This window comes from Ambystoma mexicanum, chromosome 3p, assembly GCF_040938575.1.
Source record: "Ambystoma mexicanum isolate Mex_15411 chromosome 3p, UKY_AmexF1_1, whole genome shotgun sequence".
Classification (NCBI taxonomy): domain Eukaryota; kingdom Metazoa; phylum Chordata; class Amphibia; order Caudata; family Ambystomatidae; genus Ambystoma; species Ambystoma mexicanum.
Window position 1 is genome coordinate 229,114,940 of NC_090925.1, and position 72,089 is coordinate 229,187,028.

Genomic DNA, 72,089 nt, shown 5'->3' on the forward strand with positions numbered 1-72,089 from the left:
GTAGAGGACTAAGAGCTGGACAGCTGCCCAATGTCCCTACTTGATCCGTCTCTTGAGAGGTATGTCAATAAGAGAACTTTCACCACTAGCTTCCCACCTTCCCAGCACTTTGGCCGCGGGGTAACTACTTGTTGAATGTAGATCACTTTCACTCAATATATGTGTGTCCACAACAGTTCAAGTATCAAAAAACATATTTTATTTGGTATACAACAATATTAAAAAAACATGTATATTGTGAAAACAACCCAATAAAAAGCCTCTTATGGGCCAATCTGAGCCTATCAGTGTTTTTTTTGAAGACACAGAGCAAAGAAACAGAAAAAATCACATGAAAGTAAACATGTCGGCCACCATAAATAAAATCATTTGGCCAACGACTTTCAAATGTGTGTGGTGTTAGTAACACAGGTGATTTGAACAATCATGAATCAATTTCTATATGTCATGATGCGTCTACACTTAGTCATGTTTCTGGGGGTAGACAACACCCGAAGGGGTTAATTCCTGATGTCGATGTGTTGTTGGCAGTGGTCGAAGTGGGCGGGAGTGGTCGGGAACGGTGCTCCTCTACTTCTTTTAATTAAGTTTTACCGTTCCTATACTTTTATTTTAAAAAGAAACCCGTTCCGTAACCGGAATGGTTTCGTTTTAAAATAAACGTTTAGGAAGAAGTTGAAACTTGCACTTTCAGTGCACTGCACTGAACGTTCCCTTAAACAGCAGATGCATGTGTTTTGGGGTTTGTATTGTGCATGGTAGGGGTGTTGCGAGGGGGTTTGTGGGGAGCGGTGCAGGCCAGCAGGGAACATAGTTCCACTACTTCTTTTGGTACACTTCGACCTCTGGTTCTTGGCCCCCGTCTTCAGGGCGCTAACAAAAGTTAGTACTAGCATCGATTTCGCTATCTGCACTAGGCCATGCGCATAGATATTTATGCCTGGCACTTTCAATTTCTCGTTGATGCTGGAGGAATTCAGATTCAACTATTATTACGCACACCACTTGTGCATCCGAGTGAATCACTTACTTTTCAGCTAAATGCAATGTCCAGCACAGTTGATGCTATCATTCTTTAGCAGAATTCTATTCATCATTTGTTATTTCTGAGAATGGGGCACTTCACGTGTGGGACTGCATTGCCCAGAATCCCTTAGTGTTCCATTTTGTGGGTTTGCTGTCTTTCTTTTTTTTTTAATTCCATACACCACCGTTGTTATGCCATGAAAAGCAGCGTTGCTTGGCCGCTGGGTGTGGGGTCCCTTAGTGTGTTCCCAATTCGTCCGTGTGTAGAGTCTAGCTTGTGTGCATGCCACACTGCTTCACGATTACGTGAAGCAGCGTGGCATGTACACAAGCTTACTACAATGCCCTATTCATTGGCAGAGTGACGCTCCTGTCTGGAGCCTGCACATCTAACTTGCTCAAACCACTTAGGCATAGATAGGTGTTTCTAGAAGGTGTCACCGGAGAGCTTAGACATCCAGTACAAGATGATTTGCGTGGGACCCTCAAACTCATCTGATTCAACATCGGGTCATGAAATCTGCATCGTGAAATAATGAGAGCTGAAACTTTCTGAATTCTGCAGAGTGACTGATGCATTCACCTGTTTTTAATAATGTAGAGCTACACAAGCTGAGGATATTGGAACCCGTAGCCTACTGGCCATCAGACTCACCACTCCCTTTGGGTAAATAACCTAATGAACCCTCAACAACATTAACAGTTTGACACAGCGGAAGACACTTCTTTTCAAACTTTACAATACTAATTGTGACATAGCTGTTCTTAAAGATATTCATGTATATGGCGATGGAGTAAGTAACATAGTCGCAACGTGGGATGGCACAGAATGACATAACTGTCTCACCACATACGCCAGGTTACGTGTTCTCGTCAGCAAACTCATGAAAATAGAAATTGCCCAAACATTGGAGCATGAGGAGGAGAGATACATTTGGACCCAAGTTGTTGTTTGCTTCTGAAAACTCACAGTGGTTGATGATAATATGTCGAACGACAAAGCAATAATTTGTTCAATGCACCCAGCAACAGAATCACCTCTTCTGTAACTGCAAATGTAATTGCTGCAGGCGACTTCAACATATCTGTGGACCCACTGCCAGACCAGACTGTGTTTATGTAGGCTTCATACGCAAGACACAAGGAGACGCTAAAGACACTGATGGGTGAACTCAGGACAGTAGATGCCTGTTGGCCCCTCGGCACAAACACACGTACTACATATCCTACCCAAAAGTCCACAATTCTCACTGCAGAATTTACTTTAATTTAGTATCAAATGAAAAGCTGGGTGTGCTGGGTGTTGCAAAAATTGGCATCATCACCCTATCTGAGCAGGCTCCAGTTACATCCGCCATTCAAAGCCTCAGCCGTTTTCATATGACCTGGTGCTTCAACACATCACTGCTAAACAACTGGCGTGGTCAAAGAAACCATTGAAATGGATATTGCTGAATTTCTGTCCTGCAATATTAATTTGGTGACCCACCACATCTCGGTCTGGTTGTTTCTAAAAGCCTTCCTATTCGACAGAGTTTAAGTAAAGGAAAGTGACATGCATACATTAATTGAATGTGAAACAGGTAACTGCGATACCAGTGTGTTAACGATCGACGGAAACCAAGTTTGAAAGACTGACATATGAAGTAAACAGAATTTCTTCTACCAAAGCAGAATGTGCACTCTGTCAGCTGAAGCAGTGCTACTCGGAAAATGGTAGCGTGGGGAAACTTACGGCTTTAAAGCTCGGAAAACGCAAACCTCAACAATGAGCATATTGTTAAATTAAACAAACATAATGATGAGAAGAAAAAAAACCATATTGCTCACTGGTCAGGAAAAGTGGAGATCTATGCAAAACATTTACATTGTTCGTAGGTAAACTCCACTTTGGAAAATGGATCACCAGCGCACTAACAGCAAGATATCTTGAGAGTCTTCAAGTGTCAAAATGAAATCGGAATCTGTTGATTCATACAGAGATTTTTCGGAGTAAGAATGTGCAGGTGTCAGCTGGCTTCTTCTAAGGCCCAAGATGCCAGGACGTCATGTGTTGCTAAATGCATTTGTAAGCCTTTTTGCATTTCACTGTCAGACTTTCTGTGTAGAGTTGTTAACAACACTGTAGATATGCAGCAATTTCCTGATGAGATAACGGAGAACATTATTGTTGTCATTCATAAAGCAGGAAAAGAGACAACACAAGGTTAAAACTACAGACCCAACTCCCTTCTCAATATTGACACAACAACCGTGACACAAACTTGGCTAAACAGCCTACCTAAAATCATTGGTCGCCTACTTTCCACAGACCTGACAGCGTTAACAAAAGGAATGTCTGGCTATGAAAACTGGAGAGGTTTGTATAGCATACTGGACCTATCGAGGAAAAAAAAAATAAAGGGCTACAGAATGTATTAGCAATGATGCCTAAAAGGCATTTGACATTTTCAAATGGACATCTGTCTTTGCGGCTATACAGTTGTGGCCTGGCAATTAGATTTAGACGTTGCCTGAAAGCTATCTATGTAAGTGTTTACGTTAGCTTTAGTTTGGAGGGTCTCATTGCGGAAGTTAATGGACAGGGGAAGGGGGAGGGGGTGGACAAGGGATGAAGAGAAGGGCTCCCCTTTTCTCTATTATTGTGCACCCCAGTTAAAGAATCTCTTGTGTTTGTTATTTCTTCAATTGAGTCAACAATACACAAGCTATGACTTCAGAAAGAATGTTATCACACAAAAGTTGCACATTTACTTAGGAAACTATTCTGCACACCTTTCACAATTCAATTAATACATTAATGATTTAATTAAATGCATTACTAAAAACATTTTAATTGACAATGTTCTATCCAATGCAACTTAATGTGGTGATATTTATATTTACAACATGCATATATGCAATATTTAAAATATTTCAAATAAACATAAATTAGCCCTGCTGTTAAAACCATTGTACTATGACACAGTTTCCAAGATATGTTTCATGTTTATCTCAATTCGTTTTTTAATGTCTTTTTTTAGTGGAAATGTCAATCCATCTTTTTTTGTAATGTGGATATGCACTCCACATTCCCAGGTATTGCAGGAGTAACCTTACTGAAAAAAAGGGCTCACCAGCCATCAATTAAACTTTGTCTGAAAAACTGCATTTACAAGGCATTAGTTCTTGTGTTGGGAGTTTTTCTTTTTTAATTTACTGGAGTGTGCGTTACCAAATCTGAGAAAAGTTTTGTTAAGTCAGCATTTATACAATCAAAACTGAAATATCGAGAATTATTGCACTTGATCACTACTACACCCAGTCCAAATGTCTTACATCATCTCCCCAGTCAGTCCACTGTGACATTGGGTCTGAACTGGTGAAGAATAGAAAGAATAGACATTATACTTTTGCCAAACGCACTTTTTACAGGTAACAATAACCTGTGCATATCCCTTAAGAACATGTTTTGAAATGCAATATATTTCTCTGAAAGTCCTGAGGGGTGGTAGGAGGGACCCTTGTTTGCTCGGACATCTCAAGGTAGGTTTGGAATCCTTGACTTAGGAAAATACCATTGGCATGTCCAATAAATAGAAGGCATCCTTGCAATTAATGATATCTGGCTTTGCCAAATGTATTCACATTGAAAGGTTAGTTTATGGTGCAGTCCTGACAGAGTAAGCAAACGGGTGCATGAATGGACACGTTAACTGCCAATGGACACTGGCAATGTTAACTGCCAATGGACACTGGCAATGTTAACTGCCAATGGACACTGGCAATGTTAACTGCCAATGGGCACTGGCAATGTTAACTGCCAATGAGCACTGGCAATGTTAACTGTCAATAGACACGTTAGACAGTGCAGAGAGGAAACAAGTCTATTGGGCTTTTTTGCAGCAGTAAAAACTGTAACTGTTGGACAATTCCATCATTTGCAATAATTCATGCTTATACATTGGGGACAAGTATTTTGGGTGACCAGGGTGAAGTGATGCATTGTTTATTTGTCCCAGTTCCTGTATGAGGGCGTGTTTGGGTCCTTTGGAAGCCTGCAATCTCAATTCGGCATGAAACGAGATGAAATCTTGAAGTACCTTTGCTCATGATGCTATGGACAGAGTGTCATTTTAACCCCTTAGGATTACAGAGTCATTGTCTTGTACAGTATTGTCAACATTCTTTGGAGTAATCCCTGGCTGTGAAAGGCAGTTAGACTGTGTTGCTCTGATGGCGGACTGTCGAAGTCAATGTAGGCTTAATCGTTGGGCAAAAATGTGCCTCAACATCCAGGAAACAAAATGGTTGCAACTCTAATACTCTTTAATTAACTCCCAATCAGTGTCAACAACTATCTAAATGGGACCAGCAAAAGGTGTGAAATCCTCTCATGATGGGAAAAAACAAATCACTCTGCGAACTGGAAATCTATGAAGAAGTGGAGGGCAGAATCCAAGACATGGCTTCTCTGGGGATTATGCATTGGGTACAATTCCACTGGAGTGGGAATTAAATTGCCCATGAAGAGATCTGTTGCAAGTTTTCAGTCTGACACTATGACTGACAGACATATCTTTTCTGAGTACTCCAGAGGGTGGAGAGGAGCAGGAGCTGGGTATTGCGAGTGTAGTTACATGCTCCCGGTTATTGTATAATGTCCTCTGGACTTTATTGTTATTCCTTTGCCATACATCTGATATTATGTATTGTTCATAAATAAAATAAAAAAGCCCGGTGGTCAATCCTGCAGTCCTGTAAGGTGCTATACTGTACCATGAGTTTACCTGCCTACCTGCCACCTGTGAAGTCCGACCCGAGGAGGAATGGGAAGGAGACAATGCTGCCCCTTCAATGAAGCCTGGTGGTCAAGCCTGCAGTCCTGTTAGGCGCAGTCTTAGGTGCATAAGTAGTCAATGGCGTTTCAAAGAGACTTATAGTGGGATTATTATGTTTTTAAATGTCTTAATTTTTTTTGTAAAGGTTCTACTTCTTTGTAACTGAACCAAAAACAAATAAAAAAAAAATGGTGGGGTTATGGTAATGCGGATTGACTTATTTATCACTGTTACTTCCGCCGTTACACTTATCGAAGGAGATAGAAGGATGGAAACTCTGGTAAGGCAAATATATCTGCCTGCTTAATGAATGTCTAGTCCATAATGTGTTGTGCTCCATTACGTTCTGCCTCTTGATCCTCCAATTTCTCCAAACTGTATTCCAGCCAGTAGAGGACGCTGCTTTTGTTTGAAGCTGTCAGCTTTTTACATGTGTTGTTTGTGCCCAGCTTTAATTTATATTGTGTCTGCACTGGGTCCATGCTAGGTCGAGAACTGATTTGGATTTGCCTAAGCAGAGCTTGGCGGCCACTCCCACTTACATTGTGAAGCAGGAAATTGCGAGCTTGTGAACCCTCCCCAGCGGATACTCCTACTTCTGTGAAGGACGTGCATTGGTGGGGGCTGTTTGGCTGACGATGGGCTGGTGGCAAGACGGGGATAGGCGCAGACAGCAGTGGTTAGGTATTACCGTATTCCCATCACCTGTGTCAGGGTAGCTGTCTGGCCGCAGTTGATGGGCAGTTGGGTGGTGTCTATTTAACCCAGCAATACCTTGTGACACTTGTCGTTTATAGCAGCACACCTGTTATCACCTTTGTCACCTCCAGCAGTCTTATTTGTATTCTTTGTAGCCTGGTATTTTGTGCAGACGCTTATCAGGTGTGGAAGTCAGGGGAGGGAGGCGGACTCTGGCAGCCTTCAGAGCTGTCGCGCGTGCCACGCTCCACACAGGTTTTGATTAGATTGCTTGTTGTGAGTAATTTGGACTGGATTGACTCCATGCACTCCAAGCATTACTTGAACTGATTTGTTGCATGGGGAATAATTCTATTTTGTATTCTTTACTCTCCTTTTAGCATGTCTAGCTAGGTAGCATGTTTAATTGTTGTATATCTGTTTAGATGGCTTGTATTAGTAGTCTTAATATTCGTTTTTAGAATGTGGTATGTGAAATTGGATTAATGTATTTGTTCTCGCAAAACATATTTAGATGACAAAGTACAATAAGGGTTAGGATATTAATTTAGAGTTTGTGGTGTATGTAGCACAGTGTGTATTGTGTATAGTGCATGCACGTTTAGGAGGAAGTGGAGTGTGTTTCTTAAGCCCATTTGGTAAATGGACAAGTAATCCCCAGTTTAGTCCCTTTATATTTTTTAACATCTTTAAATTGTGCACTTGGTTCCTTCCAGCAGCAGTGACAGGCATCATCATTGGGGGTTTCTATTCATTATGTTCTGCTATGTGTTTATAGTTTTATGGTTGTATGGTTGTTTGAGTGCATGGTTGCACAGTGGCAAGTGTAAGGTGTATTTGAATGTTAGGGTTTTTGTCATATTGAATGTTGTTATATTTGTGTTTACAATGAAGAGCAATAATTTCTGTTGTTGCTCTTTACTGTTGCTCTTTACTGGGAATGAGACATGGCAGGAAGTATTGCGTGCCAGTCCTTTGCATATTCTTCTTGTCTGGAGGTTACTTTTTCCGCATGCTAGTGTGTATTGCCCTACCATTGTTGGGGATGGTGAATAATGTCAAAAAGGAAGGCTTCACTAGATAACTCCCCTAGGGAAAAGCCAAACAAAAAGCTTTTTTTGACATTTTCCTCCCCTCCTTCGTGAGTCCCTGGTGAATGTTATGGTTGGAAATAGACCAGAGCAGATGTGGGGAAGCAATTGATGGCTCCCAGTTGGCACAGCAAACTCAGATAGTGCAATTTTAGTAATTCTAATAACCTAATTCCTTCTGCGGATTTGGAATTGGTTGAATTCAAAGAGTTCATACCTTCCCAGGCATACTAGCACAGATCAATTCCCTCCCACTGATCATATTTGATGAAGAAGTAGAAGTCAAAAAAACAGAGGGAAGCATGTGATAGTCATAAGAGGGGGGAGGTATGTAGAGGAGGCGAAGATGGGGAAAACCAAATTACAAACTGAGGGCCCCCTAGTGAGAAAAAAGAAATACACTGATTATGAAGGGTGCAATGAGAACCCAAACTAAATCCAAGGGCCACACTGCAAACCCAAGGTTGGAATCACTCGTCACAAGTAAAGTTCCCAGTATTACTGTACAGGAACAACTCAAAATGAATCTTATGGCAGAAATAATTAATTTGAAAAATAGTGTACATGGATTAGTGGATCGCGTGAAACAATTGGAGGAGAAACTGGATATGCTTACTAAAAACTCAGCATGTGAGGTAATTGTGGTTGAAAAACGTTCTAATCCTGGGGTGTGCCAATCCCAGAAAGTAGTAGAGACCCTGTGGGGCTGGCAGGCCAAGTGGAATCCTCTGTTACCCCCCTTCTCAGACAACTCACCAAGGAATACACAAAGTTTAGTTTAGTTTAGTATAGTTTATTCATTTGTATTGCGCACCAGACCCGAGGGTATGAGGGCGCAGGAGCAACAGGTTATTCACAGCTTGGTTACAGGTTACAATGCATTACATTAATTAAAATGGGGCAATGGAAGGCACATAGTTTACAAATTTACAAATAAGGCAAAAGTTAACAGATTTACAAATAAACATAATTTACATGGTATAAAGTGGTGCGGTGGGCTGGATAGTATTAGTGGTCATTGTCATTTATCCAATGGATATAGTTGCTTCTAAAGTGTGTGTACGTTTGGGGTGTCCTTAGGGAGGGTGGTAGGGAGTTCCAGTGTTGGGCTGCTTTCACCTGGAAGCTGTTGCCACCCATTTTGGTGTGTTTGAACCTGGGAACTGTGAGCAGGTTTGCGCTGGAAGTTCTGGTAGGTCTATTAGAGGTGTATTTGCTTTTTCTATCGACTAGGTAGCGGGGCAGCATAGTTGAGGCATTTGTGAGTTAGTGAGGCTACTTTGAGGAAGATTTTATCTGTGGTGCTGAGCCAATTATGTGTTCTCCCAATGTTAGAGATGCGTTCTCTCTTGGGGATGCTGAGCGCTGCTCTGAGAGCGTTGTTTTGTAGCGTCTGTATTTTGTTAGTGTCCTGCTTGCTAGCTCCTATGTAGTTGGCATTACAGTAGTCCAGTTTTGATAATACAAGGGCTCTGGCTAACGTAATGCAGCTCTGGGTGGATAAGAAGGGTTTGGCTGCTCTTATAAGCTTGCATGTGTAGGCCGTGGAGGATGCCATAGAGCTAACCTGTTTATGGAAGGAAAGGGCGGAGTCGATGTATATTCCTAAAGTTTTCACTTCTTTGGCTACCTTGATCGGGTTCCTGTCTATAATGAAGCCGGTGCAGTTGTGGTCCAATTTGGTTAGGTTTGAGGTGAAACCAAGGATGATGAGTTCAGTCTTGTCATCATTCAGGCATAGACTGTGCAAAGCCATCCATGCTTGGATGATGAGGTACACCTTGTTCACCAAGGCCAAATCCTGGTTGTAATCTCCCGTCAATGGGATGAGGATCTGTGTATCATCGGCATAATTAGTGTAGGTGATACCCAGACCATCTAGATCATCAAACAGGGGCTTTGTGAACACGTTGTACAGTGTAGGGGAGACGCATGAACCTTGGGGGACTCCACATGTGATGGGGATGGGGTCGGCGGCATCAGAGGTGGAGAAGACACGCTTGGATCTGTTGCTGAGGAATGACTCAATCCAGCCGATGGCTTCTTGGGAGAAGTGGGAAGCTGAATCCAAGTGATTGCATAAGATTTTGTGGTCAACTAGGTCGAATGCCGCAGAGAGGTCCAGGAGAAGTAATAAAGCAGTTTTCCCTTTGTCTCTAAGGGTGTCAATTTGAGCCTTCAGGTCGATAAGGGCTGTTTCTGTCCCGTGTTGGGGTCTGAAGCCTGATTGCCGAATCCCTAGGAGATGGTTTATTTCAAGGTATTGTTGGATTTGTTGGTAGGCTGTCTTGTCTAATATCTTGTGCAGGAATGGGACGGTGGTAATAGGTCTGTTGTTAGTGGGAATGGAGGGGTCAAGAGAGGGCTTTTTGAGAAGGGGGAGGACCAAGGACTCTTTAAGGTTGCTGGGGACGGTACCTGAGGAGAAGGTGTTAATGAGTCTGGTGATGTCATGATCTCTGCTTCCAAAAGGTCAGGGTTTTCCCAACTCCCTTGGAAGCAGATCCATAACCCAGGTTCCGAGTGCCAACCAGTCCCAATTGGGACCTTTTGGACCCAGTCCTGGCGCCAGTGGCACCAGGCTCATAAATATGCCCAGTCCCAGCGCTGGAAGCGCCGGGCTCATAACGCTTGGGTGGACTTACCTTCAGCAGACCATGCTGCTTACTTGCCTGCCAGTTGAGCCTCTGATCCTCTTCTGTTTGGAACTACTTTTCCTGTTGGGTGGGGCTGGAGCCACTCCCTAGATTCAGAACACTGGAACTCTTCTGGAAGGCAGGAACTCTTTTCTTACCAGGAACTCTTTTCTTACTTAGGCGTGGCTGTGGAAGGAGATACCTAAGCACTACAGGAGGCTATTTAAACCACACCCGGTGGATGAATCTTGCTTTGCGTTATTCTGCAACCTCTGCAGCAGAACGCTCATCGTGTCTTCTGCATCCGGTCCTGGGCCTAAGGAAAAAGGCTTACCATCCTGAATCCAGTCTTCAGCAACACCTATAAAGACAAAGAACAGGTTAGCATTCCGGCATCTGAAAGGCAAAGGCTTACCATCCTGAATCCAGTCTTCAGCAACACCTATAAAGACAAGAAAGAACAGGTTAGCATTCCGGCATCTGAAAGGCAAAGGCTTACCTACTCTTCGTGCGCTCCGGAGGTCTTCACACTGCATTCCGGCATCTGAAAGACAAAACAAGGTGCGTTTAAAGACATTGGGGGACTTTAATACTCACGTGCCATTACTCCTTTCCACATCTAATCCAGTGGGTATTCCGGCACCCTGCAGCCGCTCCGAACTCGTACCTGCAAAATAAAAAGACAGTTAGAGCGCATAGTGAAGCAGGTAACAAGCGCTTACTTACGTGCTTCCAGGAGCTTCTATTCATCACACGGGCTCCATCTTCAACTCACTTCAGCCCGTCATCAGCCATCGCCGGAACCCTGCAAAACAAGAGACATCATTACTAAAGACTTTAAAGACATTTGAATGACTCGAAACTTACCGTTCGTGCAGTAAACGACGGACAGCAGTCCTCTGAAGTCAAGAGGCCTGCGCTACCTATCCAGTGAAGAAACTGGTTACAGCACCCTGCCCCGAGGCAGATGGAGAGCTCGGCATTCACTTACCTAAGGTGAGAGCGTTAACCTTTGGGGGTCTACAGGAGAGGAGAAGAGGAAAGAGATAGGGACACCCCAATAACCCCAGTTCATTAACCCCATATTTTCTATCTGCAGACATCTTACTCTACACGTCAGGCATACAGTGCACAGAGGTCCAGCCCAAAGAGCCAACCGGGTGCTACACATCACCTTTGAAGATACGGTAGTCGCCCAGTCAAGACCGGCGCCTCTGCGAGAATCAGGTGAGCGTTACAGAACGCAAAGCCTACCGCAAAACTCTCGCCAGGCGCTATGGAAACCTCGGATACTGACCCCCTAGCCCGGTTACTTGGGGAACTAAGGGCAGAAGTGCATGCAGCTCGTCAGGAAACGAATGCTCTAAGAAGGGAACTAATTATTTCCAAGGAGAGAACAGACAATCTTGCTAGACAAGTGCTACAGTCACAAGCCGGACAGACCCCGTTACACGCATCAGGGGCAAATCTTCCTTCAACATCCTCTATGAATCCAGTGCAGATCAACCTACCTGGGAATGTACCTCTGGCTCCGCCCGAACGATTTTCTGGTGACCCAAAGAGGTTTGCAGTATTTATCAATCAGTGCCGGTTGCACTTCTTATGCCGGCCAGCAGCCTTTCCAACTGATCAAGCAAAAGTAGCTTTTGTACTTTCGTACCTTAGTGGCAATGCGGCAGACTGGTCGATCCCTCTAGTTAATCAAGATGATCCGGTTCTCCATGATTTTCAAGCCTTTCAGCTTAGTATGGAAAAACTGTTCGCAAGACATTCACAGGGGCAGGCCTTGGACAATGAGCTTCTTTCGTTGCGACAGGGTAATCAAGACCTTTTGGCTTATATTGCATCTTTCAATAGACTAATAGTGGAAACTCAATGGCCTGAGGACAAAAGGATTACGCTGTTTTATAGAGGTCTACGTGGAGAGCTCAAAGACGTTTTAGCCCAAGTAGTGAATCCCCCACAAGACTGTTCGGATTATAAAGACTTGGTCGTTCAAATAGATCACAGGCTGCAGAACAGGAAGGCCGATCGTTCCAAGTTTGATGCTCGAGTATTTTCCAAACCGCCAACTCCTTCCAAAGGAGTAGACTCCGGGGAACCCATGCAAATAGGGGGTCTGAAAGGTCCTCTAACACAAAGGGAGCGGGAAAGGAGGAAACAGTTGCAATTATGCCTATATTGCGGAAACTCAGGGCACTTTCTTCGAGACTGTCCGGTGAAACCTGCCAAGAAGGCAGTAGGAGCTGCAGTTACCAAAGTTACAAACTCTGAGCAGGGAAACAACCTCGCCCGACAAGAATAGAGGTCCTCTTGCCGAGCGTGAAAACCAGTTCCGTGACCTCGCATTTCGTGATACCTATGGTCCTCATTAGCCCTGATAATCCGGATCGATTACATGCAATTGAAGCTTACGTCGACAGCGGTGCCATCGGCAATTATGTGGATCATGAAATGGTTTTGAGGATGAATCTAACTCTTTGTCCCAAGGCTGTAAAGGACGTCATTACTACGGTGGATGGTACAGAGATAGCCTCCGGGCCAGTAACGCATACCACTCAAGAGGTGACGCTAGTAAGTCAAGATGGACACCATGAGAAGATCGTGTTCGATGTGATCAAGGCCCCTCAGTTTCAGATTATTCTAGGAATACCTTGGTTAGAGAAACACAATCCTCTGATCGATTGGCGAGCAAGAACGGTCCAGTTTCCAGAATGTGTCTCTACTTGTCACCCTCCACCTGGTGTTGCACTGGCCGCAATTTCTTCAGAGACTCCCCAGTTACCTCCCGAATACCTAGAATACCAAGATGTTTTCCGGAAGGATCAGGCTAACTCTGTACCTCCTCATAGGTCTTATGACTGCCAGATAGACCTGATACCTGGATCTACTCCTCCTTGTAGTAGAATTTATGCCCTCACCGAGCCTGAGAACCTTCACCTTCGACAATACCTGGATCAATACCTGGCAAATGGGTTTATTCGTCCTTCCAAGTCCCCTGCTTCTTCAGCTTTGTTCTTCGTTCCAAAAAAGGAAGGAGACCTTAGAACTTGTATCGATTATCGCTCCCTGAACCAGATCACCGTTAAGAATAGATATCCGTTACCTTTGATCCCTGAACTCCTGGACCTAGTCAGAAAAGCATGCATATATACAAAGCTGGATCTTAGAGGAGCTTACCACTTGGTACGAGTAAAAGAGGGCGATGAATGGAAGACGGCCTTCCGCACCAAGTATGGGCTATTTGAATATCAGGTCATGCCCTTCGGACTTTGCAATGCCCCGGCCGCCTTTCAATATTTTATGAACGATGTCCTCAGAGAGCTCATAGATGTATGTGTTGTTGTTTACATTGACGACATCCTCGTTTATTCTTCATCGGAATCTGAACATCGGAAACACGTGAAAATGGTCCTCGAAAGATTGCGTCAACACAAACTTTTCGCTAAGTTGGAAAAATGTGTTTTCAACGTGACTGAAGTTGAATTCTTGGGATTCATATTATCACCTGGCGGAGTGCGTATGGATTCAAAGAAGGTCGATGCAGTTCTCAAATGGCCATCACCATCCTCCGTAAAAGGTGTGCAAAGCATGTTAGGCTTCGCTAACTTTTACCGCAGGTTTATCCCCGAATTCTCTCGAATAGTCCAGCCCATCACTGCCTTGTTAAAGAAAAACAAATGTTTTGAATGGTCTACCGAGGCGGAACAAGCTTTCCAGAATTTGAAGACTAAATTTATCTCTGCACCAATCTTAAAACACCCTCGCCCCGAACTCCCCTACATCGTGGAAACTGATGCTTCAAGCCTTGCCATGGGGGCAGTTCTATCACAAAAGGACCCGGTAACCAATCAGTTGCATCCCATGGCATTTTGGTCCCGCAAATTCTCGCCTCCTGAAATCAATTACACGATTACTGACAAGGAACTTCTGGCTATCAAGTCTGCCTTTAAGGCTTGGCGGCATTATCTGCTGGGGGCCCGACACACCGTTACTATGATTACGGATCACCGAAACCTGCAATATTTGAAGACTGCAAAAGCCCAATCCTCTAGACAACTCCGTTGGGCATTATTCTTTGCCGAGTTTGACTTCATAATTACCTATCGACCTGGTACAAAGAACGGTAAAGCCGATGCCCTTTCTCGGATGGGAGTGGAAGAACACTTGGTCAACCCTAAACCTGTACCAATCATTCCCGAACAAAGAATTCTGGGTGTAATCGCCACAGAATCCATAGAGGAAGTTAAGGATAAAGCCAGGCAACTTGTAACTCCAGCAGACATACAGAATTGGCATCTGCAGGGAAAGGACTTTGCAGTAAAGGACAACTTATTGTATTTCCAAGAACGATTATACCTACCCAGCACAGATTTACAGAAAAAAGTAATCTCTTGTTATCACGACTCTTTAATGGAAGGTCATCCCGGTATAGCCAAGACCTCAGAAAAGATCAAGCGCTACTTCTGGTGGCCGTCTTGGAAAAAAGATATCAGAGACTTTATAATGTCCTGTGGAGTATGCGCCCAAAACAAGAGTCAAAAGGAAAGACCAGCAGGCCTCTTACGCCCTATTGACATCCCACCTCGCCCTTGGCATACGCTTTCTATGGACTTCATCACCGATCTACCTCCATGCTCCGGATACAATACGATTCTAGTAATCGTGGACTTATTCTCCAAGATGGCGCATTTCATTCCGCTCATTCCAACAGCAGCAACTCTGGCCCGAGAATTTCTCGAAAACATCGTCCGACTGCACGGTTTTCCTTCGGTTCTAATTTCGGATCGAGGTAGTCAATTTATTTCTCATTTTTGGCGAAGTTGCTGTCGGTCGGCTCAAATTGATGTGAGACTATCGACCAGTCACCACCCTCAGACCGACGGACAAACCGAGAGGACCAATCAAACTCTGGAACAGTATTTACGGTGCATGCTGCAACAAACTGAAAAAACTTGGAAAGATATCCTTTGGATAGCCGAGTATGCCTACAATAACTCTGTCCATTCGGGAACTGGGAAAACCCCGTTTTTTCTTTTGTACGGCAGTCACCCTCGAACCTCGGAGTTGGATCCCCTCCAAGATCTTGAAACACCAGCAGTAGACTACCTGCATTCTACAATCACCCAAGCCTTTAAGGAAGCTGTTTCTCACCTTCAAAGGGCTAAAGAACAATACAAGAAAGGAGCAGATCAACATCGGAAGGAAGCCCCTCACTATCAAGTAGGGGATCAAGTCTGGTTATCCACCAAATATCTATCTCTAAAAGGGCCACGCACATTCAACCCAAGATACCTTGGTCCCTATTCCATCACTACCATAGTAAACCCAGTAGCGGTCAAGTTGGACGTGCCCCCGCACATGAAGATACATCCGGTCTTCCACGTCTCTCTATTAAAACCCGTGCAACCTCAAACCCGACTAACCAAATCTCCAAAACCTATCCTAGTGGATGGAGAACTCGAGTTTGAAGTCAAAAGCATTCTGGACTCCAAGATCTCCAAATCTAAACTATTCTACCTAATTGACTGTAAAGGCTACGGCCCCCAAGAGAGATCCTGGGAACCTGCTGAATATGTCCACGCTCCTCGCCTAATCAAAAGATTTCACCGAACATTTCCTGACAAGCCAAAACCCCCGGAGAAGCCCGGTTTGGGAGGGGCCTTGAGGGGGGGTACTGTCATGATCTCTGCTTCCAAAAGGTCAGGGTTTTCCCAACTCCCTTGGAAGCAGATCCATAACCCAGGTTCCGAGTGCCAACCAGTCCCAATTGGGACCTTTTGGACCCAGTCCTGGCGCCAGTGGCACCAGGCTCATAAATATGCCCAGTCCCAGCGCTGGAAGCGCCGGGCTCATAATGCTTGGGTGGACTTACCTTCAGCAGACCATGCTGCTTACTTGCCTGCCAGTTGAGCCTCTGATCCTCTTCTGTTTGGAACTACTTTTCCTGTTGGGTGGGGCTGGAGCCACTCCCTAGATTCAGAACACTGGAACTCTTCTGGAAGGCAGGAACTCTTTTCTTACCAGGAACTCTTTTCTTACTTAGGCGTGGCTGTGGAAGGAGATACCTAAGCACTACAGGAGGCTATTTAAACCACACCCGGTGGATGAATCTTGCTTTGCGTTATTCTGCAACCTCTGCAGCAGAACGCTCATCGTGTCTTCTGCATCCGGTCCTGGGCCTAAGGAAAAAGGCTTACCATCCTGAATCCAGTCTTCAGCAACACCTATAAAGACAAAGAACAGGTTAGCATTCCGGCATCTGAAAGGCAAAGGCTTACCATCCTGAATCCAGTCTTCAGCAACACCTATAAAGACAAGAAAGAACAGGTTAGCATTCCGGCATCTGAAAGGCAAAGGCTTACCTACTCTTCGTGCGCTCCGGAGGTCTTCACACTGCATTCCGGCATCTGAAAGACAAAACAAGGTGCGTTTAAAGAAATTGGGGAACTTTAATACTCACGTGCCATTACTCCTTTCCACATCTAATCCAGTGGGTATTCCGGCAACCTGCAGCCGCTCTTTACTCGTACCTGCAAAATAAAAAGACAGTTAGAGCGCATAGTGAAGCAGGCAACAAGCGCTTACTTACGTGCTTCCAGGAGCTTCTATTCATCACACGGGCTCCATCTTCAACTCACTTCAGCCCGTCATCAGCCATCGCCGGAACCCTGCAAAACAAGAGACATCATTACTAAAGACTTTAAAGACATTTGAATGACTCGAAACTTACCGTTCGTGCAGTAAACGACGGACAGCAGTCCTCTGAAGTCAAGAGGCCTGCGCTACCTATCCAGTGAAGAAACTGGTTACAGCACCCTGCCCCGAGGCAGATGGAGAGCTCGGCATTCACTTACCTAAGGTGAGAGCGTTAACCTTTGGGGGTCTACAGGAGAGGAGAAGAGGAAAGAGATAGGGACACCCCAATAACCCCAGTTCATTAACCCCATATTTTCTATCTGCAGACATCTTACTCTACACGTCAGGCATACAGTGCACAGAGGTCCAGCCCAAAGAGCCAACCGGGTGCTACACATCACCTTTGAAGATACGGTAGTCGCCCAGTCAAGACCGGCGCCTCTGCGAGAATCAGGTGAGCGTTACAGGTGATGAATGGAGAGAGGTCTCTTGCCGCATCTTTAATGATTTTTGGGGAGCAAAGTTTGCCCTGACAGTTAGATGGTTTTAGGCTGAGAATGATTTTTTCCACTTTAAGAGTAGAGACTTTGGAGAAGCTGAAGCGAGTGGGGTTGGGTCGGGGGTGTTGGGCGTGGGGCAGTATTAGTGGGATTGGTTGGTTTAGCTGTGGATTCTTTCTTATTTTTAATTTTAGCTTGTAGGCCTGTGACTTTATTGTTTAGGGCATTATTAACACTAGTGCACCATTGTTTGTCCTTCACACAAGTGTCTGGAGTTAGCGCCGGTGTTTCCAGTTCTTTGATGATCGTGATGTACAAAGAAAACTAATTTTCCAACAGGCCCCCCACATCCTTTACTTGTTAGTACAAACTCGGACCAAGTGACTCCAGTGGTGGGTTCGCCCTTGCCCTTATGCGATGTCGACTTTGGTTAACATTCGCGTAGATGGGACCAGTGAGCAGGACACAGGGCATCCATTTTTGTACCCTGTTTCGACTCCATCTTGGTGACTAGGCCTCAATGCAATAATACAAAAACGCTTTTCTCTCCTTTCTTGCAACGGCCAGCTGCGCAGGGCACATGGCCCCCACCATCTTTCCCACTCTGACTGGAAAACTCTGCAGCTCCATTCTCACGCTGAAGCCGAAGGTAATTGCAACCAAGAACAAATGTAACACATCACTCTTCCTCTGAGATCACTGTCCTGCATGTGAACCAGCATGAGCTGCACAAGCTCATCCATCTCCACAAACGTGTCCTTGCCCCGTACCCTCGCCAGTGGAAACGTACTGCCATTGTAACCACGTGCCCCTGCAAGGTATCCCTTTTATGTGCCAGACTGCTGACCACGCCATGATGCCCACCCAACAGACCCCCAACTAACATTAGACCCCTGCTGCAATATATTGTTGTCTACTACTAACAAATGTCAACATACCAGAGATTCTTATGAACACAGACCCTCACTTCAACCAGTGTTATTATAGTGGTCAAGACCCTTAACCTAATGCCTTTATAATCCGATGTTATTGATAGTATAGACACGTGTGTGAAGTTTATAGAGACATGATGATTTGTTCAAAGACTTTGAATGATTATTATTTAGTGCATGCAGTTTAAGAATGCATTATGTTAGTTTAGGTAGCGGCCACCCTGCTTCACAGCGACCTGACCTTCACCCATTCGGAGCACAGACGCCTGACGTCTATCCTCCCGCCAACCAAGCAGCCAACCCGGAGGAAGAGATGCCGCCCACACCATAGGCACTATATGGACTGTCCAATCCAGGACCAACATAGTATCCTATGTTAGTTGCGTCATCAATGACACATTTGTCCTATAAAATGTATCGTAACCTTAATTCTTGTCAGAGCGCTCTCATAGGCAGCAGCGTTCTTTGGATGCCATTTACTTACATAAACCTTACCTTGAACTCTCGCAGCCTGTTCTGCTTGCCTCATTCCCCGATCGGGGGGTGTCTATTTCATTCAATTTTTATTCCTTTTGCACGTGAAAGACGGGGAGGGCACAAACATTTGGTGGCCCCCTGCAATGTGTTTGGGAAGGTGCCTTGAGGCCCGCACCGTGCGGTGAGGTCCGGGACGCCCCCCAGCAAAACCATTACCTCCGCAGTTGACCAGCCTGTATGCACAATGAGAAAGGGTCAAGGGATCCCGGTTGACGAATACCCAACAGTAAAAGCTGCTCGCCGAGGCGGGCTACAGCTTGGTTGGGGTGGGAACCAGATTTTGGATAGACCGCGAACGGTGACTCTCGGATTACCCGACTGAACACGTGAGTACCGGTTGCGAAAGTTCCCAAGGAAAGGTAAGGGGGAGAATAAGGGAACAGGGGAATAGGTGGCAGTGGGTCAGAACTAAGAATAGGGTCTGTATGAGTCCATTGAGGCTTTTCTGATCTATCCTTTATATGGCCATTAGGTTTTGTGAGAATAAAGAGGAGGAGAAGAGGTATCCTAGCCCAAACAGGGCAGAAAGCGGCGCCGCGTAGCATTGTCTCGTCCAGTGCAGATAAATAAGTGAAGATAAAGAGAAAATAGTAGGGGTCTCGTATATTTAGTAGACTCGGAGTATTAATTTAGAATATTATTTTTCTTTGTAAGTAAGATTCTTGGGAAAGAGTAAGAGGGTGCAAGAGCAGTGGAGTGAATGAGAACAGCAGAATAGGGGGTAAGGAGCCTACAGTAACGGGAACAAGAGGGGAATAAAAGCGTGCAGGTAATACATGTTATGTGATATATGTCTTTTATGTTCATTGTTGTCACGTATGTCAAGACGTTATATGTGCTCTGTCAGTAATTGGTTATATATGCAAAAAGTGAAATAATGGAATTGAAAATGCAATGATTACAAATGTGATTTGAGTATTTAGGAACAACAACTGTCAATGATTGAGAACATTTATAATATTGTTGATTTACAAAAAGGGGAGAGGTGCTTGAAGGGTGTGAATACCAAAGAAGGTAACAAATATTGCACACGAGATAGGGGGGAAGAACAGGTGCGGGTGAGTGCACAAGTACAGGGAGAAGCATCGCCATGGGGGAATAACACCATTAGCTCACATTTGTCAACATCTCCCATTGTATAGTGAAAAGATACACAAATATCTCAATCAGTGGGTGACAGAGATAAAAGGGGACAGTGTAACACCAATCTGGCCAGAGGGAGAGTCGTTTGACAAAAGGGTATTTGATTTAGGGCCTCATCACGACTTGGGTGGTAACGCCGGCACTATTTGCGCTGGCGCTATCTGCCCTACCGCTGAACGCCCCGGCGCTAATAGCGCCGGATCACGAGTTTGGTGGCAATGGTATTCCCCATTCCGGAATGCCCCATTCCCCATTGGGCTCAATGGGGAAATTTCGTGCTCATACCGCTGACAACTGCCCGTGGAAAATGAACAGGTATTGGATTCCCACATCCAGGTGGCCCCTATGGATTACCAATGGGGGAGAGACCACATGACCACTATTATAATGAACCCCAAATGCAGAAAAGACAACCACCCTCACAACCACACCACGGTGCCTCACAACCCATGGCAAGACAAAACACTGTAGGAAAAGTCAGCAGCAACATTTTCGTGACATCTGCAAATGGTGCACCTTCACCGCTCTGCGGCACAACTGCGGTGGGAGAAATTGTTTTCTGAGTGCCAGGACAGGAAAGGTACACAGATTAGGACAGCCCACAAGGAGCACTTGCGTGTCCAGTCCTATCCCCCAGCCTGTGTGCAGAAGAGGAACCACTACTGTGGGCAGATATAGGAAATAAGCAGTGTATCTTTATGGTAGACTCAGGAGCGGAAAAATCATGTCTTATGGAAGGGCGGTTTCCGCTCTCAGGCAGGAATTTGGAAATGCAGGGGTTCTCTGGGGCTATTTTTAAAGTTCCTCACACCAAAGATCTTGATATAACTGTAGGGGGAAAAACAGTGCGTGCACCCTTAATGTATCACAAAGACGTGCCAATCAATTTGCTGGGAAGAGACTTGTTGAGTAAGCTGAACATGACCATCTCATTTACCGAACGGGGAATAGTGTGTTCCACCCCAGGAGTGTGCCCAGTACAAGCAATGTTAATGATTAGAACGATGACAAATGAGGTTGTAGTACGAGGGATACCCATTGACATAGACATGTTCATCTATGGCATCAAGGTGTTGGCCCGAGTGGTAACTGAAATAATGAGAAAAGAATGGAGGATACCATCAGATTTTATATTCTGCCCCATCGCAAATACATATGTTGTACCATGAACTATACTGCCCATAGACATCGAGGCAGTTCAAGTATCGAATAAACGTATTGTGGTAATAGGGCTGGACACGCATGGATGCGAGTGGAGAACTGTGCTATGCATAGACCCAAATATAACACTAAGAGACCTAACTGACGAAGAACTATTCACTAATAATGAAGGTGATGGAGAGATAATAATGGAAATAAGTATACCTTGTGACATCATGACCCAGTACAGAGAGGTACACAACCCACTTATGGCCAGTGTTAATGCCCCACCAACAATATTTGAGGATACATGGCGAAAGTAATGCCAGAGATTTGGACCACTTGCCCCCATGATGTAGGGTTATTACATGACGTAACGCCAATAAAGATAAAACTCAAACCAGGTGCCATACCGCCAGGAGTGAAACAATACTCAATATCAAAAGAGGCAGAGGAAGGGATTAGAGAAACAATCAATGCACTCCTCAGACAAGGTATAATAGTGCCATTGAATTCCCCATGCAACACAGCAATCTTCCCGATCAAAAAAGCAAAAGGAGGGGCGTGGAGGATGATCCAAGATCTCTGCCCCCTCAATGACGTCTGTAATGCTTACCTTTGCTCCGCAGGGGCACCTGGAAACCTCTGCTACTGCTCTGGTATGCACTGGGGTTCTGGATAGTGAAGCGTGTATCTGAAAAGGAATGTGCACGAATGTCAGCTGATGCTGTGTTCAGGAACAAACCACCAACCATACCACCAATACCAACCTCTGGGGTCCTCTCTCACCTGTTTTAATGTTTCAGGAAGCTCTCCGTCCTGTTATATCTTAACAGGGGCACTTGTAGATTTGACCAGTTACTTCACTGTCTGCTGGGGTGAAAGTTCTTTAATGAGGATTTTCCCAGGTGGTTTGGTGCAAATGCTCACATAACAGTTCTCTTGCGACTGGTCCTTGGATCTGTGAGACTAGTGCCTTCGTACAGTTTTGCACTGCTATGAAGATGCCGTATTTTTAGGAGTCTATTGAGTTCCAGTTCCAATGTTGGAGTCTTGACCCCTTAAAGAATATCAATGCGTGCCCAAATATGCCCTTGGATTGTATAGTGCCTCTTGTTAATATCAATCTCACAAGTAGGCGCTTAATTGTTCTTCTTTTGTGCTTATGATGAGAGCACAAGTGATCCGAGTCTTTCACTAACCTTCTTGTTTGTTTTTTCCTTAATGACAGGAACGGCACTGATTGCTGTCACCCGTCGTGAAGAGCCGTTCTTAAGAAGCGGAACAGGGAATTGCTGTCATCCGTCATGCAGAAGCCGTTCATGAAGCGGAACAGGGCCCGCGGCAGAAAACAGCTGATGAGCGAGCGATGTGTGAAGTGCCGGAAGGATTCCTGAAGATTACAGCTGATTCCTAGAAGACAGAGATTCCTGGAAAGACGTTGTGGCGAAGACCGGGTGCTGGTAACAGCTGACAAGAACCAGAGGGTCACGCACGTGCAGGCTGTAATTATCCTTTTCTTTCTTTTGCAGGGAACAATGCCAGGAGCGTCACACTGCTGAAGACTGGCCTGCAACAGCCAAATAGTGCTCCATCTTGGAGGGGCTAACAGGCACAGCATACACAGGATGTACCTACCGAGATTGTATTAAACCCCTGAAAGTGTCCCAGACTTCAGTATTAACCCATGCATGCCCATAAATGCCAGTCAGTGAAATAACCCATGAATGCAATGTACTCAAGTGTTTCTGGTGTGCCCCCAAACCTGCCATGCTTTAACCCACCTTGCCCCTGCCTGAAACCTGACCCAAGACCACACACAGTGCTCCAGATGGTGTTTTGGGGAACTAAGACTGGGGCAAGAGACCAGGCCCCCGGAATCCAGGCCTGTGACCGTGATAACATCATCCAAAAGGAGTTCCCACTAGTGCCTGACCCGGGTCAATACTGTGCAGTATACCAAAAGAATCTACATGTTTCACTGTAGCGACTTGACAAATGCCTTCTTTTCCATACCACTCAACCCAGGATCACAGTACCTCACAGTGTTCACACTGAGAAATAACAGATATGAGCATCACAGACTCCCCCAGGGATATTGTGAAAGCCCAAGTATTTCTAACAGAGTATTACATGAAGTCATTGGAAATATTGACGTAGAGAGCACCATGATACAATACGTAGATGATTTACTTGTCTGCAGCAAAACAGAAGAAAAATGTAGAGAAGATTCCATTACATTGTTAAATGTGTTAGCCACCAAAGGGTACAACGTTGATAAAGGGAAATTACAATACTGCCTTGCCGAGGTCTTGTACCTTGGACAGCTGATATCCAAAGATGGCAAAAGAATACTCCCTGACATACGCAACATAATAATACCAAAGACAGTGAAGATATGCAAAAATGTCTTGGTATATGCAACTATTGCCGAGCATGGATACTTGATTATGCAGCATACACACGCTCATTATTGCAAGCATTAAAGGAAGGGCAAAAGAGCAGGGCCCCAATAGAATGGACACATGATGTGATGGCCCAGTACTTCAGACTGAAAGACCTCATAGCAGAAGCCCCAGTTCTCGCGAACCAAGACTATGACAGGGAATTTTTCTTATTCTCACACTGCAATGGAACACTGATGACTGCAGTGTTAATGCAAAAAAACATCACTAGGCCACAAGCCATTGGCCTACTACAGCGGCACACTGGACGCAGTAATCCATGGTCACTTCACGTGCGAACAAGCCCTCGCAGTTGAGGCCTTCTCAATTGAAAAGAGCACCACAATTGTAATGGGATGTTCAGTAACACTGATGCAGAGCATTCACTATTTGCGATTCTTGAGCAGTCAAAGTCAACACTGACAACACAGAGAGCGACAGCATATGAGATCATTATTTCAAGCCCCAATGTGCATGTAGTCAGGTGCAAAACAGTAAACCCAGCAAACTTTCATGACAGAACCGTCTACTGTGGAAGACATGCAGGAGCACGATTGTGCAACATATGAGGGGGAGGGTGACGATATTCCCAAAGTGAGAGAAAACGCTCTGCAGGAAGGGGAAATATACTTCATAGATGGTTCAGCATCAATAAATCCAGAAACAGGAGAGAAACATGTAGGAATGGCAGTAGTACAGTTGGAGGAAGATAGCTATGAAACGATCGTCCAAAAGCGCCTCCCTTCCCATTACTCCGTACAAGCGGCTGAACTAACAGCATTGATTAAAGCACTACATACAGCCAAAGGATGCACAGTGACCATATATTCAGATTCAGCGTATGCAACTACCACTGTACATTCAGGACTATCGCGTTGGCGTAGAAGAGGGTTTAGAAGAGCAGATGGCTCACCAGTACAGCACGCCACATTATTGAATGAACTTATAGAGGCCTTAGCAGAACCATCAGTATTAGCAGTGGTGAAATGCCAAGTCCATACCAACAACACAGATGCAATCTCATTGGGAAATGCGGCAGCCGATGCAGCGGTGAAGGAGGCCTCGTATTTCAATGTATCCCCCGCGACTGAGTGCATTGTTAAAACAACCATCACAGAACTACTAGAAGAGTCCTATAGCAACACACCCATAACACAATTAATAGAGCTACAGAGAAGAGCACCAATAGAGGAGCAAGAATTATGGAGTAAATGGGGATGCAAACAATCCCCTACATACCTCATTTGGAGACAAGAGGCAACAGGGAAGGTAGTAATGCTAGTAGAATTACTAGAGGTAGCATTCCAACAGCTGCATTTCCCAGCCCATGTGGCAAAACAACACATCGCCGCAGACATTCACGAACATTGGTTCGTCCCCAACCTACAGGAACATTTGTCCAAATTTATCATAGATTGTACTACATGCCAAACATACAATTCGGGGATGACTTTGAGGACATTACGAGGGACTTTGTCACGGCCTGTAGGGCCCTTTAGAGAGCTCCACATAGATTAGGCTGACATGGGAGAAAGATGCAATGGGGCAAGATATCTAATTGTGGTAGTTTGCCCCTTCTCAAGGTGGGTGGAAGCGGGACAATGCCCCCACCCAGACGCGAAGTGTGCAGCTAAGTTTTTTGTGAGAGAAGTGTTTTCCCGGTGGGGAATATGTGATGTGATACGACCAGACAATTGCACGCACTTTGTGAATGACCTCTTTAAAAAAGTCACGTTGCTCCTAGACTGAAGCACAAACTGTGTTCCATTTATCATCGATGGCTAATGGGGTGGTGGAAAAGATCATCGGCCTGCTAAAGAGTAAACTATCGAAATTGTGTAACACACCGAAGAAAAACTGGGTGTATTGTTTGCCCCTAGCACTGTTCCAACTCAGAACGCAGCCAAGCAAAGACCACCATTTAAGCCCCCATGAAATTGTGACTGGGAGGTGAATACACACACCACTTTCCCCGATTAGAAGAGCCTCAGATGCGCACAGGGCTGCAACAGTGCTGGGGGAAGAATTTAAGGAATACTTGCCCCAGCTGACACGCACGGTACGCAGCATAGCGTGACAGATTCCACCGCTGTTCACCAAAAATGCAGCAACAGACACCACAATGCCAGCCACAGATAGCCCCAGTGGGCCGCTAATGCCAGGAGCACAGGTATATGTGAGGAGTTTTGTTAGAAGGTGGAATTCTCCAAGGTCCATGGAACATATGAGGTGGTTTACAGTACACCCACTGCAGTGAAGGTTAAGGGACTGAAGTATTGGGTGCACCTCTCAGATGTGAGGAGGGCGTGCGATACCGCACTCCCTCAATGTGAGCAGGCATGTGCAAGTAGCACTACAATTGAGGTTGAGAACTAAAAACAACCTGATCAATTGAGAAGAACTTATAATGGAGCAGAAAAGATGATTTGCCTTCCCCTATTTCTCTATCTCTTCCACTCTCTTTTTCACGCTGATTCTTCCCCCGCTATAAAAAATTATATAAAACATATAGTTAAAGTAAATGAAAATAGTAAATAAGTGCAATGTGTAAATATGTATATATGATAAGCATATTCTGGTCGCTTAACAAATGTATATCGCCCCTCCAGGTGACACAATGGCCGAAAGGAGTGCACTCACAGAGACTGATTTAATGTTAGCTAGCAATAGGGATGTCAGTGGAGCCAATAAGTACAGCAATGTTGAATGTGTTTTAAAATGTGCTGCTGTTCTGTTTTCTGTGATGCTAATCTTTATGGCCTGGTATTACTCTCTATTATCTCTGGTTAATGATATGCACAAAGGGGGAGCGGGACCCAACTTATATGAGAAGGGTCAAGCCTAAAATGGACTGGAGTAAAGACAATATGGGGAGAAACATATGCCACTGATGATAATGATACAAATGCAACACACGCTTTAGAGCACTTCACTGCTGACCCAACAATTATCTCCCTGTTACACTCTGGCATAAGCATGAGTAAAGATAATGAAACAAATGAATATGATGGCGACTATTATTGGCCGAGTGACTTGGCCAACACAAGTATGCATGCGCAGACAACCATAGAACCTATCTCATTTTACACTGCTGCTACTAATGTGTATAAACACGTCATATCTAACAGTAATCATTCTGCCTGTGCTGGGGTGTTCCCAATTCATTATCGAAAAGTAAGAAGTTATAAGAAGGAGGGAAAGAGGAGAGTAAACAGGGGGGCGGGAGGGAAAAGATACGACATTTATCATGGTCTGGGTTTAGACAAAATAGAAGACCCTTGCCACCCCGATCAATCTAACAAATGGTATTCGGACATGAGTGCCACGGCAAAGCAGGCAACAAATAAAAGCTGCTATGTCTGTTCACTCATACCGCATGCAACAGGGATGCCCACAATGTTAGTACCACAAGAAGTTCCCTTGTCGGAGGCTCAATGTTTGATTCATCTTGTTCTGTGTAGGATAAAAAGCACCTTCCAGGCACATGCCGTCACAATAAAAATGCTGTAAAATGAGAGAACATGCACTAGCAGGCATCAAGGAGTAATTTGCATCAAAGAGCCATTTTTTATCATAAAGGGGATGAGGTATGCAGAGAACAAATGGCACGATGAAACTATCGTGTGCAAAGCAGAAGCACTCAGAGGACTACCTGAGGAAAACTTCTAGTGGGTGAAGGAAGTTTGTGCCCCTATTTGGTCGCAACACATTACTAAACTAACATGGATTACCATACTGGAGAAGCCAATAAAAATACAAAAGGAAATACAGCATGAACTCTGCTTCCACGGGGAAGGGAAAGTGAACATGGGGGTGACAAAGAGATGCAACAACAATAATAATTCCTGATATGAAGAAAGGTACCGCAGCACTCATGGACATGTACTGGATATGCGGTAAACAAGCCTACCTGCACCTACCTGCATCCTGGAAAGGTACTTGTGCCTTAGCCACCCTACATATTGCCCTGATGGTATTACCCGAAAGTCACATTCAAGGAGCAGCAGGAGAATCGGCTGGCAAATCGGCAGCAGGGCAATCTGCAGACCTATCGACAACACCCCAACAAGGAAAAACAGAACCACCAGCTTACGAACTGTTGTCTGAAAGAGAACTGAAAACAAAATGATCATGAAGTAAAAGATCATCCAACTATATCTCGTCTGAATCATCGAAACTCCTTGCAGAGATCCCACAAAAATACAAGCTCTCCACATCCGCAGAGACATTCTTTGCATTGCTTTTAGTGCCAGGACTCAAGGTGTGAGCCAATGCCAAATGGTTACAAATAGTGCGCTGGGAGCTGATCCAACTGGCCAACGACACTGAAGAAGGTTTCAACGTAATAAAGATAGAGCTCTGTGCCTTGTGCCTAATGACAATGCAAAACAGATATGTTCTAGACCTCCTCACGGCAATGTACAGCAGTGTTTGCTGAAAAACTGGTGGGGCGTGTTGCACATTCATGCCATCTGAAGATGCAGATAACGGGACACTTTCCCATGTGATATCAGCAGTTCACAGTTCAGGAGAATGGATGAGAACGGAGGGCGAGTAGAGCCAAGCACATGGTTTAACAACATGTTCAGATGGATACCATCATGGGTCAATGTAATGATGAAAATACTTGTTCCTGTCATTGTCTTTGTGCTGCTGTTTGTCTGTGTGTGCCAATTAGGTCTCCGGTGTTGTGTAAAAAGTATGCCTACCTCAGCTATAATGATGGTAGCAATGGGCCAACCGACAAAGGTAGCAACTATGATAGATGCACAAATACAAACAGGGGACCATTACCCCCAAAATACAGGATGACTGCAATATACAGGCAGTATGGGGACAGGGTTGATAATTTATACCACACCACAATCAAAGAACCAAGGGAGCTACAATGGTATACAGAGGTATGGGTAGATCTGGATGGGGATGGTGGGATATACCTAATATGCACTCCTGATGAATACGCAAGAAGAGGGCATAGCTTGACGAGTGTATGCAGATCATGGATGCCTATAAAAGATACCCCAGCATGGGAAGAAGCTGTTGCTGAAGCTGAGTAATACCGAAGGGAGAATAACAGAGCACAAGGTTTGTAATTCATTACTTTAGATGTAACGAAAGGGGGAATGTGTGGGAGCGAGGGGCCAACAGACCCCTCACATCCTTTACTTCTCAGCACAAACTCGGAGCAAGTGCCTCCAGTGGTGGGTTCGCCCCTTGCCCTTATGTGATGTCGACTTTGGGTAACATTCGCGTAGATGGGACCAGTGAGCAGGACACAGGGCATCCATTTTTGTACCCCCTTTCGACTCCATCTTGGTGACTAGGCCTCACTCCGATAATACAAAAATGCTGTTCTCTCCTTTCTCACAACGGCCAGGCGCACAGGCAACACGGCCCCCACCATCTTTCCCCCTCTGATTGGAAAACTCCACAGCTCCATTCTCACGCTGAAGCCAGAGGTAATTGCAACAAAGAACGAATGTAACACAACACTGTTCCTCTGAGATCACTGTCCTGCGTGTGAGCCAGCATGAGCTGAGCACATAGCTCATCTATCTCCACAAACGTGTCCTTGCCCCGTACCCTCGCCAGTGGAAACTTACTGCCATTCTAACCCTGTGCCCCTGCAAGGTATCTCTTTTATGGGCCCGACCGCTGACCATGCCATGATGCCCACCCAACAGACCCCCAACTAACATTAGACCCCTGCTGCAGTATATTGTTGTCTACTACTAACAAATGTCAACATACCAGAGATTCTTATGAACACAGACCCTCACTTCAACCAGTGTTATTATAGTGGTCAAGACCCTTAACCTAATGCCTTTATAATCCGATGTTATTGCTAGCATAGACACATGTGTGAAGTTTATAGAGACATGATGATTTGTTCAAAGACTTTGAATGATTATTATTTAGTGCATGCAGTTTAAGAATGTATTATGTTAGTTTAGCTAATGGCCACCCTGCTTCACAGTGACCTTCACCCATTCGGAGCACAGACGCCTGACGTTCATCCTCCCGCCAACCAAGCAGCCAACCCGGAGGAAGAGATGCCGCCCACACCATAGGCACTATATGGACTGTCCAATCCAGGACCAACATAGTACCCTATGTTAGTTGTGTCATCAATGACACATTTTGTCCTATAAAATATATTGTAACCTTAATTCTTGTCAGTGCGCTATCATAGGCAGCAGAGTTCTTTGGATGCCATTTACTTACATAAACCTTAGCTTGAACTCTCACAGCCTGTTCTACTTGCCTAATTCCCCATCCGGGGTGTGTCTATTTTATTCTATTTTCATTCCTTTTGCACGTGAAAGATGGGGAGGGCACACACAACATACAGAAGTAAAACCTCTGTCTCAAAAAAACAGACACCCTTTGAAGTGCCTGAACCATTACGTTTGGACAGCAAGAGAGTTTCCAATGGAACCACAAGGGGTATGGTACGAGATAGATTCCAGCTTTGAAGAGGTCAGACAGGGAAGGGCCCCAAAGACCTCTTTGTTGTCCTGATCATGTCCTGAAGTTAGCAAAGAAGCATTCAAAGACCAGATCTCCCTAATAAACAAAGTCATCTGTTGGTTTAAACATAGGAAAGGGAGCTTGTCTTTCATTAGGGATGATATTGTATCTTGTAACAGGCATAGGTCTTCAGGGGGGGTTGATGATTTTATTCAAATATTCTTACGGGAGGCATGGTTGGGCCAGGGATTATTATCTATTGAGGCCAACCAACCACGTGGGTCAAAACTTTTATTGAAACCAAATGTTCCATACGGGATGGAAAACTGTTGGAGTAATATTAAGGAATGTCCACAGGCATAAGAGTTGGATTTAGCCCTGCACTCCTTGGCACAATCCCACTTAGAGTCCCAATAAATGAAAAAAGATCCAGAGAACCCAGACCCAGGGGATCAAGGCCCTGACTATCCCCAGATATGTGCAAGGGTACTATGGAGCATGAGGTTAGGATTCATCTTGGAACATCGCTGGGTTAAACAGACACTTGGCTGAAGTGAGTGGTGGCAGTTCCTGGAGGCCTTCAATGTGATTTGCCTACAGGAAACCTAGGCAATGGACATACAGTGATTGTTGTCATTTAGTATCACATCTAAGAAAGCAAAGCGGGAGGTCTTCTTGTGTGCGTAGAGGCTTCCCTTAACTAGGAAATTGAGAAGGTAAACATGGGTTATCTGGACATGCAACAACTGGCCATTAAACTACCAGGTCGCAAACCCTGGCTCATGTTTAATGTTTACAAACTCCCAAACCAAAAAATGCCTCATCTATTATTGTATCCATTCTATAATGTGTGACAATATGGGAAGGTGCAAAATGTGGGACATTTGGGTTGATTGTTCTCTGTGATTTTAACCTTCAAATGGAGCCAATTAGAGAGCTCGAAGGACTAAGAGACAGTGTAGATGATGCCTGGGGAATAGGAGTGCTAAATGCACCACTGATAAAAAGAATACAAGGTGGAGCTACCAATACAATCCAAGACCTCTATAGTCTTGGATTACGTAAGTATAATGGCCAGTTTCCTAAGGGCAAAGCAGCAATGAATACATAGTATGGTCCACAGGGTAGGTCTAGAATTGCTTATATATTTAATTTCATATCTAATTGGTCCCTGATTAGGGATTTCCAGGTTCTGAATAGGCATGAAAGTGATCACAAACCAATTTTCATGCCCTATGGGGAGGTGGAATATTCTGCAACCCTGCCCCAAATGTTTACGGCGGACTAAGTAGTGACGGGCCATGCACGACATGCCATTATGTAGGTGAAGGTTCTGGCAGATGACATTACACTGCATATTGTCAGGTGTATCGACCCACGTTCAAGTTATTATGCTGCAACATTTGGTGCTGTGGGCTTAGAAAATCCAAGATGGCCGAAAAAGCCCCCATTTGCGCCAGAATCCAGGAAAACCAGGCAGTTTTGCTCACACCAAAATGCACCCACCAGTGCAGGAGTGATGGGCCAGAAGCGCCATGAGTGAAAGGTGGTGCCAAAGGAAAAGCAGCAGTGCCTGTTAGCTCAAAAAGCGCTTCGAAATCACATTTGTTTCTCTGAAATGCAAGCTCAAAATGCCTATTTCAAACATTGCAAGATATTCAAAAATCTTACTGAACACCAGCAGACATCTGATAGAATGAAGTCTTGTGTGCATATCAAATCTGGAAAGATGAAGAGCCTAAAATAAAGTTCATAACAAAACTGGCTGAGCAGTGGATGTCAGCAGCTTAAGTAAAATTTGACTTAAAGCCACTAAAATCGAAATGTTTAAAATAAATGAGTGATTTACTTTGGAGTGTCACATAGGATGCAACTGTTTAAATGTCATAGTTTTGAACTTAGAATCAGCGTTCTAGCTGCATGTGTCAAAATTGTAAGTTTGATTTGAATGAAGAAAAATGGGAACAAAAGTGACATTTGGCTGAAGCCTGACTTAAAGGGATTGCATTCTGCCCGGCAACTACCCCCGACAGGAGTTGAAACTTGCCCAGCAACTGCATTCACAGGCCTGGCTGCATTCTGCTGCCCCCACCAAAAGGAGAACACACCTCTCTTATTAAATCAGGGGAGGAGTGCCTGGGACTGCAGGAAAACAGAACAATGTACTTTCCTTGGCTCAGGCAAATGCTAAATCAGGGGTCGTAAATGGCTTCCTCTTGGAAGGAAAATGGAGGGGCGCTGCCTCTGGGAGCCACCTGAGCTGTAGGCGGGGACGGACAGAAATTCCCCCATGTGCTTTGGAACCTAAACCACACCCATCTGGGCCAGAGCATAATTTTAAAAAGATGGATAATTCATAGTACGGAAGTGTCAAAATTATGTAAATAATATCATTATTTCTGTGATTTTTCTGTGCACATTTTAAGAGGTGTAAGGACTCTGTGGTATGTTCTGGGGAGTAGTAGCGGAAAATAGGGTGTTACTCCAAGTGTCTGTATGTTAAAAATCTGACACTTCATCATCTGATGCCCATATTCCTTGCACACATTTGTGTAAATTCTCGAAAGATTTAGAGATTGTGTTCTGGATGAAAAGGGCAGAATTCTGTCAGAAGTGAACACAGCTTCTTACAAAGACAGGGATCGAATGGTTTGGCGCTACAGAAAATATGTTAACTGTACATATAATATTAGAAAAATTGCTCATAGATAAATATGCTTTTAAGTCAAAAATAGATTTGTGTGCAAAGTGACAAGGGGAGTGTTCTTTCTGTATGCCATAAAAATGACACCGGATGACTCACAACTCGGTTCTCCAGTGAGAGCACAGACAATCTGCTAACCTATCAGGATCTTCAGAGGTTTGGGCATAGAAAGTCAGCCTTCCCACCCACTTTCAAAAGACATAAAAAGGACCACTGAAACCCAGGTAGGGACACTCACTTCCCACTTCAAACTGATTTCCTGCAAAGCGCTTTGCCAGAAGACTCCAGTACCAGAACTTAGAATCCAGACTTCAAATCCAGAAGACTCCAGAACCAGAACTTAGAATCCGGACTTCAGAACTTGTAGCAGAGGGGCCTGGTCCACAAGCTGATTCCTTCAGAGGCCTCAGAATCCAGCAACCTAACCAAACTAATCAACAGCCGGGTAAGCAGTTTGATTCTGGCCTAGAGCCCTGTGCCAGAACCCAGAAAGCAGAGCTGTATCCAGACTGCCGTGCAGTGCCGATAGAAGACCAGACCAAGACCAGACCGCTATGCACTGCCAGAACTTTTGTCAAAACCAGAGACCCAGACCATATCTCTGTGAGCATAACCGGTACCAGAGACCGTCCGTGGCGAGTGAAGCCCAAACATGACCAGATCTTGACGGCCTATTTCAAATTTATAGTGTGAGTACCCACAGAACTGTGCATAGTCATCTCTTAGTTTAAAATAATCTGATTCAAACCATTTCAACCTATTCATAACTGCATAGAAATCGTGTGTCCATTCTGTGATTTCAAACCTTGGAAAATGTCATTTGCCATTTGAATCTTACTTTATTTCTGAAAATCTACCTCCATAAAATCGTCCGTATCTTTCGAACCGCGTGTGCTAGGAACGAGATTTAACTTTCATTTTAAAGCTAAGCTACTAAGCTTTCCAACAAGCCTAAAACAGACTTTCTAGTATAGTTTTTCCGGAATCGCGCTTTACGCACTCGGAAAAAGTGCAGCAAATTGCAATTTGAATCAAATTTCTCCACCTGGCAAAATAACTGTCTTTTGCTTGCAACTGCTGAAATCCGTTTTCAACCTGATAATCCCTCATGAATCACTGATAGTGTTGACCTTAACTAATTCAAAGTAGCTGTCACCTACCCTGTATCTCCTATAGGGAATTAAAATAATTTTTAGTATATTTTCACTTCTTTGAAAATCACATTTAAAGTATTTTTGCCTGTGTTTTAAAATCATCCCTGTTGTTCTAAGCTTGTTATGGGGGAACTGAATTGGTATTGCATTTGATTGTATCCCTGAAAATTGTGTGCTCCCCTTCCATCTCCTTATATTGCATAGAGGGGGAGTGAATTGTCAAAAGAAAAAGTGATTATATTATCTCTTGTGGAAACCATCTCAGTTATTTCTGTGCTGCATTATTTTTCCATCATTGCATTTCCTTGAACCCATAAAAGCATTCTCAGCTACTTTATCCTCTCTATACCAACTCCTAAGTAATTAAAAACGTGTACAAATGTGATATTTTCCATTGTTGATCACTGTCATATTCATAAGTGTGCTATCAAATATTAATGTATTCATAAAAAGTGTGATATATATATATATATATATATATATATATCTTGTTTAATTTTTCAATAAATCTTTTAATTTGCAAAACAAACCTACTTCTTGGCTCATTGAGGTCAGAGGGATTCAAAGAGAGGGGCGTTATACAAGGGTTTATCATCCAGATCTATGAACTTGTCATAAAAATATATAAATAATGGCTTCCATTGGGCATTCCAGACTAAGCACTGACTTAGTTGGAGTACTGAATTGAAGTCACTTAACAGAGTGGGGGCTCAAGCCGGGACATCTGGATTAGAACTACCACTTGTGCAGCTTAATACAGTCTGCTAACTGATAGGATGCATAAATCCTGTTGGATCAGCACGCTGTATTACACTGTAAAAGCACTCCTCAAAGGAACGCTCTAAAGAAACGGTCTGTTTTGCAAAATAAAATACTAACTTCTGTAAGTCAGGAAGGAAATCAATTTCCAGAATGACGACACTGGTAGACATCAAAATAGTGAGAGAACACCTCTTACATAAGTTATTTGTGAGAGGTGAGTGGGCTCATCTTGACCAGACGGTGTGGTTGCAGGGAATCGCACCCCAGATGACTGAAACAGGGTCAGACATATGGAGAGATCAGGGTCCATTACATGTGGCCCTGAGTGAACTATATATGGCCCCTAAAGCCAAAGATGAGCACAACAAGGTTGTCAGGATAGCGGCATATTTATATTTATATATGGGAGCCATACAGGACAAATGTGCTGAAGGCCAAGATCTGGCGAATAGGCAACAGATGGCATGAGAGAAGGTCCAATCTGACCTGGTCTCTTCCGAGCAGAGGCTGCAGAGGAGCCAGGAGTCAGAAAATGATAGTAGGCAGTATATCATTAAAATAAAAGAGGACATGGATATACTGCAACAGGAAAAGACAGACCAGGATACCAGATTTCTGGCCTTGCAGAAGGAGTACCAAGACGGTCTGGACTCCCTAATGCAGAACCAGAAAAAGCTGGAGCAACAACTAGACTTCAACAGGGCATGCACAGAGCAGGTAGCCACCCTGCAATGTCATCTAAATAAAGTGAAGGCAGAGAGCAACAAACTAATTCTGAAAGACCTGGATACCCAGACAGAATTTGAGGAAGAACGGCAGAAAGCTGGTGCCTTTCAAAGGCAGAGGGACGACCTGGCGGCACAGATGCTGGCTCTTAGTCAGGAAAGGGACACCTTAGGCCAGGAAGTCTGCTGATTAAAAGAAAAATTGAAGATAAAAACGTGGCCCTGCAGGGACTGGGTGACATCCAAAAAGAGCATAAGAACTTGTTAGAGCACACCAGGAGGGTGGAAGATGCTCTGGCAAGAAGGGAGCAGGCCAGTAGGGATGGGACTCAGGAAGTAACCCTCCTGCAGCAAAGACTGGCCCAGTACTCCAGGACCAACCAGGAGGCACAGAGAGAAAATGAGACTCTCTGTCAGCACAACGATAGGCTCCAGCAACAGGTAGCCATGCAGGAGAGACTGATAGAGTCTAGTAAGGCCTTCACTGAGGAACTGAAAGCACAGGCTCTTGCATGGCAACAGGGAGCAGGGGCTGATAGAGATGAGGTTCACTGGGAAAGGGAAACACCTGAGCATGACCTCATGAGCTCTAGTACCAGAGGCCTTCATCTCTCCCAGTCCCTGGACTCTGCCACCCCCATGTCCTCTGGTGCACATGAGCAAAGGGCCACAGGGATGGCAGATTACTATCCAACCAAAAGTATGGGGCTCATAGGCCAGTACCTCCCATGAATGGATGGGCGGATATCTAAGGATAGACACCTAAGTACAGTGCAATTTAGTAGGGAACCCCGGAAGAGTTGGCCCTCTAAGGGCATTCTGAAAACCTCTGCCCAGTTAGGTCAGTGGGGGGGGGGTACCCATCAAATCCGGGCAACAAGGAGGAATCTGAAGACTCCTCCGTGCGCCCCTGGACACAGGAGACCAGGTCCTCCCATATTCTGCCAACCATTCACAGGCTCGCAGAATCCGGGAAAACCTGGAAGATCAGACGGGCACCTCTGGGAGCAGTGCTTCTGAGTCAGAGGATGAATGGACCCGAACCAAAAAGGTCAATAAGGCAAAAAGGGCCTTGCTTAAGGACCCCTTAAAACAGATTAAGGCAATAAGGAGTGTCATCACCCCTTATCACAAGAACGCCAAGTATTCTGTTTGGGAACACTTGGAGCTTTACAAGCAAATGATGGAAACTTTCCATTTGAAGGACAGCAGTAGCTGCATTCAGTATGTAAAATGGACATTCTCCACAGAATACTCCAGTTTATTTGTGGAGCTGGAGGACCAAAACCATTCAAGATGGTACACATATAGGGCGGTCATCTTGAAACATTTTTCTGTTCACCAGAATCCCGAAGAGGCTAGCAAGGCAGCCTACAATTTGCAATGTGGGGAGGATCAGGCCCCACAAGAATTTGTGCAGGAATTGAAGCGTGCCTTTCCGCAGACTACCAAAAGGGTGCGCACGGACAGTAAAGAGTTTGTAAATACGTTTTTCCATGCCTTACCCAAATACATAATGACCCAGCTAGTGAGAGATTTTCACGAGAAAAGGTCACTAAACTGGTTCATTGAACAGGCTACCCGGATCTATGAGGTGCAGAAGCCCATAGAAAATAAAAATAATGCCCAGAAAAGTCCCAAATCGACCAGCACCCCTGCTGCTGCCAAGGTGGCAGAGGTAAAGGTTGCCCCCATTTTAGATTTGGAGATGGGGACCTAAAAACCTCCCTGCGCTGAAAAATTCTCAGCCCAGAAGGCCCTCGGGCCAGTCACAGACAGGGAGTCAAGGAGGTAGTCCCACAAATGGGGTCCCTCGCTCCCCTGACTATGTAAGTTCCCGCTACAAGGGAAACCGACCCATCCTGGGGTAAGTGTGGACTCCTCCAACCCAAGGGGGGGAATCCAAGCAGGCACCCAACCCAGGGAACTTCCCTCCTAACTTCCCACTGGAGGGCAGAAATTCACCAAACCCTGGGCCAAACTTTTTCCCCAGGTATCCACAAGGTTTCCAGCCCCAAACTCATCCATCCTTCTTTCCCCAATTCCCTGAGCCCAGACCACCTAATCTGGGAAAGGGGAGGCCAAGGGTGGAGGGGTACCCAAATCTTCCCAACCCGGGGTATTACCAGAGAAGGGATAGCTACCCTTCCCGGGATCAGCCCAGGGGAGAAAATAGAGCCCCGTATCAGCCTGAGCGGGTTTCCCAGTTAGAGCGTCAGGTTCAGAACATGGCACAGGATTTGGGCCGCATACTGAGGGCCCAAAAGAACCCTCAGATGGGCATGCCGGCACAGAATGCCCCAAACTCTGGACCTAGTGCTCCAGAACAATGACGGGGGCAGCACCCCGATAACCCACCGGTTCCCAGGCAGGAGGCACAAGGGGAAGGGGGGTGTAAAGCCTTGGAGGAAGCTTCCTTCCCAACTTGTAAACAGCCCCTGGAAAACCAGGAACCGGAAACAAAATCTCCTACCCCTGAAAGTCTGCCACCCAAGGAGCAGAGATGAGGTAGGTGAAACAAAGGACCCAAAGAGACCCCGTTTGTGGAGGAGGCACAGATCTTCCAATTTGAGGGAGAGGGATCCTCAGAGGATCCTGGGGAAAGGATCTTCTCCTTCAGAGATGGGGGAACTCCTCCCAAAGAAAGATGGGTCCCAAGGGATTCACATCCCGACTGGGGAGATGTGGGGACTGAGCTAGCGCCACCCATCATCTCATCCCAGAACCCACCGCATCAGAATCCCCTGGTTCAAACCCATCCGGGTGACTGCCTCCAAAAAAGGGGGGGCGGCCACAACCGGAACCAGGGGAACCCACAATAGCTCTGATTTCCAGTTGCCAACTTATTCTTGCAGATTCCCATGACTCTCCACAGAATTCTGCCCTGATCTCTTCTCTCGCAATGTCCAAAACTAAAAAATTAGCCCACCAGTTGTCCAAAAATGTGCATTATCTGTGCCCCCATTGAGGAGAAGGAGGGAAGATACTATGCCCCGGTACAGGTGCAAGGGTTGGGTACAATTTTGGCACTAGTGGACACTGGATCCCAAGCTACTCTTCTGTCCAGAAGGCCTTTGATAACTAAACGCAGGAAGTGGGGAGAATTACCGAATTCCTCTCACCTCTCTTCCTGGACAACTTCAGAACTTTGACGGGAAGCGGGAAGGAAATTCCCGTTGAGTGGACTGCAGATTTGGACATCAAAATTGGGCGACACAAGGTGAAACACCTGGTCATAGTAGTGTCTCCAAAGGGCACCCCTTGTCTACTAGGGAATGACCTCCTGAGAAGGTTGTCACCCCTAATAGATTGCGTAAACAATGTCCTCTGGACCCAGACTCGCCGAACAATAAAATTAAAACAGAGCGTCAACCATGTTAGTTTAAACGGCATCTGCCACATGGTTGAACAAAAATCCGACCAAGTCGAATTTCACTTTCAGAACAACCAAATTCCAGACGTGACAGTAATAGCAGTAGGACAACAGACTGGTGATGGGGGGTCCTCTCTATTTCTGAAAATCAACCTTCCTTCCAGTTTAAGGTGGTATTCCATACTGGAAGGAAACACTCTGAAATTCTTTACTAATCCACAATCAGACATTCTCACTGCAATAGTCCAGAAAGATGTGAAATAAGCTCAGAGCCTGGCTGATATTCAGCAAATTTGAGAGCAGTTGTTCATCCATGTTCAGTTAAATGATGGGAAGGACTCTGTTCTCGCCCGAGTGTGTGTGAACAACGGTAAGAGCTTCATCAGCGAAGCCATGTTCCGCCAACTCCCAAAGGATCCAGCCATTCCAACATTCAAACTGATAGACAAATGGGAAATAGATCTGGCTGGAAACACCCAATTCCAAACATCTCCTGCCAAGCAGGTGTATGCTCAAAATCTCCATTGGGAACAAGAGCATAGTCCATAATTATTGGGTCGTGCGAGACGTCACTGCCGCCTTTTACTTAGGCAGTGATATTCTCAATCGCTTTAACATTAGTTTGGATCTAATAAACTTCAAAGCTTGGTCCCGATTAGCAGATAATCCCATGGGCTTTACTGATCCAGAATAAGCATTTAGGTCGGCTCAATTGCTACCTTATACAGTTGAAATTCAGATTAAAGAGGAAGTCACCATCCCAGAAAGGACCCGACAATTCTCCCTGGAAGTGAAAGTTAAAAGAGGACAAACATTGAAAAACCCTGATGCTTATATTCATCTAAATGCTTCTCTCCAACAGCAAGGGTTGGGGGTAAAACAAACACCATTATTCAACATAGAACATGACACCATTCCAATAGAGGTGGATAACAGCGACTTAAAGAGTATTACACTAGCCGCATGCACCATTATTGGAATGGCGGTTGATGAGTGACATGTTTCCTTTGATTTAGGAAATTAACTGTTAGGACCAATCCCCAAGGACTGTTTTGACAGTGACAGTGATGGCAATACAACACCAGACAGGATCTTTACCCGGCATGGGGGGAGCTTTTTGGTGTACACTTCCTGCCCTTATGGTAAGGAAGATGTGACTTGTGACTTCAGAAGGGATGAGGTGATTTTCCAGGTCCATGAGGGCTGCCTTTCCCACCTGAATCCTGCAGTCCAAATCAGCATTCTGACCAGGGACGTCTCCAACCAGCTGGAGGAGGCCGCTGAGATAGCAAAACCAGAAGTCTTTCCAGGTTTCAGGCAGATGGTGGAAGAGAGAGTCAATCTGGCTGATGCATGTGTGACTCTGGAACAGAAGCAAAAGTTAAAACAAGTTTTCTTGGATTTTCATGATCTCTTTACGTTAGACTCATATGACTGTGGTCGCACTGACATCCACACAAGAACAATTCCCACGGACCCTCGCATGACTCCAGTGTTTGTGAAGCAATATCTCTTTCCTCTCGCATCAATGGAGTCCCTTACTGAAATAATTAAGAACCTTGAGTCCCGGGGAATAATCCGTCCAGTCCACAGCACCTTCAATAATCCGGTGCTGGGAATATTGAAGCCAAACAGCCAGTGGAGACTCTGTGCCGACCTTAGGGAGCTCAACAAACGGATCCATACTTCCCGATGGCCTCTTCCCTACATTGACCAACGGCTGTCCCAGATCCAGGGGTCACAGGTATTCACTGCAATAGACCTGACCAATGGATACTGGACCATGCCTGTCAGTAGGGAGGACTAATACAAACTGGCTTTTACCTTTGGGGCCAGCAGCACACCTGGACCCGGACTCCCTTTGGATATCTCAACTCCGGCAATGAATTCAACATTTTCCTACACAAGGTCATGCCCGACCTGGGTGTGAGGGGTAACCTGGCTTATGTAGATGATGTCCTCATCAAAAGTTCATCTGTGGAAGAACAAATAGCGTAGATCTGTTATGTTCTGACACAGTTGAGGGCCGCCGGAGCAAAACTTTCCTTTCAGAAAGCACAGTGGTGTAGAACCCGTGTTAATTTCTTGGGGCATGAGATTACTCCTCAGGGTCTCTGTCCCCAGGAAAAGAAAGTGGAAGCACTTCAGAAACTAAAAGACCCCACAACACTGTGGGAACTAAGGAGCCTCCTTGGACTGACTAATTACAGCAGAAAGTTCATTGAGAGCTACGCAGAGATTGCCAGACCCCTGATTCATCTCTTGAAGGGGGGGGTCAAGTGGGAATGGGGTCCAGAACAATCCGAGGCAGTAAAACAGCTCAAAAGAAGCCTCTCACAAGCTCCTTGCCTAGCTTACCCTGTCAGAAACAAGGGGTTTTTATTGGAGACAGGGTTCTCTAATACATTCTTGACTGCAGTATTATATCAAAAGCATGACAAGGTCAATAAAGTAATCTCCTATGCGAGCAAAACTTTATCCTCTGTGGAGGAAAAATTCAACCATTGTGAGAAGGCACTCCTGGCAACGTTGTGGGCATTGAAGAATTACCGCCCGTTTATCTAGGGGGAACACATCATAGTGGAGACTCCACACCAGCCTCTGCAATATCTCCAGAGTGACAGAATCCGGGCCGGAAATGTGAGTAATTCCCAAATTACTTCCTGGATTCTGTCAATGCAAGGCTTTACTGTGGAGGTCAGATATGGCTAAAACAAGAAGAGTCCCCTCGCGCAAGGTCTGGCTGACTTGCATGATTGCGCCAGAGAAAACTGTCTCGAGGACGAAAGTCTTAAAAATCAAGGACAACATGGAGGCATACCGTAATTCCCCACACAAAGTCTTCGAAGAAGACAAGTGTGAGGGAATGCTCACTGTCTACGTGGACAGATGTTCTTACCATGTTGACAACGATGGAGAGAAAGAACTGGTGGCCGGCATAGGGAATGCATTGGTGAATGAGTCCCCAGAACCCTCCGCTCTGTACAAAATTGGTCCCCGAAGTAGTCAGGTGGCAGAGTTGATGGCTGTGCATCAGGCCATCCTCACTGCTGTCCAACATCAACTCCGCGAACTGGTCATAATCACAGACTCAGATTATGTACGGAACGGGTTCGTGGAGTACCTGGTGAATTGAAAACCAGAGGCATGTTATGTGCTAATAAAAAAACCCTTGAAACATGGGAAGTTAATTCAAAACATTGATGATCTGGTCACCTCGAGCGGGATGACCATCTACTGGAAAAAGATCAAGGGTCACTCCAAAGTAGAGGGACCATACAAAATAGAAATTACTAGCTGATCAGCTGGCCAAAACCGGGGCCATCCAAGGGAATCTAATAGAGATTGAGTCCCTGTTGGGGGAAATCCAGGTCACTGCTATCACTAGGTCCCAGACAAATGATCACAATGATCTTTAAACTGCACAATGGAGTAAGGAAACCCCAGATGCTGATTTGATTACGGCTCAGAAGGGGGATCCAATGATTGGTAAGTTTTACCAACACATTGAGGACCCTGAAAACTTTCCCCTGACGGATACCGATTACATTGGGAAAGAGGACCTTAGAGTGTTGATGAAATGTCCAAAAATGTCCCAAATCCAAGACGGTTTGTTGGTAAGGAAATCCCAAGCTGGCCATGATCAGTGGGTGGTTCCTACCTCATTCTGAAGCCTGATGTTAAGTCACGTCCATGATGCGGCCACCGCCAGTCATAGGGGGTTTCACACAACACTTGAGATCTTAAGAGAGCTTGCATACTGGCCACACATGGGGCAGGACCTCGATCAATACTTGAAGGGGTGTCTTGTGGGTGCACAATTTCAGCCAACATCCCTCACACACCGTGCGCCACTACAAAAGAGGGGGATGACACTCCCATTGTCAGATTTGCAAGTCGACTACATAGGGCCCGTGATTCGCTCCTCTAGGGGGAATAAGTACATGTTGACGGTGACATGCTTATTTACTAAATGGGTGGAATGTCTCCCGGCCCCAAACTGCAAGGCAGAAACAGCAGGTGCCCTAATGATCAACCACATCTTTTCACGTTTTGGTCTACCCCAAAGGATTGAGTCAGACAGAGGTAGACATTTCACCAGCGAATTAATGACAAAGATGTGGGAGATACTGGGGGTTAAAAGGAAGCTACATATTGGTTACCGGCCAGCCACTTCTGGTGCAGTGGAGAGATACAACAGAACCATTGTGAGCATCTTAAAAAAGTTTGTGGCAGATTCTGAGCCAAGTTGGGATATCCGATTACCTCTTGTCCTAATGACCATCAGATCCACCCCTTCATCTGCAACTAAAATGTCACCGTTTGAGCTGATGACTGGACGCAAGATGGTGCTTCCCCAGCATTTGCTCTACAGGACCCAAGAGCAGACATTAATAAATGCCTCCACAACTCATGAGTATGTGGAGAATTTGAGGAAACACCTTCAAAATGCTTTTGCCTATGCTCAGCGAAACCTAGAAAGATCAGCCAAGAGTATGAAGACTCACTATGACCTGAAGACTACCAGGAAAGAATACAATGTAGGAGACCGGGTCTATCTATACAATTTCCAAAGGAACCAGGCCAAACAGCAAAAATTTCTGCCTACATGGAAGGGACCTTTTGAAATTGTAGACAAGATCACACCAGTCGCCTGCAAGATCTGCATCCCCAAGGGCAGTTTGGCGGAAGGGGAAGACAAGTGGGTCCATATAAATCAGCTAAAGTGTTGCCATCCCAGGCACACTCTGAAGCAACTGGAGGAGTCCTCTGCAATCCCACAGGGAGCCGCTCCAGAGTAATACAAGTCCAACCCTAAAATATTCCACATATAGCCTATAAAATTCTTTGATTCTTGAATGCAAATGTCTCCTGATGTATAAAATGTATATGTTTGCCCCACCATTAACAGTGGTGGAGAAATGTCTACGAATATGTTCTGCCGCTTTTGCTTTGTCATCCTAGGAGAGATAAACCATGGAGATTGACCAAGGAGGACGACCTGGGGACCGGGAGCAAATATCTGAGGGGCCCGAGGTACCGCCCAATACTCCCATCAGGACCAGAGATTAGAACCGATCGATCCACCCTGATGGAGGAAAAGATGCTGAACTGTGCCATCTGCGGAATCGGAAGAAGATGATGTGGACATCCCAGCGCGTGGATCAAAACATCCTTTGCACTCGACCCCCCCTCGACTCGCAATCAAAGCGCAGTCGGGCGGGGGTGCTTGTCAGGTGTATCGACCCATGTTCAAGTTATTATGCTGCAACATTTGGTGCTGTAGGCTTAGAAAATCCAAGATGCCCGAAAAGCCCACATTTTCACCAGAATCCAGGAAAACCGTGCAGTTTTGCACACACCACAATGGTTGCCTGACCTGCCACCCACCAGTGCGAGCGTGATGGGCCAGAAGTGCCATGAGTGAAACGTGGTGCCAAAGGAAAAAGAGCAGGGCCTGTTAGCTCAAAAAGCGCTTCGAAATCACATTTGTTTCTCTGAAATGCAAGCTCAAAATGCCTATTTCAAACATTGCAAGATAGTCAACAACCTTACTGAACACCAGCAGACGTCTGGTAGAATGAAGTCTTGTGTGCATACCAAATCTGGAAAGATGAAGAGCCTAAAATAATGTTCATAACAAAACTGGCTGAGCTGTGATTGTCAGCAGCTTAAGTGAAATTGGAGTCACATAGGTTGCAACTGTTTAAATGCCATAGTTTTGAACTTAGAATCAGTGTTCTAGCTGCATGTGTCAAAATTGTAAGTTTGATTTGAATGAAGAAAAATGGGAACAAAAGTGACATTTGGCTGAAGCCTGGCTTAAAGGGATTGAATTCTGCCCGGCAACTACCCCTGACAGGAGTTGAAACTTGCCCAGCAACTGCATTCGCAGGCCTGGCTGCATTCTCCTGCCCCCACCAAAAGGAGATCACACCTCTCTGATTGAATCAGGGGAGGAGTGCCTGGGACTGCAGGAAAACAGAACAATGAGCTTTCCTTGGCTCAGGCAAATGCTAAATCAGGGGTTGTAAATGGCTTCCTCTTGGAAGGAAATGGGAGGGGCGCTGCCTCTGGGAGCCACTTGAGCTGGAAGCGAGGACAGACAGAAATTTCCCCATGTGCTTTGGAACCTAAACCACACCCATCTGGGCCAGAGCATAATTTTAAAAATATGGATAATTCATAGTACGGAAGTGTCAAAATTATGTAAATAATATCATTATTTCTGTGATTTTTCTATGCACATTTTAAAGGTGTTAGGACTCTGGTATGTTCTGGGGAGCATTAGCGGAAAATAGGGTGTTACTCCTAGTGTCTGTATGTTAAAAATCTGACATTCATCATCTGATGCCCATATTCCTTGCGCACATTTGTGTACATTCTGGAAAAGTTTAGAGGTTGCGTTCTGGATGAAAAGAGCAGAATTCTGTCAGAAGTGAACACAGCATCTTACAAAGACAGAGATCGGATGGTTTGGCGCTACAGAAAATATGTTAACTGGACATATAATATTAGAAAAATTGTGCATAGATAAATATGCATTTAAGTCAAAAATAGATTTGTGTGCAAAGTAACAAGGGGAGTGTTCTTTCTGTATGCCATAAAAAGTACACCGGATGACTCACCACTCGGTTCTCCAGTGAGAGCACAGCAAATCTGCTAACCTATCAGGATCTTCAGAGGGTTGGGAATAGAAAGTCAGCATTCACACCCACTTTCAAAAGACATTAAAAACGACCACTGAAACCCAGGTAGGTACACTCACTTCCCACTTCAAACTGATTTCCTTTGAAGCGATTTGCCAGAAGACTCCAGAACCAGAACTTAGAATCCAGACTTCAAATCCAGGAGACTCCAGAACCAGAACTTAGAATCCAGACTTCATATCCAGAAGACTCCAGAACCAGAACTTAGAATCCAGGCTTCAGAACTTGTAGCAGAGAGGCCTAGTCCACAAGCTGAATCCTTCAGAGGCCTCAAAATCCTGCAACCTAACCAAACTATTCAACAGCCGGGCAAGCTGGTTGATTCTGGCCTAGAACCCTGTGCCAGAACCCAGAATGTAGAGCTGTATTCAGACCGCCGTGCAGTGCCGATAGAAGACCAGATCCAGACCAGACTGCTGTGCAGTGCCAGAATTTTTGCTAAAACCAGAGACCCAGACCAGATCACTGTGAGCAGAACCGGTACCAGAGACCGTCCATGACCAGATCTTGACGGCCTATTTCAAATTTATAGTGTGAGTACTGTAGGTGCCCTTCCCGGCTTACTGCGTGTGAGAGAAAATAAACTACTGACACAACCCCTTGTTGGGGAAGAGGCACTGAGACCCGGCTGCAAAAGTTCAAAGGATGGTGTTACACTCACCTGGAACACACAGGGGTGTCGATCGGACCCAGACAGCTGTGGTCTCCGTCAATATGATGCGTAGGGCAGAGATGACTGTCTGGACTGGCCCACCTAGTCTTGTCTGCTGGACCCGAAGAAGTATTTTCCTGCAAGTGGAGACACGGATTAGCCACCTGTGGGTTTTAGTGATGGACTCCCAAATGTTCTCGCTCTCCCCCACTAATCACCTCCGATATCCCCTTAGTAACCTCACCTTATGTTTGTAAAACATGAGCTCCCCATCCTGCGTGTCTTGCAGGGGCGCGTAGATACCAGTTACTTCACTGGTTTGAAGGCGTTGGGAGAGTTCCGGTAAGCATTGACTCTGAAGTCCCAGGCGGGATTGGTAAGTATCAAGTTCAAAGAGTTCAATGTGCCCGATGTTCACTCTTGTCCCCTTCCTTCTTTAAGTTGCAACTGAGTTTGTGAGAAGAAGGTCTCGTAGCTGCTGCTGGCGTTCAGGTAAGAGTCTGTTTTACCCAACGCTGTCCGGTAACTAATGCATGCATTAAGGTGCTGTTTTTCTGCCTCTTTACAGATGCGGCATATGAAGATATGGAGAATAATACCGCCGGTGGTAAATCAGGTAAGCCTATGGTGGTAAGAGGTATTTGTTGATTCCCTTGGCTCACCTTGTTATTCTTGTGCCCCTAGGTGCCGGAGTACGGCGAAGAAATGATGGAGACAGTGCTGGATCGAAAGATGCTGTGAGAACTGGTGAGTATGGGGCCCTGCTGGAGCTGGCGAAGCGATGCGTGCAGAACTGATGTACTTTCCAGGTCGGGAGACGAAATGGATACGAAATCAGGTGAGGAATTTGAAATAAGTTCATTTTCTAACCTTGTCCTTTTCTTCCTCTTTATTCTAGGAGCTCTGGATTCGAGGTGGGCGTGGCAGAAGACTGGATGCTGGCTGCAGGCACGCAGGCGTGGCAGAAAACTGGATGCTGGCTGCAGGCACGGTGAGAGCCACGCTGCTGGATGCAGAATAACATGAAGCATGTGCTGCTGTTCGGGCGTGGTTTAAATAGCCTCCAAAGTAGTCCCAGGAAAGAAGTTCCCCAAGACCACACCCAAGTAAAAATAGTCACTGTAGTAAAATAGTCCCATCCAGGCCTCATGTTGGCTTGGACTTATTTGCAGCATGGTCTGGATGAGGTAAGTAATGTCTATGAGCCTGGCGCCTATGGCGCCAGGACTGATTTTAATTGTGAGCCTGGTGCCTATGGCACCAGAACTGAACCCAGACTGCCCCTAGCTGGGGCTGCTGGGGTTTTTGTAAATGTCTGGATGCCTGCTCCCGGGGCTGATGGGCTTTATCCGGATGCCCGGGGGTAAGCATCATGAGAGATGGTTTATTTCTTCAGCGAGGAAATAACCCAAAAAACGTTCCCAAAATCTCATAACATCACACTTATATTTATATTAATTAAAGTAACTCTAACAAAAAATGCTAAATGGACCCGATTGGCCAGGCGGTGTAGTGCTGTAGGGGTGGGTGGCATCTCTTCCTCCTGGTTGGCTGAGTGGCTGACGGAAGTCAAACATCTTGTGCTCCAAGCAGGTTAGGGTCCGGTCACTGTGGTCACTACCTAAGCTAATATGTTACACACTAAATAACAAATTATTTAAAACATTTTATGATACTTATCACATTTCTACCTAATTCACACACAATGATTATTGTCAGTACAATTGGGTCATTTGTGGCTTTAATTGGAGGCCCTGACCTTCTTGTGCATGTAGAAGAATCAGGCTATGTTTTGCATTTTTTCCTAGGTTTCAAACTCATTAGTACAAGTAAAAGCATGTATAGTAGTAAAAGTGCTTAAGGTTAGTAAGGAGTGTATTGGGTTGGTTTCGAAGCACAGGCGAGGGTCTGGCACTTGAAAGAAATACCTTACAGGGGGTGCAGGGTCAAGATGGCAATAAATTGTTCCAATGGGGGTGGGTGGCTTGTACGTCTATGAGGACGAATCGAGCAAAAAGTGCTTAGCTCATCCTAATTCACATGCAGGTTCTCAGACGAACAGTGATCTCAGAAGAAGAAAATTGTAGCATATTGATTGTTGCAACTTTCTCCAGCTTCAGCGTGAGAATGGAAGCGCAGAGCTTTCCTTCGCAGGGGGAGTGCAAGGGTGGGGGCAAGCCAGCTTCCTGCGCTCCTTGTGTGTGTGTGTCTCTGTCCTTGGCTGCTGCGGTGGAAGGGGAACTGAGCATTGCTGTACTATCGCAGTGAGGCCTGTTTACCGAAGATGGAGTCGAAAGGGCTCACAAAAGATGGATGCCCCGTGTCCTGCTCAGTAGTCCCATCTATGCAGCAGCCAACCGTGGTTATCTTTACATAAGGGCAAGGGGCAATCCCATTACCTGAGGCACGTGGTACAATCCTTGTACTGAGGAGCGTATGACACGAGGGGGCCCGAGGACCCCTCGCTCCCATACATTCCCCCCTTTCATTATACCTATCTACTACTATTACTACTTTATCTTGTTCTTTCCGTTCTCCCTTCGGTAGCGCTCAGCTTCAGCCACAGCCTCATCCCAAGCAGGTGTACCCTTTATTGGCATCCATGCTTTGCACACACTTCTTAAGCTATTACCTCTTCTTGCAGATTCTTCTGGGGTGAACATTAAGTATATCCCACCATCCCCATCTAAATCTATCCAAACCTCGTTATACCACAGCAAGTTCTTTGGATCTCTAATGGTAGTGTAATGTAGATTATTGACCACTTCCCCATACTGTCTATAGATGGCAGTCATCCTATACTGCGGTGTGGTGTATTCTCCTGTTTGCACTTGGACATCTATCATGGTAGCCACCGTTATCTGTCGGCCCACGGTTACCATCATCATTGCTGAATTAGGCATATTATTTTCACAGCATCTTAGTCCCAGTTAGCACACACAGAATATTAGGAGAAGAAAGACTATGATGGGAATGAGTATTTTTGCTGCAATGTTCACCCATGATGGTATCCAGCTGAACAGATCGTCGAACCACTTGTTGTTCTTTACTCCACCTTCTGCTCTCATTATTTCTCCTAAATTATGCACTGCTGTAATCACATGTGACAGTGTCCTGTTATCAGCATCGGAAGTTGGTATGAACGTGCAACACGCCCCCAATTTTTTTGCAAACACCACCGTCCATCGCTGTGATAAGATCTAAGACATATCTATTTTGCATCGTCATCAGGCGCAGTGCACGGAGCTCTATTTTTATGATGTTGAATCCTTCTTCAGTGTCATTGGCCAGCTGGATGAGCTCCCAGCGTGTTATCTGCAGCCATTTCGCGTTTGCCCGTGCTTGAACGCCTGGTGCTAGAAACGATGCAAAGAATGTTTCTGCAGATGAAAAAAGCTTATACTGTTGTGGTATTTCAGCAAGGAGTTCTGACGATTTGGACAAAATATAATTTGATCTTTTGCTGCGTGACAACTTGGTTTTCAAAGTTTCTTCTGACAATAGTTCGTATGCTAGGGGCTCCGTGATTGTCTCATCGGGCGCTGTCGATGGTTCAGCCGATTGCCCTGCTGCTGATGTGTCAGTCGATTGGCCTGCTGTCGATGTGTCAGCCGAAGGCCTTGCTGTAAACTGGACGTGGCTCTCTGGTATCACCATTAGTGCTGAGTGAAGTGTGGGTGGGGCAAAAGTGCCCTTCCAGGATGCTGGGAGATGCAGGTAAGCTCGTTTGCCACAGATACAGTATATGTCCATTAATGCAGCAGTGCCTTTTTTCATAACTGGCATTATTAAAGTCTTATTGCACTGCCACACGGTTCCCATGTTCACCTTCCCTTCTCCATGAAAGCAAAGTTTGTGCAGTCTTTCTTTTTGAATCTTTATGGGTCTCTCCAGGGGTGTGACCCATGTCAGCTTGGTGATATGCTATGACCAGATGGGGATGCACGTTTCTTTTGCCCATTCGTATGTTTCATCTGGCAGCCCTCGAAGCCCCTCAGCTTTGCATTCAATCGTTTCATCATGCCACTTGTCATCTGCATACCTTGTCCCTTTTATGATGAAAAATGGCTCTCGGAGGCAGATTACTCCTTGTCGTCTGCTGGTGCAAGTTTGTTAGTTTTCCAATTTTTCCATAGTGACTGTGTGTGCTTCAAATGTCTTTTTTATTCTACACAGCATCAGATGAATCAAACATTGGGCCTCAGACAAGGGTACTTCCTGTGGGATTAACATTTTTGGGGTTCCAGTTGCATGAGGAATAAGTGAGCACAAGTAACAACTTTCATTACTTGCTTGCTTTGCTGCGGCGCTCATGTCTGGATACCATTTATTTGATTGGTCAGGGTGTCCTCTATTTCATCTAACCCCAGGTTATGATAAATATCATATCTGTTTTTTCCCACCACCCTTTTTCTCCTCCTTTTGTTTTTTAATTGGATACCAACTCGTGAATATTGCAGTGGGAATATTCTAGACCATGATTCATCTATGTTGTTCGTGGTAACATGTGTGTTTTCAGTAGTGGTTTTTGGTGCAGTGGGTGTTCGCATGTATTTCTGGAATTAGTCAACCAATAGTAATCATCATTTACATTCCATCCAAGCTCTATTTCCTTGACCATAGTATTATTCAACAATGGAATAGCAGTTTTGTTTACATGCAATTGTTCAAAGAGCAACGTTATATTTTTACTATTAGATTCAATGTTATAAGTGTCCTTTAAAATAGTTGTTGCTTCAGTCCATATTAGTTTAGACCCTGGTTTTGTCATATCAGTTCCACTTCCCCCTTTATTCATTTCATTTGCCACATATAAAACAACATTATACCAAATAAAATAAAACATCATTATTGCAAATAGTATGGCAGCATATTTTATAACACATTCTACATTGCTTAGTTTACTGGCCCTAGTGGCATCCCTATTTCTATCTAACATTTCAGCCTGCTCAGCCGTTTCGTCGCATTGGCTCATGTTGAACCTATGTGGGCGAGACAAATTCGTTAAATCATCATGAAAAGAAACATATTCGCAGTTGTTCATTTTTTCTCTACTCAGTTAGGCATTTAACAATTCCTTTTCATTTTATCATGGAAATAATGAGGACAAATAGAAAAGACAACACGATTTATATGAGAAGAAAAGGAAGAGGGACAGAGAGAGAGAGAGAGAGAAAATATGTAAAAACCTTTTGTTTTTCCCCTATACTTTCCCTGTCTAATATTGCAGTTTTCATCACGTCAACCTGTGTCAATGATGGCATCCACACAGTCTGTTTCATTTTGGGGAGGTGCAACACTGTATGCCCTTCTCACATCTGAGAGGTGCACCGAGTATTTTAACCCCTTAACTTTAACTGCAGTTGGGGTGCTGTACACCACTGTGTATGGACCATGAAATCTTGGTGAATTCCACCGTCTTACAACATTTCTGACAAAAATATGCTCCCCTGGCATTAAAGGCCTCCCTGGGCTTTCTGCTGTAGGCATGGAGGTGTCTGTTGCTACATCTTCAGTAAATGGTGAAACAATTTGTTTTGCTATGCTGCGTACCGCGCGCGTTAGCTGTGCTAGGTATTTTTTAAACTCTTCTCCCAGCACTGTGGCAGCCCTGTGCGCATCAGACGCCCTCCTAACAGGGGAGAGCGGTGTGTGCATTCTCCTTCCTGTCACGATTTCATGCAGGCTTAAATGATGATCCTTGCATGGTTGATTTCTGAGTTGGAACAGTGCTAGGGGCAGAAAATATACCCAATTTTTTTTCAACGTGCTGCATAATTTCGATAAATTGCTTTTGAGCAGCCCGTTGATCCTCTCCACAACTCCATTGGCCATTGGATGATAAATCGAACATAGTTTGTGTTTCACCCCCAAAAGGGAGGGTCATTCACAAAGTGCGTGCCATTGTCTGAACGGATCACGTCACAGATTCCCCACCGTGAGAATAATTCTCGCACAAGGAACTTGGCAGCACATTTTGCATCAGGATGGGGACAGGGGCCCGCAACTACCCATCGTGAAAAAGGGCATACGACCACAATCAAGTATCTTGCCCCATTACATCTTTCTCCCATATCGGCATAATCGATATGTAGTTCTCTAAATGGACCTATAGGGCGTGGCAAAGTGCCATGCAGAGTTCGTTATGTCATTCCTGAATTGTAAGTTTGGCATTTAATACATTCAATCACAAATTTAGACAAGTATTTGTGCAGGTTAGGAACAAACCAATCTTCTTGAATATCTGAGGCAATGTGTTGTTTTGCAACGCGAGCCGGGAAATGCAGTTGTTGGAATGGTACTTCTAATAGTTCTACAGGCATCACTACCTTGCTTGTCGTTTCCTGTCTCCAAATGAGATCTGTGGCTGATTGCTTACACCCTTGTTTGCCCCACAACTCCTGCTCTTCCGTTGGGGCCCTTTTTTGGAGTTCTATCAATTGTTCTATGGGAGTGTTACTGTAGGCTTTTGCTGGTTGTTCTGCTGTGGTTGTTTTTACAATGTATTGTGAGGTTAGTGTCTTATTGAAGTACGAGGCTTCCTTCGCTTCCGCGTCGGCTGCCGCATTCCCCAATGAGACGGCGTCTGTGTTATTGGTATGGGCTTGGCATTTAACCACCGCTACTACCGATGGTTCTGCTAAAGCTTCTATTAGTTCATTTAGCAACGTGGCATGTTGCACGGGGGACCCGTCTGCTCTTCTGAACCCTCTCCTTCGCCAACGTGATAGCCCTGAGTGAACTGTGGTGGTGACATAAGCTGAGTCTGAATATATTGTCACGGCACAATCTTTGGCTGTGTGTAACATGCTGATTAGTGCGGTCAGTTCAGCTGATTGTGCAGAGTAGTGTGAGAGGCGTTTTTGAACAATCACTTTGTATGTGTCTTCTTCCATGTGTACTACCGCCATCCCCACATGTTTCTCTCCTGTCTCTGAGTTTATGGATGCTGACCCGTCTATTAAATAAATTTCTCCTTCTGTAAGGGTGTTTTCTCTTGCTTTGGGGATGTCATCGCCCTCTCCCTCATACGTGCTACAATCATGTTCCTGTAAATCCTCAGTTGTGCATGGTTCTGTAATGAATGTGGCTGGGTTCACTGCCTTGCATCTGACCACATGTACATTTGGACTTGATATTATTTCATAAGCAGAGGCTCTCTGTGTTGTGAGAGTAGATTTTGATCTTTCCAAAAAATAATGAGTGTTAGCATATAGTGTCACTGAACATCCCATTACGATCGTGGCACTTTTTTCAAGAGCGAAGGCCGCTGCAGCGAGGGCCTGTTCGTAAGCGAAATGTCCCTGCATTACTGGGTCTAATATTCCACTGTAGTACGCTAATGGTTTGTGGCCTAGCGATGTCTTTTGTGTCAATACTGCTGTCATTAATGTTCCATTGCTGTGTGAAAACAGGAAAAATTCCCTTTCATAATCTTGATTTGCAAGTACTGGGGTGTCTGAAATAAGGTCTTTTAATCGAGAGAATTGAGCAATTGTCTCCTGTGTCCATTTTATTGGGGCTCTGTTCTTTTGTGCTTCTTTCAGTACTTGTAGCATTGGCCGTGTGTATGCTGCGTAATCGAGGATCCACGCTCGGCAATAGTTACATATGCCAAGAAATTTCTGCATGTCCTTCACTGTTTTTGGTATGATAATGTGTCGAATGGCTGCTGCTCTGTCTGGTAGTATTCTTTTTCCATCACAACATCTGCAAGGCAGTATTGTAACTTTCCTTTGTCCACCTTGTATCCCTTGGCAGCCAATATGTTAAGCAGTGTTATCGAATCTTCTCTACACTCTTCTCCTGTTTTGCTGCAGACGAGTAAATCGTCTACTTACTGTATAATGGTGCTCCCTACATCTATGTTGCCAATGTCTTCTCGTAGTACTCTGTTAAAAATGCTTGGGCTCTCGCAATACCCCTGTGGGAGTCTGCGATGTTCATATCTGCTGTTTCCTAACGTAAAAGCTGTAAGGTACAGGGACTCTGGTGCGAGTGGCACAGAGAAAAAGGCATTTTTCAGATCAATGACAGTGAAGCAAGTTGCCTCTTTTGGTATACTGCACAATATTGATGCCGGGTTAGGCACTAAAGGGAACTCTTTTTGGATGACGTCATTGAGTGGGCGGAGGTCCTGGACCATTCTCCACGCCCCTCCTTTCGCTTTCTTAATCAGAAAAATCGTTGTGTTAAATGGGGAGGTTGATGGTACTAAAATACCTTAGCTTAGGAGTGCATTCACTGTTTCTCTAATACCTTCCTCTGCTTCTTTGGATATTGGGTATTGTTTCACTCTGGGTGGGAGGGCACCTGGTTTCAGTTTTATCTTTATGGGAGTCACCTCATGCAATAATCCCACATCGTGTGGCCCTGTGGTCCAAATTTCAGGTGCTACCCGGGCCATGTCTTCCTCAAATATTGTCGGTGGGGCCTTTATGTTAGCCATGAGTGTGTTGTGTATTTCTCTGTATTGAATCATAATGTCACATGGTATGCTTATTTCCATTATTATTTCTCCATCCCCTTCGTAATCAGTAAACAATTCTTCATCAGTTACATCTTTTAGCATTATGTTTGGCTCTATGCATAGCACACTTCTCCACTCGCGTCCCTGCGTGTCTAGGCCTATGACCACAATGCGTTTGTTGGAAACTTGAACTGCCTCAATGTCTATAGATATAATCATGCCTGGCACTACATCTGTTGGTGTGATTGGGCGGAATATGAAGTCTGATGGTATCCTCCACTCTTTTTGTGTTATTTCAGGCACTACTCGGGCTAATACCTGTATTCCATAGACGAACATGTCCATGTCAATGGGAATCCCTCTTACTGCCACTTCCTTTGTAATCGTGCTTATTATCAAGAGTGCCTGTATGGGGCATACCTCTGGCGTTGAGCACACTATTCCTCTTTCAGTAAAAGCTATGGTCATGTTTAACTTACTGAGCAAGTCTCGTCCCATCAAATTGATTGGCGCATCTTCGTAATACAATCAGGGTGCACGCACTGTTTTCCCCCCACTGTTACATCAAGATCTTTTGTATAAGGAACTTTTAAAATAGCCCCAGAGAACCCCTGCGTCTCCAAATTTCTTCCCAAGAGCTGAAACCGCCCTTCTGTGAGGCATGATTTTTCTGCTCCAGAGTCTACCATAAAGATAAACTGCTTGTTTCCTATCTCTGCCTCCACTAGTGGTTCCTCATTTGCACTTTGTGTGGTGGATAGGACTGGACACGTAAGTGCTCCCTGTGGGCTGTTCTAGTCTTGGTATCTTTACTGACCTGGCATTGAAAAAACGTTGTGACCCACGACTGTTACGCCACGGATTGGTGCAGGGGCACTGTTTGCGGCCGCTGCAAAAGGGTTATTGTTTATGTTCCCTACCGGGTTTTGTCACACCATGGGCTGTAGTGCGTTTTGCTGTTGTGGCTGCTGCTGCTGTTGCTGTTGTTGTGAGGCTGGCTGTCTCTGTTGCATTTGGGGGTCATAGCAGTATTGATCCTGTTGTCCCCCTCCCCATTGGAGCTCCACAAGGGCTACCTGGGTGTGGGCAGCCCCACCCTTGTTCATTGTTCATGGGCTGTTGTTGCTGCCCTTGAAAATACCCTGATGGTCGCATTCTACAATCTCGTGAATAATGTCTCCAGCTTCCACAATTCCAACACGACCCCTGTTGTCCTCCCCTTGGTCCTTGCCCACCATACCCTCTGTTTCCCATTCCTCCGTATTCTCCCCTCTGCCCGTGGTACCCACCTCTTCCTTGGGCCGGCCTGTTCTGCCACTGCGATCCTTGGCATGGCTGTTCCTCTCCGTTCCACTGTCCTTGGTCCTCTCCAACCCACTGCGCTGCTATCCCAACGGGCCTTCCTCCTGCGTTTTCCTCTCCTTCGTTTCCTCTGTCTGTGGTTAGACTGGCAGTAATGGCGGCGACCTTCACTAATTTTGTCTGTACTAGTTTTTCTTCGTCAGCCAGCCTCTTTTGTGTGACCTCCTTTTCCTTTTCTTTGATCCTCCTCCAGTGGTGTACTATTATGCTCTGAATTTCAGGCCACCCTTTGGCTTCGATCGCAGCTATTTTGTCCAAGGCCTTCTGCACCTCTTTCGGCAACCCCTTTTTAATGATAAAATAGAATAAAGCTGTTGATTGATTCCATGCCGTACCGTTTTTGTTTCTCCATAAATCTTGCACTGGCAAAATGAATTGCGCAGGATCCTCATTCTCCTCCATCGTGCACTGCATCACTGCATGTAAATCTGGAACATCTGGAAATGCACGCCGTAATGCATCCCACACTTGTGCTCGAACATTGTTGAAGGGTGATCCATGTGTTGGTCACAGCTCATCGTTACTCCTGGGAACCCTGCCCTTTCCTAGATTGTGTCTGCTTAGTCCCCGATTGCTGATACTAATAGACTTTTTACATCACCTATAGCTAATGGCACACCTGCCGTGTTCTTCTCAAATACATTTATCCACTTACCTGCCCCTCCCGTCAGTGGGGGGAGGAGTTTTAACAGGTTGGTTTTGTCCATTTGGGCCCACGGAATATAGTTTGGCCTACCTGCTCCTTTATGTATCAGTGGCATTTGTAGTTTCTGCTTCTTTCCCATTTTGCTCATCCTCCCTTTTTTCGTTTTACTTACCAGTATGTTTCTTGTCTTTAATGTCTTCTTGTTCGTTGTCTTAATCTACCTTGCCACAATGGTGGCGATAGTGTGTCTGGATAACGGCAGTTTGGCAGTGGGGAACCCTCTGCGGCAGCTGCCTCTTCATATTCATCTAAATCGTCTCATATTTCTTCTATTTCTGACTCTAGCTCCTTATTATCCTCCCAGTTTTCCTTGAGTTCACTTCCTTGTCTTTCACCCTGATCTCCACTTTGTTGACTCTCTGGTGTATCTGGGCGTATAATTCTCACTGGCTTGTTATTCAGTTGGAACAGGAACTGTCCTGACTGCCACTCTTGTTCTTGTCTTTGCTGCAATGACGTCCCTTGCAATGCTATAGATTGCCCTGACACCGAGGATGCTGGGGATGCATTGCTTGCTGCCCTTATCGGGGGTGTGAGATCTGCTAGTGACAGCGGGGGTACCTCCCCTCCCCCTGGCAGCATTTGCCCTTTATCACATAAAGCTCTCAACCGTGTTATTTCCATTTGTGCGTGTGCTAGCTGACGGTTCAAATCACCTGTTAAACGTGCTATATCCACAGGAGGTGCACTTGTGGGGCCGTACAGGCCTCCTTTGTCTTATGGTGGAGGTTCAGGGGCTGTTGCCCCACCCTGGGCAGTGGCGGTGGGTGGTATATACAGGGGTTCACTAAACCCTACTGCTGGCCTAGTCATTAAGGGATAGATTTTTGTTACTTCGTTTTCGGTTGTAGTTGTTGAGCATTCCCCTTTTGGTGTCCGGTCACCTTCTTTCGGGTTTTTCTGCTTTTCTGTCATTCAGCTTGTACCTACCTCTGTCGTCGGGGTAACTTCCTCAAACATTCGCCATAAATCTAACACTTCTCTTCGGTTCTGTAACTGTTTCCCTTTGTATCGCGCTAGCCTAGGGATACTAGGTCCAAAACTCTTTTGTCAAATGATTCTCCTTCTGGCCAAATTGGTGTAACCCCGTCTCCCTTTATCTCAGTGATCCACTGATCGTGATACTTCTGTATCCTGTTGCTATATAGTGGAAGGTGCTGGCAAATATGTGCTAGTGGTGTTACTCCGTCCATGGCAATGTTTCTTTTCCTTTCTTGTGTATTCTGGTACCCTTGAATCTCTTCCCACCTCTCACTTGGTATGTCAGTTATAATGTGTGGAAATAATACGTTCTTTATCAATGCTCACAATTACCATATGTCGCATTAGCTTTCTGAGAGGTGTTACCTGATCACCTCTCACAATTTATTTTCTTTGCGTTATCTTATATCAATCACAAATTACTTGTATTGAAATACTTTAGCGTGTTCAACAAGACATATACACAAAAGCAGACCGGCAAACATATAATCATGCAACATACACATGCACTGCCTGCGTGCATTTGTTCTTTCCCTATTCCCGTTAGTGTCCCTGTTTTTTCTTCTTCCCTATACTACCTACTATTTCGCATTCACTCCCCACCTCTTTCACCTTAATTATGTCTCAAGATTTCTTACTTTCACGGAAAAAGAATATTCTAAAAACTACTCCGAGCCTACTACTATTTTTCTCTTTATCTCTATTCTGCACTCTATTCGGGACAAATGTTACGCAGTGCCGCCTTTTACCCCCTACGGGCTAGGATACCACTTCTCTTCTTCTCACTTCTTACAACACCTAATGGCCATATAAAGGATACATCAGAATAAGCCTCACCGTCACTCACGCAGACCCTATTCTTAGCTACCTTCCCTTTGTTGCTAATTCCCTTCTTCCCGTATTTCCCCTTACCTTCCTTTGGGGTCTTTGCAACCGGGACTCCACGTGTTCAGTCAGGTACTCCAAGGGTCTCCGCTCACGGCTGGACCTCGCTCAGGTCCGTCCCCCAACCAAGCCGTGGCCTGCCTTGGCGAGCAGCTTTTTCGATCGGGTATTCGTCAACCAGGAACCCTTGACCCTTTCTTCTTGGTGTGCACAGTCTGGTCAACCGCGGAGGCATCTTGTGCTCCAAGCAGGTCAGGGTCCGGTCACTACCTAAGCTAATATGTTACACACTAAATAACAAATTATTTAAAACATTTTATGCTACTTGTCACATTTCTACATAATTCACACACAATGATTATTGTCAGTACAATTGGGTCATTCATGGCTTTAATTGGAGGCCCTGACCTTATTGTGCATGTAGAAGAATCAGGCTATGTTTTGCATTGTATCCTAGGTTTCAAACTCATTAGTACAAGTAAAAGCATATATAGTAGTAAAAGTCCTTAAGGTTAGTAAGGAGTGTATTGGGTGGGTTTTGCAGCACAGGCGAGGGTCTGGCACTTGAAAGAAATACCTTACAGGGGGTGCAGGGTCAAGATGGCAATACATTGTTCTAATGGGGGTGGGTGGCTTGTACGTTTATGAGGACGAATCGAGCAAAAAGTGCTTAGCTCATCCTAGTTCACATGCAGGTTCTCAGACGAACAGTGATCTCAGAGGAAGAAAACTGTTGCATATTGATTGTTGCAACTTTCTCCAGCTTCAGCGTGAGAATGGAAGCGCAGAGCTTTCCTTCGCAGGGGGAGTGCAAGGGTGGGGGCCATCCAGCTGCCTGCGCGCCTTGTGTGTGTGTCTCTGTCCTTGGCTGCTGCGGTGGAAGAGGAGCTGAGCATTGCTGTACTATCGCAGTGAGGCCTGTTTACCCAAGATGGAGTCGAAAGGGGGCACAAAAGATGGATGCCCCAAGTCCTGCTCAGTAGTCCCATCTATGCGTCAGTCAACCGTGGTTAACTTTACATAAGGGCAAGGGGCAATCCCACTACCTGAGGCACGTGGACCAAGCGTTGTACTGAGGAGCGTACGATGCGAGGGGGCCCGAGGACCCCTCGCTCCCATACAGTACCCACCGAACTGTGCATAGTCATTTCTATTTAGAACTGCATAGAAATTGTGTGTCCATTCTGTGATTTCAAACGTGGGAAAGTGTCATGTGCCATTTGAATCTTACTTTATTTCTGAAAATCTACCTCCACAAAATCGTCCTTATCTTTCGAGTCATGTGTGCTAGGAACGAGATTTAACTTTCATTTTAAAGCTAAGATCCTCAGCTTTCCAACAAGCCTAAGACTTTCTACTCCTTATAGTTTTTCTGCAATCGTGCTTTACACACTCGAAAAAAGTGCTGCGAATTTCAATTTGAAACAAATTTCTCCACCTGTCAAAATCGCTGTCTTTTGCTTGCAACTGCTGAAATCCGTTTTTGACCTGATAATCCCTCATGAATCACTGATAGTGTTGACCTAAACTAATTCAAAGTAGCTGTCACCTACCCTGAATCCCCTATAGGGAATTAAAATCATTTTTACCATATTTTCACTTCTTTGCAAATCACATTTAAAGTATTTTTGCCTGTGTTTTAAAATAATCCCTGTTACTCTAAGCTTGCTAGGGGGGAACTGAATTGGTATTGCATTTGATTGTATCCCTGAAAATTGTGTGCTCTTCTTCCATCTCCTTATATTGCATAGGGAGGGAGTGAATTGTCAAAAGAAAAAGTGATCATATTATCTCTTGTGGAAACCATCTCAGTTATTTCTGTGCTGCATTCTTTTCCATCATTGCATTTCCTTGAACCCATAAAAGCATTCTCAGCTACTTTATACTCTCTATACCAACTCCTAAGTAATTAAAAAAGTATGCTAGTGTAATATTATCCATTGTTGATCACTGTCATATTCATAAGTGTTCTATCAAATATTAATTTATTTATAAGTGTGATATATATATATATATATATATATATATATATATATATATATATATATATATATATATATATATATATATATATATATATATGTATATATATATATATATCGTGTTTAATCTTTCAATAAATCTTTTAATTTGCAAAACAAACCTACTTCTTGGCTCAGTGAGGTCAGGGGGATTCAAAGAGAGGGGCGTTATACAAAGGGTTATCATCCAGATTTATGAACTTGTCATAAAAATATTTAAATAAGGGCTTGCCTTGGGCATCCCAGACTAGGCACTGACTTCGTTGGAGTACTGAATTGAAGTCACTTAACAATATGTATGAGGCAATAGTGGGGCATTTGGAAGGTTTATTTTGCCTGGTCAGTGATGGACAGGACATAACTCCAAAATTTGAAAGTATTCTTTCAACTATTGCTCCCTTTGTTTCTTATTCAAGAACTGAAATTAACAAACCTGCTAAGACACAAGAGGTGTGGTACAATAGTGAAAGAGGCCAAACAGGCCATAGTGTGTTATCTGCATTCACATCTGTCAGTGGATAGGCAGCAGTTGAAATCTCTGAGAGGAGCCTGTACGGACATGACGAGAAAGAAATAGAAGAGCTTCCTGTCTAATAAGTGGCTAGCACTTCTTGGGGCTGCTTTTCTAGGGGCTTAATAGGCATTATCTCCGATAGGGACTTAGGGGGAGACACCACACTGCAGGCCTGCATTCCCCCTGTGGTGTGTAGAGAGCACTTTGCAGCCCTGAATACCAATGTGGAACTGACAGTCTTAGACGAGGATGTAACAGTATGACCACAAAGAGGGCACAAGGGGTAGAGGGAATACAATTGCAGTTTTCCCAAAAGAATGTTGAAGATGTGTTAAAGATGCAAAAAGTGGGAAAGCCGTAGGGCCAGCCAGGATCCCAGGTGGCCTGTTCAAAGATGAACCATTAATATGGGTTCAGGTCCAAACACTGGTCTTTAACAATATTCTGGTTTAGGAAAAAGTACCAGACTCCTGGAAGACGGCAGAGAACGTCCACATTTACAAAAAGAGAGGTAGGGAAAGTCTTTTGAACTATCGCCCTATCTAAATGTTGGACATAATGGGGAAGATGTTTGCATAGGCCCTCTTGACAAATTTGCAGGAAGGGGTTGAAAGGGAATCACTGCTTAGCCTTCTCCAAGCACTCTTTAGATCAGGCTTGATTATGGTGGATCAGGGGTTTCGACTTCATTTGTTAGTCCAAAAACACTTGTCCTTATCGAAAACAAAACTTTATGTAGTATTTGATGATTTAAAAACTGCATTTGAGAGTGTTCCGAGGAAGTCCCTTTGAGAGATATTAATAGCTAAGAACATCCCAGAGGCCATGTTCATCCCAATTGGACTGTTACACTCTGGTAATTCGAACACCGTACAATGGTATTTGGCTCGTGGTAGTACAGATAGTAGTGATAGTTACGGAAGCAGCGTCGGAAGCGGCGGTTATGGCCATGCAGCTTGACGTTCACTGATCTTTCTAGGTCCCTTTGTCTAAATAACGTGGTCCGGCAGCTGTGTCGGCTGCAACTTTGGGCAGCTTTTCTCGCGGCATGGCTTCTCTCGCAGAGATCGCGGAGACCGCGGCTGCGGTTGCGGTTGGAGACCTCAAGAGGTGCCAGCTCTGAGAAAACGGTGCCCAGGACTGGGATTGACTCATGTCCCCTGACCAATAGACCGAGCAGACCTAAACCGGCGGCCGGTGAGCATTGGAAAAGTATGTTAGGTATATTTGCAGCATTACCGCTCTCTGTTTTGTTTATCCCTCCTTTTGGATGTACAGCGTAGGCAGAATGGGACAGACTGAGAGGAGGTGTGCGGTCGTTCACACAGGCTTAGTTTCCCTTGGAGAGAGGATCTTCCCTGGAGAGAGAGGCTGCACACACACTCGACTGGCCTCTCACCCTGCTGGCGCACTGTTCAATCATAATTTGTGTGGGGAAAAGTTTACTTTATGGCAGCCAGCACAAAAGGGGACATCTACAATTTACGCTCAAGGATTCAGGAGCAGCCCATTCATTCCCCTATGTGTAGTAATAAAAGTCCCATAATTCAGATCGTAATGGAACTGGTACAGGTTGGCCCTCCATCTTCTCTTTCCTCGCCGACAAGAGATCGGGTACATGAGGTTCTGACCCTCAGTACCCGGAGAAGACGAAGATTGCGGAACATGCGACCTGAACCCAAACTGCCCATAACTCCTGCAGCCCCAGGGACTGTTTTAAAAAGAGAGTGTGGAAACTCTGTTGTCCTCCCTGCTCATGAGGGGTGTGAGACTCCCTTAGGAAATAATATGGAGCACTGGAAGTCACCCACTGCGGTCCCTCAAGAGGAGACTGGACTTCCTCCATCCTCCTTAGACCAATCTATACTCGATCACTGGCCGGATTTTATGGCCAGCATTGCCAAGGATCTATTGCTTTGCACAATCCCTTTTGATTTATGTCTCCCAGTGGATTCTCTTAGTAAACTTGTGGTGAATCCAAGTTCTCTGGGCATGAACACGGCCTCACAAACTAATGAATCCCTCTACTTAAATGCTGGAATTGGGACAAACAATGTGGATAAGGCTTGTCAAATCAACCTTCAAAAAGAGCTACTAGATAAGGCCTCACAATTGGATCATTGTAGTAAGACAGTTGAAGTACTGCAAAGTATCTCGATGAATAAAAGCAGCATAACTACAATATCAAACACTGTCAACTCCAATTTGGAACCAGCTGTCACTACCATTGCAGGGCACAGAAATCAGGGCAAGATACCCACATATCCCCTCCACAGACGAATGTTCTTCCGAAGTTGGTCTCCTCCCAAAACCTGTGTGTTAGAAAATGTCGGATACCCAAAATAGAAGATATGAGTACTCAGGATTTTGTCCTGGACCAGAGAAATGTTTTTATTACTAATATTAGCAAGGTTAATGGCCATGAACCCAAAGAAGCCCTGCGGTTTAAGTTTTAGCATGGCTAAGACAGAGAACTGGACCGGGTGTGGTTAGGTTATCAGATCTCAAAATCCTTCATAGGATGGACCTGAGAGACTGGAGCTCACATGACAATAAGGACTGCGTCCTGGTGGGGTGTGGGTCCAGTTCCCTACCTGCCATTCTAAGACTGTGCAGATATATGCCGAGGGGATCAACCAGCTGCAATTTGATTATTTGATTTTTGATTTGGTTTCCCTATGCCATGTTTTTTGTTGATTGTTTGCTTTGCATATTGCTTTGGTTATAATTTTTGTTCATTCTTGTCTCATGTTGAGAACTGTTTGTATTGTTTGTTCCTTGTTGTCTGCGCCCTTAAGACTTTTGGGTACCTGGAGCACAATATAAATAATAAACATAAACATAAACATTACCATTCCTGGATAGAGGGGTTCATCAGGTGTACCCATTAGCGCCTATTTTATTTTATTTCTACATCAACACCATCATAGAGGAATTGTGCCTTAACAAATTTGACTTTCCACATTTGGGGAAGGACACATTTCCAGCATAATTTTTTGCGGACGAAGCAGTTCTACTCTCTAACACTCCTTTGGGTCTAAAATTATCATTGTCTTGTTTCCACAAGAAGTGTGTGGAGCTAGGTTTAGAATTTAATGTAGGAAAAACGAAGGGGTTGGTCTTCTGCCCTGAAAACACGCTCTATAACCCCTTATTTGTTATAGTCAGAGGCATAAAACTAGAGGCAGTCACCTGGTACGTGGGAATCCGATTTGCCTCCAACGGTGGCAGGGCTCTTCATCTAGATAGGGTTGTTGAGGGCTTGGGCAAAAATGGAGGCCCTTTGAAGGAGTTTGTTTTTCATACAGGGGGTGGGGGGGGTGGTGCAGATGGACCAGTGTTGGAAGTTTATCATATATCTCAAGCAGAAGCCACCACACGTTATGAGGCACAAGTTTGGGGTGAATCTAAGGCAAAGAATATTCATACAATTGAAAATAAGTTTGGAAAAAGCATTTTGTTATTCCCCCCGAAGCCTTGACATCCTTGGTCCGCATGGATTGCAATCTGTGGCCCTTGGAAGAGGAGTTTGCTATAGGACCGTTTTTTAATTGATTTACAATCTGAAGGAATGCAGTATTGGATACATTTTGAGATGCCCTAGTGCAGGTGATGGAGTTGGAGGGGGAAGGTTTCTCCCATGGTTTACTCACATCGTAAGCTCTCTGGATGCCCTTGATCTCACACTTTACTGGCTGAACCATTACTAAATTACTAAATCTGTGGAACTACAGAGAGCTATTAGATGAAAGCAGGGTGTTTTACCTTGTCTAGGTGTCTGGATTACTTAGCTTTTAAACAGAGTATTGTGTATGAACGCTACCTAGATATAATTGCCCCAAAATATGGCCAAGCCTTATACATTGAATTAAGGTTATTTGTGGGTAGAGGAACACACACGCAAATGGAAAGATTCTATGGGGAGTAAAATTGCCTATTATGTGGTGCGATTAAGGAAGATACTACACACTTCCTTTTTTTTGTGCAAAGGGTTGAAAGATCTAAGAATAAAATATCTTAAACCACTGCTTGTTTTGCATGATGGTAGGATTGTAGTATGGCCAATATAAAGGTTTTTGTTGTTCTTGCTGTATGGATCCCATGTTCCACCACCATCTTGTCTGTGGTGCCTGGAAACACTTGTGTATAGGCGCCATACACATTTCCAATAAATAAATAAATAAATAAATAAGTATGCACTCTACATATTTCCACTTAGAACAGCTGATGATTTAGTAGTAGATTACTTTGTGGCTAAGTACGTCCACCATGCCTGGTTGTGGAAATGTGTATTGATTGCACATTAGAATGAAGAGTACCACACTTGCCATTGCTTCTAGTCATTTAGGTCTATCTTAAAATTGTCAAAATTGATATTTTTTTTATTCCTATGCTATGGAGGACGTTTTAAGTTAGCTAAGTAGTTTTAAAAGTTGTTTGATTGTTGATTTTTTATGTTTTAGGAGTATAATGATTTTTTCATCGTGCATGTGTTATTTTAGTATAATGTTTAGTCATGCATAAAAAGGAAGATGAATCCAAATGGTTGCCTTTTTGACTTAATGAAAAAAGGATGTTGATGTAATTAATGGTGTCGTATGTTCCTGATTAGTTAATAGACGAATAAAGGATTATTAATTAATTAATCAATCAATAAACACTGTACCACCATTATAGATACAGATATGGTCACAGCTCAAGTCAAGGGTCTCTGGTGTACTGGACACCATTCAGGGATAGCAGGCAAGGGCCAGATAGCTGTTCTCATGCTCACAGGCATCTCTGCTAGCCATTAGTCTGCCAGCTCTGATGTATTTCTGGACCACCTAATGTCAGTAGCAAAGGTCTCTGAAGGAGCAGATGGGTGGCCCAGATCAGGGAAAAGAAACGTGTTCACTTGGGTTCCCAGCAGTGCCAGTGCTATGTTGCGTCCTCCTGGAATCCCCATTCTACTGAAACGTTTAACAGAAACATAAAACAACTTCTCACATTTACTGGAGACCAAAATATGCTTTTGTATTTCTGATGATGATGAATTCATTATCATTAACATAGGTAATGACCACCCCTGTTATTGAATCAAACTTCATTGGGATTAATCCTGCATGAAGCACAATATATATTAAAAAAAAGAGAAATTGTTACAATATGTTCCTTAATCTAGCGGCCCACCAACGGATAGTTTAGATATGGAACGGTTAGATGCTAACTAGAAACTTACCAATTTAGGGGCTGCCTCAGCCATTTAGGCTTATTTTGCATGACACATGTTCGAATTCAGGCGCTGCCGATTCTTCCCCTCATGCATCCAAATGCAATATATATGGCGTGCCACCAAAAAGTATAACAGTAGAATATTACTGAAGCAATTAGAAACTGGAGAAATCATTCATGAAGCTCCAGATTAAAATGTGTTACTATTCCACTCATCTGGTGAATTTCTTGGAGATTTCCAGTGCTGCTGAAGGTGTGGTGGCTGCTGGGTTGAGCAAAGCCCTTTGAACAGCCCTCTTCTTCCAGCATAATCCCCCACTGTTGATGGAAGCGGCACGCACGCTGTCAGACAGAGGGCAACATGGCGTTGGCTGCCCAGAACTTACTAATGACAATGCCTTTGGGGCCAGCAGAGAGTGCATCAAATCAGTCCTTAACACCGCCTTTGGCAAGTGCTCCGCCTGCCCCCTCCAAATCAAAGGCAGCAAATGTACACAACTTGGAACCATGAACATTTAGATCTTCTCTATCCACCAACATGACGTGCAACATCTTCCTGGGACTGTCTCCTTTAATATCCCAGGACTGGAGCAATGTTTAACCTTGTCTTTGGCCTGTATGGGAAGCAAATTAACACATAACATTCTGGCATCACTCACGAGTATCTCTCAGGATGCTCTTCGGATGTGGCACTTACATTGACTGAAAGTGAAACTAAGAGCATTCAATCCTCCACAAGCAACACATCTCCTACTTTGCCAAGCAGTAATGCCATCCACCCTACATTAGCCACAACCGCTAACATAGTTATACCTGCTCTACCTACACATGATATGCTTACTACAGAACTTACATCTTATGGCAATTCTGCAACCATTAGCATGCCCAAGTCTTAATGCATCATAGTGAGCAATTTTTCTCTGTCCCAAACTAACATCTAATCAACAATGTCTTTGTGGTGCATCATTTTGATAATGATTTGTTAAACAAAGGTTTATTAGCGACACCACGATTACCTGTTTTAAATTCCACCTTGACAGAATAGGACATTTCTGCGGCCTCTGGTCATATTGGTATCCCACTTGAGTTATCAGTGGACAATGGGGGTCATTACGAGTACGGCTGTAGGGGGTTATTGGCACCGGTAAGGGTTGCCGGTTCTGTTAACCCCCTACCGCCACATTCCGAGGTCCCTTAGGAGCCGCTAAGGGACTACGGAGCTAATAACAAGCCTGCTATTTGCGGGCCCGTTATTAGCTCCTTCCCCATTCCCATTGAGCCCTACGGGGGCTCGAATGGGAATGGGGAATGATTTTCAGAATGGGGACTTTCCGGGTCCTCCAAGGTTGGAATGACCCGGTAAGTCCCCAGTCCGAGAACTAGGACCCGGACACGAGTTTGGAGGCAGCCATGGCACTAATAGCGCCATGGCTGCCTCCAAACTCGTAATGACCCCAATGTCATTATAGATCGCTCACAATTTCAGGCACTCCATTACCTTCTGACGTCACTATTCAAACTGTGCGAAGAGCTTCAGAGAACCATGTCAGAACACACTTCACTAGTGGGCACCATCATTGAGCATATAACACCTAAGATACCTATTAGTAACATGGCTTTGTGATGTCAGAGTCCGTTAGTTCGGCACATGATAATCGTCTGTTGGAGGTGGGTAAAATCAACAAAGACATCATGGATTGTCTGGCGACTAATGCATACAGCAGGCAACCTAAAACCAAAGAAACTCGGACACCACTGATCATCTTTTGTCTAATGATGCTAAAGCATCCCCCGATAACAGTTAACCTATTACATCCATAGGTGGAATTCCTATAACATCGCATGCTTAGTTTAACACTTAAGATACAGCTACTTCATCTATACCAAATGCAAAATGAAAATGACACTGCTACTAAGCTTAACAAATGCATGAAACATCATCCTGAATGTAATACAGCTGGAAAAACAGGAACAAGAAGTGCAAGATATTGCAACCTCCCTACTCACAAAGTAAATGATATGTGAAGAAATGTAATTTGTCCTTTATGATTTTAATTACAAACAATGAAGGTAATTATCATATTGTAGATACTGGGCCCAAAAACAAAAATAGTGAAGCAATGTATAAAATCAGAAGAGAAAGAACACTAGAGGTAAACAAGAGAAAGACACTAATCCAGGCTCTAGGGATATCCGTTTGTTTTTCGCTGTGATTAATCAGGCTGACTCCAAGAAGCTGATGTCCTCAATCAATGGTGGCATTGGTCCCTGGCAACAACACTATTGATTGACAATCGTGTTTGCCCTAGAGGATTCTACTCCCACTTTGGCGCATAATGTGAATGAAGCGGGCCTACTTGCATAAGATTTCAAGACATCCTTTATTGTGCGAAATAAGGGAGCTAATTGTGCTAATTGTGTTTATAATCTGAGCGAACATATTAGTGACAGAAGTTCTTCTGTTCGTTCTTACAAATTCACAACAGTTTAACCAGTAATAACCAGGCCCAAGTTCGTAATGCATTTCAAATCACTCTGCATGTCTTCAATTATGTCATCAGAATATGCCATCGCAGACTATCGCCATACCTCGATATGGATTTTGTTGAAATTCCTGAGAACGCACTTCATGCAAACACAATTGTCCACTGTTATTTCGAGTCTGTTATTGATGTTATCATCACAGGTGACGCAGAGTTCTGCCAATTAGTCTACGATTGCTCACTTGAATTTTCTAGTCAGCTCACTAATTTCCCCGATCATAAGTGTAACTCTAACCAAGCACACTCCATTCTGAGTGGAACTCTGCATCGTCCACAAGGTTCTCTATGGCCCAGACCGCATTCCTAAATAACTTCCTTCTCGAAGCCCTTTGCTCTGCTGCCTCCAACTCTATGAGGATCAGACGCTTCTACAAGCAGAGAGTAGGGGCCAGATCACTTTCCTCTACAGGTGCCTCCATCGGAAACAGCCTCCCTGCCACTTTCAAACATCAGCAGGACCAACTAAAGATCCAGAAGCAGCTCAACACATTTTCTCCTCTGCTTTTTCTCCCTCTCTCCCCTGCTGGTTGCTGTGCTGACTCGTTGCCTGGTTACCATCAGACTGTCACTGGGTAGCCAGCTCCTCCTGACCGGTCTCAACCGCGGGCCTTTCATGCAATAGGAGCTGTAACTGTAGCCTCAACAGTCACCCACCTCCTTGCACTTACTTAGAGCCATGCTGCCCTAGCGGCACTTACTTAGAGCAATGATGTCCTGATTGTACTTACCCCTAGCCCCTACCCCTTGCACTTCCCCATTCCCATTCCTCTGCACTTATGTGATACCGCACTTGCACAATCTGAATGACACAAGGCCTACTAAGATTGTTTATCTTGTCCTCCCTCCGTACCCTCTCTTGTTTTGTCACTCCTAGAAACACATGTGTAGAGGCGCGTTATAAATTATTTATATCATATCATATAATATATCATATCATAACCCATAATTCCCCTTTTGATGATTTATGTTTGTTCAGTCGGAGTCGACCCTGCAATGAGAGACGGACATGAGATATCAGGAAGCACACATTTAAATCACAACAGCCGGAAGATCAGTGACCCTTATGAAAACAGAGCTCAAAATACACTTGTTTAACTCCAGAACTTATTCACAACAACGCTCTGCAGTTGCATATTATCCAGCCATTGCATGTGCCACAAAGTCCCTCCTATCTATACAAATCTAATAACACATAAGCTGGCCTACCCTAATTAGGCTTCCACATACAAGGAATACTACATCATCATAATACAAGTATATACATTTCACAATGCATGTGCATATAATTGAAGGACAGAAAACCTCCACTATCGCATTATTTACTCAAAGGTGATCTGATTTTTTGAAGGAAACTTACTTCCTTACTACCGCCTCATCCCACAATCTAAATGTTGACTGAGTTCTCCCCCACTGTCCGCTCCTCCCAAACACTCTGTGACTCACTTTCAGATTTGTTCTGTACTATGGTAGCTGATATTTGGAAAAATGTCTCTATCAATAAGCAGGACACAGGTACCACCTCCTTTTGGAAAGTGGATGACTCGAATATTAGTTGCTGGAGTCAATTTACCGAATTTACGGCCAATGAGGTCCTGCATGCAGTTGGTAGGCTTACATCTGCGGCCCCTTCAGATCCTATTCCTCTGGCCATTCTTAAAGCAGTCATGCCTAGTATGATCCCCTGGGTCTCTGAGGCGGTGAACCTGACTTGTCAGTCTGGCAAGATTCCAATTGAATTGAAGCAGGCGACTATGATCCTGCTCTTGAAGAAACCATCCCTGAATGCTTCAGTGTTGGCTAACTTTTGTCCTATTTATCTTCTATGTTTCTTTATGAAGCTGCTGGAGTCTCTGATAGCTCTTCTTCTCTCTTTTTTCCTTGAAACATCTACATTCTTTGACTCCTTTCAGTCCAGGTTTTGGCCAGTGTGAGCCAGCAATAGTGTCCTGGTGTCTGTGGTCGATGATCTGACCATGCTGGTGGACCATGGTGGAGTGGGTGCCCTGATTCTATTAGATCTATCTGCGTCTTTGAATAGGGTCGACCACTCTATCCTGTTGTCTCACCTAGGTGCATCAGGCCTCTCGGTCCCGTCCTGGCATGGTTTGAATCATTCCTAATGGAAATGAGCCAGTGCTTTCTCTACCTTCTTTTCTGTCATCTTATTGTGCACTATTCGGTGGTGTTCCGCAGGGCTCTGCCTTGCCCCCATGCTGTTTAATATCTATATTCAGTCGCTGGTTCACCTCATCCACTCTAACGGCTTCCGCTGTTATTCCTATGTCGACGACACTCAGATCTTGGTCCGACTAGAACGTGACTAAGTTATGGCATCCTTGGAACTACGTGAGTGCCTGTCGGCAGTGGGGAGTTGGATGAGTGCGAACTGGCTTAACCTGAATGGGACAAGACAGAAGTCCTGGTGGTGGGTTATTCTTCTGCCTCTCTGTTGACATCTTCCTTCTTCCACCCCACTCTGGGTGATCTTCTTATTCCTGTGACGGTGGTCAGGAACTTAGGGATTCTCCTGACATCTTCTTTATCAATGACACTGCAGGTGAGTGCTGTGTGCAAGACTGGGCACTTTCTCCTTGGGGTGCTTTGAAAAGTACTCCCTTTTCTACCTAGTCATCTACGAGCCTTGGTGGTAGCATCACTAATTACCAGTCGTATTGACTACTGAAACACGCTCTAGTTGGCACGATCAATGGACTCCATACAATGCCTACAACTACTGCAAAATGATGCGGCTATGGTGGCTACCAGTTCTTCCTATGTAGCCCATACAGGTCCGTGGCTTTGTGTGCTTCATTGGCTCCTGGTTGCCCAGAGGATTAAGTTAAAATCCATCTGCTTGGTTCACCGGGCCTACCATAGGCAGGGGGCCGAGTAGCTTCAAGTTTTGCCCCTATTTTTTTCGGGACGACCGCTTCATTCAGGCAATGCCAATTTGGTAACAAATTCATGTCGTCCAAGTGGGTGGGTGGGTTTTTTCTTATGCAGCTGGCAAATTGTAGAATGGTCTACCTCTTCATTTTAGAGGTTTGGTAAATCATATTCAATTTAGGCATGCGTTGAAAATGTTTGAGTTTTATCTTTTCTACAGTATGTGGATGATTTATTATGTTCCCCTTGCGTATATATCCACAATTAGTGCAATTAAGGCATGGAAATGTTCGAGTTTTTGTTGTGTCCTTTTTCAGGTTGAAGCTCCTTGTTTTCACCAATTTAGCTT